The sequence below is a fragment of the Colossoma macropomum genome, unplaced genomic scaffold, assembly GCF_904425465.1.
Source record: "Colossoma macropomum unplaced genomic scaffold, Colossoma_macropomum, whole genome shotgun sequence".
Classification (NCBI taxonomy): Eukaryota; Metazoa; Chordata; class Actinopteri; order Characiformes; family Serrasalmidae; genus Colossoma; species Colossoma macropomum.
In genome coordinates this window covers 30,087,242-30,154,895 of record NW_023494794.1, presented here as the reverse complement: position 1 = coordinate 30,154,895, position 67,654 = coordinate 30,087,242, and the positions used below count along the sequence as shown (strand labels likewise).

General features: G+C 40.6%; 3 protein-coding genes across 4 annotated transcripts; all 3 read left to right on the top strand.

The window, feature by feature from the left end:
- The first annotated feature begins 31,332 nt into the window (after nucleotides 1–31,332).
- Nucleotides 31,333–36,176, top strand: LOC118814945 (transmembrane 4 L6 family member 18-like). Its single transcript, XM_036580854.1, has 4 exons — nucleotides 31,333–31,698; nucleotides 33,546–33,611; nucleotides 35,295–35,428; nucleotides 35,634–36,176. Exons 1-4 carry the CDS (start codon nucleotides 31,525–31,527, stop codon nucleotides 35,842–35,844), a joined length of 585 nt encoding a protein of 194 aa, XP_036436747.1. The 5' UTR covers nucleotides 31,333–31,524; the 3' UTR covers nucleotides 35,845–36,176.
- An 8,661-nt stretch (nucleotides 36,177–44,837) lies between these two features.
- LOC118814961 (transmembrane 4 L6 family member 1-like) lies at nucleotides 44,838–49,828 on the top strand. The gene is made up of 2 exons (XM_036580874.1): nucleotides 44,838–45,155; nucleotides 49,414–49,828. Exons 1-2 carry the CDS (start codon nucleotides 44,979–44,981, stop codon nucleotides 49,498–49,500), a joined length of 264 nt encoding a protein of 87 aa, XP_036436767.1. The 5' UTR covers nucleotides 44,838–44,978; the 3' UTR covers nucleotides 49,501–49,828.
- Nucleotides 49,829–54,436: 4,608 nt separating this feature from the next.
- On the top strand, nucleotides 54,437–67,064 carry LOC118814934 (T-cell immunoreceptor with Ig and ITIM domains-like). 2 transcript variants are annotated; one of them, XM_036580832.1, is made up of 5 exons: nucleotides 54,437–54,538; nucleotides 59,524–59,874; nucleotides 62,591–62,656; nucleotides 64,450–64,541; nucleotides 64,920–67,064. In XM_036580832.1, exons 1-5 carry the CDS (start codon nucleotides 54,472–54,474, stop codon nucleotides 65,073–65,075), a joined length of 732 nt encoding a protein of 243 aa, XP_036436725.1. In that variant the 5' UTR covers nucleotides 54,437–54,471; the 3' UTR covers nucleotides 65,076–67,064. The 2 variants fall into 2 exon arrangements, with proteins under 2 accessions (XP_036436725.1, XP_036436726.1); XM_036580833.1 differs by lacking the exon at nucleotides 62,591–62,656.
- The last annotated feature ends 590 nt before the right edge of the window (nucleotides 67,065–67,654 follow it).

Genomic DNA, 67,654 nt, shown 5'->3' with positions numbered 1-67,654 from the left:
TGTAGCTGCTGCAGTTTTATTAAATGAATATAATTTTCCCTGTAATTTCACTACAGTCTTCAGTCAATCCGCGCAAAATCTGAACCACAGAACGTGGTCGGTAACTGGGCTGGTGGCGACTGTGTAACCCTGACTGAGCCGTGGACAGTTTGAGCAAACGGTCATGCGCTGACCACCCCTTACTAATAGGCTCAGCTCAGGGGTCGCAACCCAAATGTTATGAAGAGCCATTTTGTCCTTTCAACAAAAATCAAACCACCTTGGGAGCCACAACACTTTATGTCCGTTTTACCGTCTCGGCTGTAAATAAGTCTCAGTGTGCTGATACAGGCTAAAAATAGAATATAAACACAAACTCAGACTCGCTCTGCTCTGCTTTAAGCTTTAGCTCAACTGTAGCCGCTTTTCTCACATCTCCGGCAGGAAACTTCTCCACGAGTTTCTTGTAAAATGTTTCTCAATGTTCGTCTTTTTACGAGGCTGAAGTCGCTTCTCATTTTCCAGCTTCTTGTTCGAATTGTCCTGTTCCACCTTAAATGGTGCCTGAGGCGCCAGATTGTACTGCTGTGCCATTTAAGGTGGAACGGGAGAATTCAAAGCCGGAGAATGAGAAGCGACTTAAGCTTCACGACTTGTTGTAGATTAAACCAGATGAGTGATTATAAATGCAAATAAGTCCATTCATCTCCAAATGATCAATGTTTGTCTTAAATCTCTCTCTTTGCTGTTTCATTATCTGCATCCCTGTGTGACCTGCAGTCTTCAGTTAGAAGCGGTCAAGAAAAAAGTAGCTATTGTAGGTGGAACAATAATTTATGCTATTTGTGCTGTTTAATCTGCTCTTCTCGTTTAATAAAGTGATTTCTGAATCTGGTTGCTGCACTTACATCAGCAGATCAAACAAAACTAAAAATGTATACTTTTTTTTAGTTTGTCTCACAAATTATATTTTTGGACAAGAAAAACACTTAAATAGGAACATAATTAATATATTAGATGTTTTATTGTTACTCTGAAACAATGTAATTATTTTGTTATAAGCGCTTACTGATCCAAACAGCTCTGAGCAATAATAAAACAATGAAACTGATACTGCTGTGGTTTTTAGTTATAGACACTGCTACTCCTGCTTTTCCCCTTTTTCCGTATCTTACACTGATGATCAAATCTCATTCTCTGCTGTCATTGTTTTGCTATCCGGTGTGGACCAGAGGAGGACGGGTTCCTCTTTTGAGTCTCAAGGTTTCTTCCTCTTGCTCTTTGCTCTTGTCACCATTGGTGACGCTCATTCTGTAAAGCTGCTTTGTGACAACACCTGTAGCTTTGTATTTTGAATCTTTTGTGAGTAATATGTTGGCCCCCAGATGTCTTGACATGGTGCGATCTGGCCCTCTCTGAAAATGTTTGGACACCCCTGACTTAAAAGGACATACATCCTGTCTAATGATCTGCAAAAAGAGTCGCTAAGTATGAACGCTGCTGTGGATCTCACTATGACTCAGATCAGCGAATTACACACAGATCAGGCCTTTGGCACAATGGAGAGCACCACAAAAAGGATGGCTGGAGAAAGTAACGCAGCCACTGAGGTTGTCCATAAGAGGAACAGACATTTCGATCAGAAGGCAGAAGATGACCCAGTCTAGCACAGCAGAAGTCGATTTTCCGACTTCAAGAAAATGGCCAAACTGTCCACGGTACTCGACCCAAAGCGCATTGACTGCCCTGATGCTGAAGAGAAAATGCTGGATCCACATGTTTCTATTCAGGACATCTCCAAGCCAGAGGAAGTTCTGATTGAGTTCCACTCTTTTCATATATTGTATTCTGGATCTTAACACCGATCCACTCCTCCTGTTCCTCATTGCCATGACATGGGTCGAACATACACTTGATCATTCCCATCAGCAGCGCCAGTGCTGAACGAAGGTCCAGCTGTCTGAGTCTCACTAGGAGCTGTTTGCATTCGTGCTTGAATGGTGCCAGACTATCCAACCTTACTATCAGTGTGTTCAGCAGGACATAGACATTAATGGAAAAAGGGTTGGCAGGTTTGCCGCCATGAAGGAGAGGAGGATGACGTTTTAAAGTGGACAGTGATGCACAAAGTTTGTTAACCTGTTCTGACTATTTGGTTCAGGATGGTGGAATACATGGACTACGCAGGAAGCCAGCCCACTACAAACTAATGAAGAGCCTAAATAAAGTAGAATAAAAAGGGCGGCAGGACCACGGTGGCGAGCGGGAATTTGATCCACCACTTTTCAAAGTCCAGGGCGACGCCCCACTACTTTTGAGTTCAAGGTGCGCACATAAAAACCTCTGCTTTCCTAAAACTGCTTGAAGCGCTGACCAGCACGAACAGACAGAGTAAAACTGAGCAGAAGAGCTAATCAGAATCTGCATTTCAGCTGGGAGGCACTTTCAGACCTGCCTTGGCTGGTGTGAACCTGTCCAGTGTTTGTGGTTTTGTCAAGCTACTACACCCGAATTCAGGCAGTGCCGAACAACTGAACCGTGCTAATTCATGAGGGAATTCAACACCAGAGCACGTTTTCTATCCACTGCACATTTTCTCTGTACTGTCTACACAACCTGCTGCTTAACACTTTTTACAGATGCTCATATCGCTCCTGCGCTGTGAGCTGCTGCAAATAACGAGAGACAAGCAACACAATAATGATGTGTGTTTAATTATGGACCATGAAGCGTGTTTTTGGCCAAGCATCAGTGACCTGATTGGTTTATTTAAATTGGTATACACATAGATGATAACAGCTCTCTGGTTTTCTGCTTTCATGGTGTTGAACGCGAGAGGAACAGAGCTCTTCATCCCTGCAAAACTTCTGATCAATAAAACAAAAACCCACAAGTGTAATTTAGTCCACTTTAGCCCTTGTAGTTCACCACCTGAACCAAAGAGTTACAATATCACAAAAAACAAACTGTGGTGGTCTTTAGAGAATAAACTGGGTTGAAAGCAGCCTGATGTTCTTTAGAGACGTTAACAAATACTGCTGTCTGAGGCTGCAGCTACTGAAGCAGCATCAAAACTAACACTGACACTGTTCGTGATCAGGTTCAGAGGAGGGTAGAGGAGCCTAAATCAGTACGCCAGTAAAAATACTGATACTCGTATAAAATTATTAGGTAAAAGTATCTTCCCAAAACAGCTTGAGTAGAAATACAAAAGAAGCAGTTGAAATTCTACTTAAGTACTGAGTACTGCAGTGGAGCTTCTTAGTATATCCAGAATTTATCAGCACAGGAACTGAAGACTGTGCAGCTCTGTTCTTCTCTTTTTGGGATTTTTTTGGTCTAAAATACAGAAACTCCACAGTCAGAGATGTAACCAATCACAAAGCAGTACAAATATTGCCACTATCAAAACAAACTGAAATTAAACACAAAAAATGATTAGTAACTAAATATGAATGGCTAAAATGTAACAGAGTAAAAAGATTCCTTTACTCACGAAGATTCTTTAGTAGAACTAAAAGTAATATGATTTAGTAGGAGAGTAAGGAGAGTAAACATTCCCCAGTATTTTAATGAAGTAGATGTACTTGGGTAAATGTAACTAGTTACTACCCACCTCTGAATAGGTTTATAAAGATGTCATTAGCATGACATGAAATGCAATTTTAGTCAGTGGCCAAATTGCATTTCATCACTCAGCCAGCTGTTTTTTTTTTAAACAATATGTTTTTCCCACCACTTTTGGAGAACCCAGATTCTCGTAGCTCACAGAGACATGGAGCCTTCAGTCCGACGGCCACAGCTGCCGAGCAAAACACCAAAATAACCGCTCTGTGGTTTGATTCCTGCTCTGTGTTTAAATGGTGAATAAATGGCGTTTGGTGAAGTTACTCACAGTGAGCCTGATGACCATGACTGACCTGTTATTTCAGCAGAGAGTAATGAACCGTGTTAGAGAATAGAGTTTGTGAAAAGACTGTGTCAGATATTGGATGTCAGTTCACCTTATCAGAACTGTGAAGGCAGGAAGGGGACAAAACATTTTGGTTGTGGATGGTTTTCTGAATTTCTGTGGGATCGGGCTGAAAAACAGTCCCTCTGGAGCAGGCACAACAATTGGTGAGTGAAACATCCATAATTAAGTCTTTATGAACTTACATTTTGGTTATGAAGAGATCAGTCAGAATGTTAGGCTCCGTTCACACAGCAGGTAAAAGTCCCAAATCTGATTTTCCAACCAAATCTGATTATTTTGTTTGTCTGTTCAGATTGTCTTTTAAATGTGATCTGTATGCGACATCAGTCTGAACAGATCAGCTCCTAAACTGACCCACAGAGCAGAAGAACAGAGCGTCACGCTGCTTCACGGCTCATCCAGAGGTAAACAATCACGACCGCCACCGAACGCCAGTCGCTCCCAGAGGATCAGCTTCATCTTCACCAGCATCACAGGAGCCATCATGAAGCTTCACTGACTGACCGCTGGGCTCATCACCCAGAATGTGTTCGAGCCGTAAAAGTGCAGGGTTGAGTCCTCAGATTCTTTAAACTTTGCTTTCAGACTTCAACTGTTTTTTGAAGCTGCAGCCTCGTTCCATTTCTTTTAAAATCTCTTTGAACACAGAGGAGTTGTGATCAGTCTTTTCTAACTGTTTGTACAAAAACATCAGCCTCAATGTTTATGAGTCTCAGCAGCGCGAAATGATGATGAATTTTGAGTTGACATAAAAGTCACATGAATCTCGATCTGGCTGTTCAGACTGAGTCGCACTGCCACAGATTGGATACATATCAGATTTCAGTACCACATATGAAAGCGTCTCAAATTGGAACTGAAAATGTCTGATTCAGTGTGTTTATCTGTTTACACTGACACACAGACACACATCTGTGTCACATATGAAGAAAAAGACCGGATTTGGACCACTTTTACCTGCTGAGTGAAGAAAACCTTAGATTGTCTGTTGTTTACCTCCATGTTTATGTCATTCGGTGTGGTTTCGTGTGAAATGGTTCCTTGTAAGCTTTCTTTAAAGTAGTGGTGATATTCTTATTTTCACCTGGAGACCACTCCCTCCCCAACCCCATCCGGAAAAATCTTGGCACCTCAACACATAAATATCTCTCTCTCACAGGTGCACACATACATTCCAAACAACTGTGGCTCGGAAACAGTTAGTCTGAAAAAACAAACAGGAGGAGAAAAGCAGGACAGAGTCAGGGGAGCCTTCACGGATCAGCCCGAGAGACGAGCTCTGTGTCTGTGTGGTTTACTTCACAGATTATTGTTTTTCTGCACTTCTCCTGATTCCTCTTTAACTCACGCTCGTCGTGGAACGTCTGCGGTCAGGATGTGTAACCTCAAATACATGTTCATTAGTCAGTACGCACTGACGGTTCTGAGCATCCTGTCCATCATCTGCAGTATTCTTCTCTTTGTTAAGGGCAACATCACCACAACAGTGACGCTGTCGGGAGGTTTGGTCGGAGGACCTTTGGTAAGTTCTGTTTAAATTACTCATATTACAGTGCAGACAAGCTGAGACAATCTCCATATCAATATCTTTATCCAGATAGCTGTAGCAACTCGGTCTCTACAGGATCCAGTGGCCTAGTCTGCATATTTAATCACTCGTTTATTAATCACGCCCTGTTATAAAATCTTAAATTAAGAACTCAGAGCTCCCCAAAGTGTGGTGTTTAACTTGAACTGAATTGAATTCAGAACCATCAGCCAACTGTGTTTGCAGAGGAATTAGACCTCCGCATTTAACCCATCCATGCAGTGAAACACCCACATACATGCACACTAGTGAACACACACACTAGGGGGCAGTGAGCACACTTGAGCAGAGTGGTGGGCAGCCCTATCCACAGTGCCCGGGGAGCAGTTGGGGGTTAGGTGTTTTGCTCAAGGTCACTTCAGTCACGTACTGTCGGCCGAGAGGATCGAACCGGCGACCTTCCGGTCACAAGGCTGGTTCCCTAACCAGATACAATTTAAAGTTTAAAGATATAATCCAGTGTTTTTAGTCCTAATCTCTTATCTGCCACATCTTTAAGGCACAGTTGATAACTTCAAACCACCTTAATAATAAACATTAGATATTCCATTATTTTTAATGTAACAGCAAATTCCAAGACTTCTTGCCGCTGACGGTGCTGGTGAATTTATTTTTTTGGGAAACGCAGGATCTAAATAGTTATAGTTGAAGTTCAGGCCAACCTATTTGTGTATATCAACTGCTAAACACACTATTAGAAAGACTAGTGTGTTCGAAACACTCTTAGGCTAAAGCAGTGGCTAACACCATTGTCCTACACAGGCAGAAAAACACCAGTAATGCCGTCACCATAGCAGCACTTATATGGCTTTAAGCCAGAGAATTTGTAGTGAGGAGAACTGCTGCTCAATCTGGCTACTCTTCTGGCTGTGTCAGACTCTAGGGGGCGCTCTTAAGTGAGTCCATAATGAATGGGTTCCTATGTAGCATTTGTGCAAAATCATAGTTTGTAAATTATTACTCATTTTTACACAGAAAAATACTCTCATTTACTAAACACACAACAGCACAGAGCATTTCGACACTGCTGTTATTCTTTTGGGGCCGTATTACAGAAACGTCCTCTCTTTTTGTCTTTAGATCTGAGAGGTCAAGATAAGATTCTTCACAAATTCATATTACAGAAGCAAATCTGATCTTAATTTAGGAATTTTATCTTATCTTACAGCATCTTTTCTACAAATACGAAATCTTAACCTACTCGATCAAAGTCAATGATCAACTGTCATATCTGTTGCCTTATTCCTTCTAATAAACAGACACACGTTCAGCTCCGTCTCCTCATTATTCACCACCATCACTGTAATATTTCATCATCAACATTAACACACGAAGGTGATCAGAGGGGCGGTGGAGATCGAGTCTGCAGCGTCTGAGATCTTTAAAACGCAGGGTTAGAAAAGAAAATCATCTCACAGTGAAAGCAGCGTTTTACAGTAGGAATAAATGGAGCTCATTATGCTGGTAGTGAACTATGCTGCTGACACTGTATAAAAGAAGCAGTAATGCTATCCAATCAGCACTCAGTAGCAGTAATACTAACCAATCAGCGCTCAGGAGCAGTCATGCTAACCAATCAGCTCTCAGTAGCTGTAATGCTAACCAATCAGCGCTCAGGAGCAGTCATGCTAACCAATCAGCTCTCAGTAGCAGTAATGCTGACCAATCAGCTCTCAGTAGCAGTAATGCTAACCAATCAGCTCTCCGTAGCAGTAATGCTGACCAATCAGGGCTCAGTAGCAGTAATGCTAACCAATCAGTGCTCTTATCAAATATTAATTAATAAGTATTAATCAATATTAAGCCTTATCAAGTGAACTGTGTTTGTTATTGTTATTTTTTTACTAATCTCTTTCGCTCTGTTTCTTTCAGGTTTTGATCCCATTAATTTTCCGTAAAGGCTCTATTTTTAATGCATGCTCTGGTAACCTTTTTGGGGTGAGTGCCAAATATTCCAACACTACAGATGATGGTCATCCTAAATCACTGACACACTTCCACACCAAAAGTATGTGGACACCTCACCATCACACCTGCCCCTCTTTGCGTTTATAACAGGCTGTTTTTTTTACAAGATTTCGGAGAGAGTCTGTGGGAATTTGTGTCCATTCAGTCTAAATAGCATTAGTGAGGTCAGACACTGATGTTGGACGAGAGGGCCTGGCTCACAATTTACGTTCAAGTTCATCCCAAAGGTGTTCAGTGGGGTTGAGGCAAAGGCTCTGTGCACGTTTCCACTGCTCCAGAGTCCAGTGGCGGCGCTTTACTCCACTCCAGCCGACACTTGGTATTGCACATAGTGATATTAGGCTTGTGTCCAGCTGCTCAGCCATGGAGACCCATTTCATGAAGAACCTGATACACAGTTCTTGTGTTGATGTTGCTTCCAGGGGCAGTTTGGAACTCTGTAGTGAGTGAAGCAACAGAGGAGAGGCCAATTTTACATGTTACGAGCTTCAGTACTCAACGGCTCCGCTCTGTGAGTTTCTGTGGTCTACTAGCTGAGCTGTTGTTGCTCCTACATGTTTGTATTTCACAATAATAGCACTTACAGTTGACAGGGGCAGATCTAGCAGAACAGATACTGACTAGTGGCAGAGGTGGCATCTTATGACAGTGCCGCATTTAAAGTCGCTGAGCTCTTCAGTTCAACCCATTCTACTGCCAGTGTTTCGTTGTGGAGACTGCAAGGCTATGTGCTTGATTTTATACACCTGTTAGCAATGGTTGTAGCTGAAACACCGGAACCAATCAGCTGAGTAATACTTTTAAATCTCACACGAGTCGGTTACTCGAGATAGACCTACTTCAAAATGAAGTGCACAGCTAAAAATAGTTATGTTTGGGGGCACTTTTTCAAGACAATGATGGCACAGCTACAATGATGTACTGTGTTGAAAGCAAAAATCCACAAGTGATATGACAGAATGTCCATGTTCTCAGAGTGTGAGATGCACTGCAAGGTGAGGAAATCACACATGAATGTGCAGAGTTATAGTGAAGGAAGTGTTGGACCGCCACAGCTTTTGAGAGCTACTGAGGGTATTTCACCCTCTACAGTGCATGGTCATGAAAAGATTCAGGGAATCCAGAAAAATCTCTGTGCATAAAGGGCAAAGCAGAAAACCACAACTGAATGACCATGACCTTCGACCCCTCAGATGCTATCACCACATGGTTTTGGGAATACTTTGAAAAACCATTGTCCATCATTACATCTACAAAGGCAGATTAAGACATACAGTGGAAATCATATATCAACAATGTCTAGAAACACCGCCGACTTCTTTGGGCTCAAGCTCATCTGAAATGCTGGAAACGTGTATTGTGGTCTGACAGGTCAACCTTTCAGATTGTTTATGTAAATAATGGACATCCAGATTGTTACCAATGTAAAGTTCAAAAGCCAGAGTATGTGATGGTATGGGGGGGAGATTAGTGGGTAACCTGAACATCTGTGAAAGCACTATTAACAATGCAACATTTAAACACAATTTGGAGCAAAATATGCAGCCTTTTAAACATCTTTTCAGGGAGGTTCATGCTTATTTCAACATGACAACATCAAGGCACATTCTGCACAGTGAGGTTTGTGTTATCATCAGTGCACATTTAAGAGTGCCAGAAAAGTCTCAATATATACACAATTCAATGAAACAGAAAAAGATCAATCAATTCTATTAGAAATAAATAAACAGTTCTCTTGATGTGCCATAGAGTTACCAGCCTGTTCTTTTGGAAGCAATTGGTGATGTTGGCGCCCTCTACAATTTCGGAGTTACATTGTATGGGTGGGTACAAACTGGCAACACCTTTTAGGGCCAGAAAGAAACTCATATTGTGCTCCATTACAGAAAGATTCTTACTCAAAATTGCCTTTTCTACTGTTTAATGTCTCTCCTTTACTCTCATTACCCCCTTCAATCTCTCTCTCTCTCTCTCTCTCTCTCTCTCTCTCTCTCTCTCTCTCTCAGAGTGTACTCAGAGCATTTTGATGGGAATAAACTATTCTATGCGTTCTACATGCAGATGGCAGTCAGCGTCCCGAAGATCATCTTGTGCACCTTGCGGATTATCACTAGCGCCTGCAGAGAAGACAAAGGAGTTCCCTCCAGCTCCTCGGCCTGCCTGTAACTCCATCAACCTGACTTTCTTATCGAACAGATAGAACATATAGAATTCTACAAATATACAATCAACATCAGAGCAATAGGTCATCAGACAGCACTTAAACAGCAAGAGCATCACCATCACTGTTTGGGTCTGACTCAAACCAGTTCATGCCAATCTGTCTCACCCATCCTACTGCAGTTTCGAGGTTCCCACTAACACTATTTGAAGCTCGTTGCATTTCCTCACCATTCGCTCTGATACAATTTACTTTCTTCTCTTTCTGCCATAAATGATCAAACACAGTTTGAGTGGCTGATCTCTACTTTCTCACACATTTTTATGTCTTTATATTTTTCTAACGAATTCAAACATTTAATCTTTTTGCATGATCATAATTTCTCTTCAGCATCATAAAACTTGTTTTTGTCTGATGAATTCTTCAAATAAATCTGGCAGAGACATTGCAGACTGTGCCACCGCTTCATTTTTCACTGACAAAAAATCAAGCTGCACAGCCTGATGGAAATTTTAAATATTAATGCTTTAGAAGGATAGAAATACTAAATTTAGCTGATTCTCAATATTAAAAATTGACTGTAGGATAAATTTGCCTCATCACCAGATTTCAGAAAGAGATTTTGATTGTAAAGTGTGCAGTATGTCACATTACATTTTTTAAATTAGGTATATAAATGTAGTTCGTCTCTAGATACTTCAGTTCAAATGTGATTTTCAGTGTTATAAATGTAATTATATTATTAAACACTATACATGTTTATCACTTTAACTGTGATCTGAGTGACACACTGACATGTAAATGTAGATCAGTGAGGAGATACAGAGGAACAATACACACAGGTCTCTAATACACAAAACATCACTGTCAGCAAAGTCATCAAACTAAATTACTTTTCAAAGTCTGCAGCACTGATTTTGAGACAAAAAGGCCACGCCCACTTTCAGCCAGTCTGATAAAGGCTGGTGTCTGATTTTGCACTGTACTGTATCATTAATCTGCAGTCCACAGTGTAGTGAAACAGCGCCCTCTGGCGGATACTTCTAGCTACTGGAATCAGTCCATCAGCCTGTTTTTTCTAAGTGAAAATGACTCTATTTTCACTCCCCATGACCTGCTTTAGTTTATTGTATTATTTTCTGAGATAGTTTGCTTTTTAACAGTTTTGTCATTTTAATACAATAATTTCTAAATAATGTAAAAACTGGCATGTTGCCTTTTTCTCATCACATCACAGTGATTTGAGTGTTGATTTTGCGCTGTCAGAATAAAAGTCCTGTATGACTTTTAGTTTGGTGAGCTCCTGAATTGGAGAGTCAATACAGCAGCTACTTAAAAAGTGGGGGATATTTACAAAAATTCACACTAAATGAACAGTGAACAGTGACCTCCCAGGTGACCCAAACCTCTATCATCTTCCCAAAAGGTTGAGTTTAGAGGGATGTATTAGATGCTCTGATCATGAGAGACTGTCTTATCACGTTTTATTGGACGAGCCTTTTTCACAGCAGCCATAAAATGTAATTTCTGCCCGTTTTGAAGCTCCCAGTTTTTGCGTTATGCAGTTTGCACTGTTAATATATTTCCCATATGTCAAACACAAGGCCCGTGGGCCAAGTCAGGCCCGTGGCACAATCCTGTTTGGCCCACAAACTTATTTAAATTGTCTATTAATATTGGCCCATTTCTCCATGAGCTGCACTACAGTTCCCAGCATGCACTGCAATATAATGTGTGCTCCAATCCCCTCCCCAAAAACGATCAAGCATTCAGTGTCTTTTTTGCCGTTGTAGTTGTGGTGTATTTTGAATAAAAATGGTCAGATGGGGTCGTGGCAAAATGTTGGCTGGATTTTTTGAGATTTCTTTGTTCTTTCTCGAGGGTTTTCTGCCTGTTTTGGTTTTCCAAGCAAGCCTCTGTGTTTGTTTTGGTAGTTTCACTTAGGTCCCACTTCTAGTTGTATTGGTTCTTCGTTTCTATTTGTTTGTTATACTCCATGGACATCTCTAACTTTTTTTAAAAAAAATCCAATTTTCTCCCCAATTTAGTCATCTCCAATTCCACCCACTAGTTCTGACTCCCCCAATCACACAATACCACCAGTGCTAGGAGGGAGAAAGCAAACACAGGCTTCCTCTGAGTTCTGTAAAGCCCCACCACATCTTTTCAAACTCACTGTACAGCTGAACGCGCTCGGAGGAGATGCTAACTGCCAGTTCTGTTATGCAAGATAACAGATGCCTGCGCTGGCTAGCGCCGCAGTGAGTGCTGGGGGGGAGACAGGGGGCCATCCTGCTCACCCAGAGAGAGAGAGGACAACTGTGCTGTCTTGGACTCCTGGCCACAGACGGCTGTAGCATCAACAGGGATCGGACTCCTGATCTCCTGATGACAGGACCAATGCTTATATGGTTGAAAGACTCAGGAGCCCCAGAGATCTCTAACTTACTGCAGCTTCACAATTTGTTAGATCTGTCAACTTGACCAAAGGAAACTCGCACCTGCATCCTGCATTGTATCCATCACTGTTACAGAATACAACCCATGAAGGATGTAGTGAGTTTGGTAGTGGAGCAATGACAGATCATTAACGAGAGAAAGCCAGATTGCAGGAAGGCACTTCACTGGTTCTCAACCATCACTGGTTCTCAAACAGACCCGGGTTCAGTGTCTGATCCCCTTCCATTCCAGTGTAAGTCTCAACTGCCCAGAGGGCATCCAAGCAGGTCCACCTGCCCCTGAGGACTCCAGAGTGAGTATGCTTTGGAGGAGGGGCTTCTGTAACGCCCCCACCACCCCCCGATTCTTCATCTCCTTGTTTTTCTCCCTTGTCTGTTTTCCTTGCTGTGTGATTCTTCCATGTCTTTATCTTCCTGTCCTTGCCATGTGCCTTTGTTTTGCTCCTCCTTTGCTCATAGCTCTGCTTAGTTGTCACACTCCTGACCTGGTTTCAGTTTATAGACCCTCCTGTTTGTCATGATGCTCAGCTGTTCCTTTATGCAGCTCTGCCCTTTGTTGTGCGCTGTGTTTGTACATCCTTGTATGAGTTCCTGTTTCTGCCTTTTTCCCTGTTTGGTTTTCCAAGTAAGTCTCTGTGTTTATTTTGTTAGTTTAACGTTGGTCCCAGTTCTGTCTGTTTCTTGTTTGGTTTTTCTCTTGTAATCCATGGAGATCTCTAACTTACTCGCTGCAGCTTCACAACTTGTTAGATCAACTTGCACATGAATAAAGAAAACTCACACTTGCATCCTGCATGTTCGTCTCCATCAGGGCTACAGCATTGAAAACTGTGCCCATTAAACATTATGCAACTTCCCTGCAGGTTCAACTACAAACATACAATATCCGAGCATCCTAACAATAAATATTATTATAATATAATATTTTTATTTATTCCAACATTACCATCATGTTAGGATGTTGTTAGCCTTTAACATACTGTCTGTTTATGCTTCCCTGGAGGTTCTGTCCACAAGTCACTCAAATTGGGAAAGTATCTTGGTGCTAACATAACACTGCAAATCCCACTGAGTCTGAATCCCACAGCTAGCACAAAGTGAGAGATTCTGCATTAAATTCTGCTATAAAAGGTCCAGGACCTCTGGAGATTCTCTCACTGATTTATGCTTTATTTTATGTTGGTGCAGGTTGTGCTAAGTGAGCTAGCATACTATTAGATAGCTGGCTAGCATTAGCTGTGTAGGCTAATGTTGCTAATGTTAACTAACATTACCACTAGTTAATTATAAATGTGTTCATTCTGGTTCCCACATTTTAATACAGCTCTTTTAGCACTTAAATAATAGAAATGGATACAGTTTAATCTGACTGTACTGTAAATCTATAACCAGAATTCAACATGTTGAATAATTGTTGTATAAAACTGTAAAATACATTTAAAGTATACTTAGCTGGTCACGCTGCATGGTCATGCTGGTTGACCAGCATCCAAAAGACAGTAAATTGTCACTGTTGCCAAAAGAATTGTGTCTCCACTTTGAATGTTTTGCATAATTCTAAACGTTTATTTAGGCTTGGCCTTGTGTTAAATGTCATGATGAACAGACTGACAGAAATGGACCAAAAATATGGCTACGTGAACTTCTACACAACATATCACTGCTGTCGGAACAAAACCTCGTATCTCCAAAATGGTCAGTTTACAGGAGAAGGAAAAACATACTGTACTTTTAATGTCAGTCAAATGGACTTTTTTCTCAGTAATTTTGAGCCGTTTCTTTTGGTTCATTCTTCAACACATTTAGAAACAACATAAAGGGCAACAGGTATTTTCAAATTATGTCAAAAACTGAAAACCTTGTCCCAACAGCAGTGATATGCTGGTTTTGCAGGTGAGCAGACATGCTGTTGTTTCTAGCAGGACATAAACACAGTACATTATAGAGGGAATTAGAGTGATTTTCTCTGATTTTCCCACAGTTTGAAGAGGGATTCCACAGATTTCTCAAAATAATGTGCATAACTCAGTGTGTGAGATGTAAACAGAGTGATTCAGAGTGGTTTGGTGTGAAATGGTTCAGATGTCTTTACAGTGGTGGTGATAGGAACCAGGGGTCGCCATGACCACAACACAGATATAGACATTTTATTTACTATCCAGAACCACCAGTGAACCTACATTTCTTTACAGTGGCGATAGGAACTCTACTACCAAGACTCCACTCCGCCCCAACCCCACCTGGAGAATTCTTGGCTCCACATCAGCTCCACAACACATCTCTCTCTCTCTCTGTCTCTCTCTGTCTCTCTCTCTCTGTCTCTCTCTCTCTGTCTCTCTCTGTCTCCCTGTCACGCAAATACATTCCAACTTACTCTGGCTCGGCCACAGCAGCTCAGACAGAACAAACAGGAGGAGAAAAGCAGGACAGAGTCGGAGGAGCCTTTACGGATCAGCCTGAGAGACGAGCTCTGTGTTTGTGTGTTTGGTTCACTTTACACATCGCTGTTTCTCTGAGCTCTTTAACTGCCGCTCGCTGTGGAATGTCTCCCGTCAGGATGTGTAACCGAAAGTGTTCATGTGTAACTGCGGGACTCCTGTATCCTCTGGCCATCACCTCCATCATCTGCAGTGTTCTTCTCTTCTTCCCTGCATGGTCATATGAGTACTTGCTGGAAGGCAACATCACCATAGAAGTGATGTGTTTGGGGGGTTTGATTGGAGGAATCATGGTGAGCTCTGTCTAAATCACTCTAAATTACAGCTGAGAAACTCAACTAATCTAACTGAATAGTCTGAGATGAATTCATCTTAACTGGTAATATATATGAAAAAGGATCCATATCCATATGTTTATTCATATACATTTTGCATTTATATTGTTTACATACCAAAAATGTGATCTCATACTCTCCCTACGTCTTTTTAGGTATATTTTAGAAAGAACACTGTGGGTGACCCTCATTTACAATGTTGACGGGTCGAGACAGAAAAAAGGGATTAATAATGTGTAAGAATATCAAATAATAAAGGTAAATTTAATAATAAAAATTGCTCAAATCAGGTAACTATAAAAAATGAAACATTAATAACAAAAATACATTAAAAACAGTAGAAAATATAAAACAATAATTAAAGTGTAACAAAAAAGGTAAAAAAAACTAAAGTCAAATGAAAGACAATAGCTTAATTATTGTCTTTGATGTACAAGGCATTAAAACCAAAACAAGGGTACACAAAAGGAAAAGGGGATAAAAGGAAAAGGCCAGCATAGAATAAAGAAGTTGATAAAAAATTAAAAACCGTCTGTTGGTATGTAAATATGCAGTGTTATGAAATGCGAAGGGACAAAGGACAGAAATGGTTTCCAGTGAGAATTAAGCTCAGCTGACGCTTGTGTTGTGTACCTGGTTTTCTCCAGGGTGAGAAACTCATCATGTTTCTTATTCAGCGTCAAACAGAGCAGAAAGGCGGCTCTTCCAGTTTAGTGAAGTTCAGCTCTTTGCTATTAGAGAAGCACATCGCTGCTGTCAGAACAAACCTCACATCTCCAAAAAGGGAACTTTACAGGAAAAGGAAAAACATTCTTGATTTTCAATGGAAGTTCATGGAGAAATTATTTTTCCAAGTAATTTTGGATCATTTCTGTTGGTCCAGTGATCACAAAATTTTGACCCAACGTAACCTGAAAAAGCCAGTTGCTCTTTATGTCAAAAATATGAAAAATGGTCAAAAATATGACAAAAATGGAGATGCAAGATTTTGGCCCGACAGCAACAGCAAAGCCAGAACAGCAAAGCCCTAAAGTTGGCTGCCCAACAGTATGGCTGAAAGTTGGGAGTAAACGTAGCATAGAAAAGCTGGGAGTAAGATAAGGTAACTGATTCCACGGTATCTAAATTTATCTCTAGAGATATTAAATGGCAGAGTGTTCAAAAGGAGCTGTGAGACGTCTAATCGAGTGGGAGAAGTTCACTCTTATAAATGTTCAGTTTACATCTAGAAATATTACCAAACTGATAAAGTGTGCTGGGGATGTGTAGTTGGGAATTAAGGGGGTCAGAAACATACAAGAGAATATCATCTGCACACAGGGATAAATTTCTCTAAATATAATATAACCTCTCATGTCTTCATTGTTATGAATGGATATGATGAGTGGTTCTATTGCTGGCACAAATATCAGCATTGAAAACGGACACCCTTTACATGTTCCTCGTTGTTACGACCTCATAGGTCCAGGGAATTTTAAAAGAGGTCATACATAAAAGAAGGCCAACCTCCAGACTGAAACACCATGAATCCAGATAAGATGGCAAAATATCAACATTTATGTCTTTCATCAATCAAACCCGAATTGCCATTCAGAGGCAGCATAGTAAGACAGCAGAGAAGAAATGAAGTTTTTATATTAGCCATCTACTAGACACAATATAGTAAGATATAATAAAAGGAGATAAATGACTTTAGGGCAGAGCTCATGCCCAAACCTGGCTAGAAGCAAAACCAAACTACCTTACTTAGGATAAAAAGAAAAATACAGACAGCTACCCTGAAACAAACCAGGAGAAAACAGTGGCAGACAAAACAGGGAACTCACCCCGACTTAGGAGAACACGAGTTACATGATTCACTACAACAGACATCAAGAGCTGAATAGAACAAGCTGAACCAAAGTGCTGGGTTTGATCTGGTCAGTGGGAGAGCGGATCACACAGACACAACAACCAAAGCAGCCAACCACCATCTTGCTTTCCCAGACCTTTTTATAGCTGGAGCGCCCCCTGCTGCAGCCAATCAGAAGTCTCAAAGCTCTGGGCCTAGTGAATGGATAAGTGGAACAAAAAAAAGACAAACAAAAGGGCAAGGCAAAAAAACATGCATATACATCCTAAGGGTTGTAACACTCGTCCAAGTAGGAAATGAGGTGAATTTATATTGTTAGTACGGATAGATGCCTGGAAAATACAGCAGTTTGATTCAGGATATGAAAACTGAAACAAAGCCAAACTTCTGTGAAACATAAAATCAGCAGTCCCAGTCCATTCAGTGAAAGTGGGAGTGAAATATCACTACTGGAACTGACCTGGGAGGAGCTGAGCAAATGATATTTAATAAGCGTCTAAGATTAAAATAAGAATTTCTACTAAATCAAAGCTGTCAGAATGTTCTCCAGGCATAAAGCTAACCATGTAGTGAAAATGTTTACATCCACACTAAGGAGACTTATTGGCCGGTGAGATGTACAGTTTAGGGGGTCCTTGCCTTTTTCAGGGTGAGTTTAGAAGATTCTAGACTGTCAGTGAACATTAATTGAATTAAGAACAGAGAGCTCCCCAACACTGAATCTTATCAGTTTAAAGACACATTCCAATATTTTTTACCTAACCACTCTAATATTTTATAAGATGAGAATATTTTAGGATCCTACAGGCTCTGTGCAATTTTTTTGACCAAAATAGTCTTTGCTTATTGAGAGATCTGGGAAAATTGTTGTTCGGTTGTTGTTTTTTACCTCTCTCTTTCTGTCTGTCAGGTTTTGATTCCAGCAGTTAACGCTCATGTGCCTGATAAGTGTGCATGCTGTGGTAAAATGTTTGCGGTGAGTGCTGAATGTACCTCACACTCACTGTGCAGGTGAGAGTCACCCTAAGTCACTGATACCTGGACCACCTGACAAAACTGTTTGCCTGGATAGAATCACTTTGAACTGGGGATGCAAATGATTAACCAAACAATAGTAAGACCAATGGTATTGATTAAAACGTACATTATTAAAGTGTTAATAGAACTTTATAAATTATTAATTAATTATACATTTTTAATATACAAACGTATCAATCAAGTTGAGTAACATGTTTAAATTGTACGCATATGAGCAGATAAAAATAGTGGCGTTTGGGAACACTTTTTTTTTTCAAGAGCATGTTAGCACACATCCCCCAAACCCTAAGACAGATGATTGTTGACAACGGTGTTCAGAATTATATAGAGAAGGACATGATGGTCGGAGACGCTTTCAAAAGCGACTGAGTTGGGATGGAAGGCGAATAAAAACAGAAAGTGGTGATTTGTAAATCCTGTTAAGACCTGTGTTCAAACAGAACCAGTACAAATACAAGAAGTGTAATGTTTATCTTATCAATTTGTCAACTTTTTGTCAAATGTCTGGAAATAAGGTAAAACATCTTACATTAAGCTCACAACAATCTCAACATGAGAATTATTAGATATATTGATGATATTTAATTTTACTTGACAAGATATAATTTTTTGCAGTGTAAACAGGTGATGCAATCACGATTGGGTATAAAAGAATCATTCATGAAGGCCGAGTCCTTTATGAGCGAGAATGGATCGAGGCTCAGAACTTTGCCAAAAAAATGCATCAGTGAATAACATAACAGTTTAAAAACAACGTTCCTCAATGGGCAGCTGACAGGATTTTTAGGTATTTCACCCCCTACAGTGCATATCACCATCAAAAGAAACCATAAATTAGGAAATTTCAGAAACACCGCCAACTTTTCTGGGCTCGAGCTCATCTGAAATGGACTGATGCTCAGGGGAAACGTGTATTGTTGTCTGACGAGTCCACATTGTTTATGGAAATAATGGATGTCTGGGCCAAAGCAGATTTGTTGTAACCAACACAAAGTTCAAACTGCTGTGTCTGTCATAGTGTGTGTGTGTTGGGGGGGGGGAGGGTTCGTGGGAAATCTGCACATCTGTGAAAGAATTATTAACACAACACATTTTGGAGCAAAATATGCTGCCTTTTAGACGCCGTCTTTTTCAGGGAAGTCCATGATTATTTAAACATGACACACCAAGAAACATTCTGCACATGATACAACAGCATGGATGCAAAATCAGAGGGTGCAGGTGCAAGACTGTCCTGCTGGTGACCTATTGGAAATGTGTTGGGCATTATGAGGTGCAAAATTTGACAATGAAGGCTCTGTACAGTTGTGCAACTAAGTAACGGAAGAATGGCAAAAAATTCTGCTTTCCAAACTGGAGCACTTGTTGTCTTCAGTCCCCAAACAAACAAACAAAGAAACAAACAAACAATATCATGTTTTTGTGCTGCCTTTAATTTAATACAGGTGGAATTGAATTTATAAATCTTGTGTTTTTATGCTGTTTTCAGTTTAACACAGGTCAGATAGAACTTACCAATCGCTGCTTTCTGTTTTCATTATCATTTCACACTCTGTCCCAACTTTTTGGAATAGAGCTTTGTGTTATTGTTAGTGCACTAAGCCCTTGGCACAGTAACAGTGTCAGACTTGCAGACTGTATGTTTATAATTCAATGAAACAGAAAAAAAAAATCTTTTCTTTTTTCTCCCAATTAAAAAAACATTCTCTTGATGTGCTGTAGATTTTCCAGTCTGTTCTTTTTGAAGTACTCGGTGTTGTTGGCGCCCTCTACAGTTTTGCAGTTGCACTGGCCGGGCTGCTAAATGGACCCTACTGTGAAGTAAAAGGGACCTGGACAACACCTTTTAAGGACGAGTAAGAAACTCACATTTGCAGAATGATTTTGAGCCCAAAGTACCTTTTTTACTGTCAATCAATTCATATAAAGATTTACAGCCTCTCTTTTATTCTCATCACTCCCACCTTCTCTCTCTCTCTTTCTCTCCCTCTCTCTCTCTCGCTCTCTCTCTCTCTTTCTCTCTCTCTCTCTCTCAGGCCTGGGAGTTATCTGATACACCAGGACTGGTGGAATAAGTGCATGAAGCCAGAGAATGTGGTGCAATTTCATGTGATTTTATTCTCCACACTGCTGGTGATTAGTTGCCTGAAGATCATATTATGCACCTCCATGTGTATCAGTGGCATCTGTAAAGGCCTCTGTGGCTTCCCGTTTCATTTACTAAGAAAATTACTGTTAAATGAGAGTAGCCTAAAGCAGGGGAGCTCAATCCTGGTCCTGGAGATTACCATTCAGATCCAGCACACCTGGCTCTGATAATTAGATGCTCCTGAATGACTTCAGTATCAGAATCAGGTGGGGCTAAACTCTGTAGGGTGGTAGATCTGCAGGGCCAGGATTGGGCACCCCTGCCTTAAAGAAATGTTCTATCCAGCTCTTCTCCATCAAGCTGGTTTTCAGTGACAGAATTTCTTTGCATGATGAAGTAACAATGTTTTTTGTCAAGAATGTCAGGATGTCACAAATTGTGTAAACAACTTTACCATAACCTTACAATTATCAACAGTGTCAATATCTGAAAAACTGCAGGATGAGTTCGGAAACTAGAAAAGTGGATTTCCTAAACATTATTTTTTAATGTCATATTTTACAAAATGCTATTTAGTTAAATATAGCCTCGTGAGCTAGGGAGTACTTTGAAAACTGCTGTCATTTAACACAGTCTGCCACTACATCAAGAAATGTGACTTGAAACTATTATGCAAGGAGAAAGCCATATGTCAATTCTACCCAGAAACGCCGCCGAGTTCTCTGGGCCCGATCTCATCTCAGAAGGACTGAAAGACTGTGCTGTGGTCAAATGAGTCCATGCTTCAGCTTGTTTTGAGAAAAAACAGACATCAAATTCTCCATGCTAAAGATGAACAGGACCATCCAGAATTTTATCAGAAAAAGATGCAAAGCCAACATCTGTTGTGATATGAGGTTCATCAGTGCTCATGGCATGGGTGACTTGCATATGTGTGAAGGTACTGTTGGTGCAAAGTATTGGTGTATATTGGGATTTTAGAGATATACATGCTGCCATCAAGACGATGTCTTTTCCCAGTAAAAGTCTTTCAGCAAGACAATGCCAGGCCTCATTCGGCACATGCTACAAGAGTGTGAGTACTTGACTGGCCTGCCTGCAGTCCAGATCTGTCTCCCATTGAAAAGTTATGGCGCATCACGAAAAGGAGAATCAGACAACGATGACCACAGACTGTTGAGCAGCTGAAGAATGGGCAAAAATTCCACTTGCAAAACTGTAAGAATGAGTATCCTCAGTTCCCAAATGATTAGAAAGTGTAGTTAAAAGGAAAGGTGATGTAACTCAGTGGTAAACATGCCGCTGTCCCAGCTTTTTTGAGTGTGTTTGCAGGCATCAAATGATAAATCTCTTTATATTTACAAAATTCTATTAAGTTGGTCAGTGAAAACACTGGAAATCTCTTCTTTGTACTTTTGTTGGTTAAATAAACATTTAAGAGAATTAACAAATCACTGACTCTTGTTTTCATTGCCTTTTAAAAAATGTACCAACTTTTCCAGAAATAGTGTTTGTACATACAGTGTCCAAAAGTCTGAATCTGAATAAACAACAGAATTATTTACAATCTTGAAAAATTAAAAAAAAAGAAAAGTTATGAGAAATAAAATGAAGAAGAAATATTGAGGATTCTGCACCGTTTCTATGTCACTATTTAAATTTAACCAAATTGGTGAAATTGAGCATGTTGAGGTCAGATTTTCAGTCTGACGACTCTTACGTAGATTCGATCTGCTGACCAGAGGATTTTACACAAACGAGTGAAGAAGAAATTCTGAAATTCTTGTTGAAATTTCAAAGATTCTGCTTTTCATTTGAATTGTTATGCTGATAATAGAATTCCAATGAGTAACCTTGTACTGAATTAGAAAGGAATACAAATAGAAGCATTTTCCCCAGCAGTCTCAGACTTTTGGACTCCACTGTATATATCAACACATTATACATGCAAAATTTCCATGTTGTTGTTGATTTTGTAAGTGTAAATAAGTTACACCTCCTCTACAGGGACACACTCTACACATTTTAATAGACAGTTACTGTTTATTTTGTAGAGGCTCATTTCTTTACAGTGGTGATGATAGGAACCAGGGGTCGCCATGACTACAACACAAATATAGACATTTTATTTACTATCCAGAACCACCAGTGAACCTACACGAGTCTTCTGAGGTTATATGGAATGTTGATGATGGAAAATAGTGGAAAATCTGAAATAATAAGTTTTCTTTGGGGACTATTTTGCCTCACAGCGCCCTGCATGTATCCCTCCACCATGAATGGAGTTTAAGTTCTCTAAACTATCATAAAACAGTGTCTCAGTCATCAGGCAGTGAATTCATAACCATTTCATGTAGGAACTTTCTGTGAGGGAGCTTTTAGAGGTGGACGTCTGGTTCCTATCACCACCACTGTGAACAGTTCTGACTCGGGAAGGTTATCTAGAACAGAGCGTTTCACACCAAACCAGAACACATAAACACAGAAACTGCGTTTATGGAGGCTGGCTAACTGGGATAGTGATGGATAGCTCTTTGTAAACAGTGCCAGCTCAGTGCATACTGGATATAAGCGGGAGAACTACTGTTTTTAGTCATAGTCTTCTTGTACCTGTTTGCAGGGGACAGTAATGTCTTGCATGTACTTTGTTTCTGGACTTTTTCCAAGCATTTATACTAATACTTTCTTTTTTTGTGTGAAAAAAAATGTATTAAGCATTTTCAGTACAAAAACAGACAAACCACGAAACGAACAGACAAACACAAAGACGCACAGTTCATTAAAATTAATTTAATTAGACGGGGTTCTGTCCCAGACTTCTTTAACAGAGTCAGCTGCAGATCAGGTGACCATAGTATCAGCGTTTGCTTGGTTCAGTCCAGCAGCGGCCGCTCCAGAACCAGGACATCTGTAAAACAGAGCAACACCATGAAATATTATGGCAACACTTTACATTAAGGGTACATGATCTGCCAGTAATGAAGGCATCTACCAATGAATAACTAATCAGAAAGTAATGAGTCATTAATCAGGAACAAATAAATAAATGAATGTCTGATGAGTGATCTGGAGTGTAAATCATGTCGCTGTTTGAACCCTTTGTTGGAATATGAAGGCCAAACAGCAGAGCAAAAATATCAGTTTTAGGTGATTTTCTGAGCCGAATTACTCACTGATGCTGATGTCACAGCTCGATGATGTCATGCTTGCTAGTAAATGTTCTGATATGTGTATCATATTTGTATCTTAACCCATTCTGAAGTTATGAATTCTAGAAGTGACCTACCGTTTTCTCCGGATCCTAAGGGTTAATAGTGAGAGTGCGGCACCTTTCTCCTAGAATCCTTAACTGTATGCACATTTTTGTGTTTCCCCTCATCTAGAACAGCTGATTGAGCTCAGTGCTGATTTATAAGCTCCTGTTGTGCTGGTTGAAGTGTGTCAGAGTGAGGAAAATACAACACTACGCAAAGTCAAATCATTATAAAGAAAGCAATGATTAATGATTCTTCATGATGAATTCATAATGTTTGTGCCCCCTAAAGTAAAGCGATGAACTTTATTCACACTTTATTACTGAAAGCTAACAAAAATAGCAGGGGTTAATCATTATTTACCAATATCACTCATCTCTGTTCAAAAGAAGTTAGTACAATATGGCTCATATAAAAACGGGACAGAAGTCCTGGGAGTAAAAAAATATTTTTTTATCATCTTTTGACTTCTACACAACACACAGAACCAGAGCATGTGAATATGTCAGTGTGGTACACGAAAAATAAACAGGAACCAATACATACTGGTTCTGTTGTTCCACAAACGTGTAAAATGGACAGAACTGCTGCTTAACGCAACGAAGATACTTATATTGCAGCGTGTGGTGTTTCCAAAGAACTCACTCAAGTTCGAGTCTGTGACTCAGCTTTACTGAAAAACTCAGAATCGCGTACAAAAGAAAGGGGAGAATATCGCGCTAGGCTAGCGCTCAGCTGTGTGCAGTTACTGTGCCTTCTCGCTGCCCTGTTTACCACTAGGCCCTGTGATGCTCTGCCACAGTGCACACACAGCCCTTCACAATAAAGCTGCGTTCACATTACAAGCCTCGTTGCTCAAATCCGACTTTTTGTTCAGGTCCGATCTCTCTGATGATGGTTCACACTCGTTTAGGTAGGTGACTCAAATCTGTCACTAATGTGAACCAGCGTCCTGAAATGACCCACATCCTACTCAGTAATGTCATGTGAATAATCAGCACAAACTAACGAGCAGAATGAGCACAGTGAAATGAGCACCCTCAGTAGGACAGTGCCTGTCATTGAAGTCAGTCCATCAGCCTATTTTTTTGTGAATGAAAATGACTCTATATTTACTCAGCATTATTATTGTATTATTTTCTGAGATTGTTTGCTTTTAACTGTTTCATTTCTGTCATTTTTAAACAACAGCAATACATAATTTCTAAATAATGTTTAACTGTCATGTTGTCTTTCTTCTGCATGACTGTTTGTGAGTGTTGATTTTGTGCTGTCAGAGAAATGAAAGTCCAGAGCGGCTGTTTTGGTTCTCAGAGCTACTGAATAGGAAAGTTAACACAGTCACTCACTTAAAAAGTGGAGAATTATTCACATAAACTCACACAAATTGAGTTCACTGGAACAGCCAGCAGCAGGGCAGCACACAGCCTAGTTAGCATCATGCTAAGATGGATTCTCTTCCTAGATGATCCAAATCTCTATAATCTTCTTAAAGGTTGAATGTACAGGATGTCAGACACTCTGATCAGAGAGACAGTCTAATCATGTCTCAGAGGAAAGCAAATGTGAAGTAAAGACTTTGTCAGACACTCTCATCCAGAGCAACTTACAGTTTGATCATTTTACACAGGTAGGTGAAGGTAGTGTTAGGAGTCTTGCCCAAGGACTCTTATGGGTATAGTGTAGGGTGTTTACCCAGGTGGAGATTGAACCCCTGTCTACAGCATAGACAGCAGAGGTGTTACCCACTACACTAGACCAGCTACGTAAGATGCCAGGTTCTGCCTGTTTTGGAGCTCCTCAGTTTTTGCACCAGACATTTTTGCTCTTCAGAAACATTGATGGAATAAATTTAGATGGAAATGTGTTGGATTTACAAAATGGGAAGCAAGATAGAATTCATAGGTGAGCAAGTCAGCATTTATTGTGTTTAAAGCCACACTGTAGGATTTGGGGAATTGAATATGGAAACATATCAGTATAAAAAATAAATGTAATATGTAAAATCGCAATGTATTTGTATGTTTCTGTTCAAATTTCCAAAATTTCAAAATGCAAATGTTGAGCTTTGTAAAACATTAAACAATGAATAATGCAGCTCTGATCTCTCTGCTTACTGGATACACGAAGGAGAACTATTGTTTTCAGCAATGCTTTTCTTTCTGTTTGCAGTGGTTGACATGAATGACATACCTGCACTTCATTTCTGTATTTAAGTACTTTTTCCAGGTATGTTTATAGTCCTAAGAAAAAAAGTTGGTATACCATAAATCTGGACCAGCCCAGCGCACACAACCAACCGTTCTGCCAAATTAGTTCAAACTCTGTAAAAAACTATTTAAAACAACAGTGAAGTATTCAGATCTTAGATATTCACAAGGATTATGTTGTGATCTATTTAAACCCAATGCCTTAATTAATATAGTAACAAGCTAAATATATACATGATCATAATTTATAGGGTGCTTTCTAATGAAAGCCCTAATGCCTAAATTTACAGTACTTACATTTTTTTCAATGTTTTTTCTAAAACCTTTGAAAACTTTTTGAAGAGAAGTGGACAGGTTCAGATTAATCATGAGTTCAATTTGTAAATCCAAATGCCGGCCGAAGAGCTAGAGGAGGAGCACACATGCCGTGCTGCCTCTGAGCGGGGCGACTGGCGTGCTGGCAGTGCAGAAAGAGGGAACATCATACCAGACAATGCCACAAGCCTGAGCTGGCAGGGAAAGGGAAGCCAGTCGGGGGGATCAGTGGTCATCAAGGATTTGCGTAAATGGCTCACGGGCTCATCAATATCCCTTCTGCGACCAGGTGTGCTCCCAGCAGACGGCTGGGTGGCGACCAATGTCCAGCTCAGGTCAGTCACCAGCAGCCAGGCCCACATGGTGTGGGAAGGGCGGCATCCGTCAGTTATCCCAGGGGGTCTGAACTGGGTACGTGAGTTCTGGTTTACACCTATGTGGGATAAGTGTGATAAATAGGCCATAATCGGCCTAGACTTCCCAGTGGCGTCTGGGCTGTTCTCGACCTCAGGAAGGAAATACTGGACTTGCAGATAGCATAAGTGAAACTGGATGTGTCAACTAGACTCAGGAAGAATAACAAGGGAAGCTAGCACAGTTACATGTTTTGGACCAATGCAGAAAATTCCAGACAAAGAAAATAAGAGGCAGCGGAAACAGTTTAGAGAAACTGGACAAAGTGTGCATTCAGATTTGAGTCGACTGCAGACGAAACGTAAAGCAACAATCCACAGTAGGTCACTATATGAAATGACTGTCTGCATTAATTACTATATTTCATTTACAGCGCTTACAGTCTAATGTCTGTACACTACGACATAATGTACTCTATGATTAAAACGCTGCATATTGACAGCAGTAATAAATAAACAATAGTCAAGTCAAAGTTTATTTATATTACGCTTTTTACAACAGGTGGTGTCACAAAGCAGCTTTACAAAAAAATCCAGGTCTGAGTCTCCATGAGCGTCACCAATGATGACAGTGGCAAGGAAAAACTCCCTAAGAGCAAGAGGAAGAAACCTTGAGAGGAACCAAGACTCAAAAGGGAACCCATCCTCCTCTGGACCACACCGGACAGTAAACAGCATTAGAATAAAATTTTAGAATACAAAAACAGGGAAAAACAGGTGGAGCAACGGTTAATTAGATAGATTGAGTTTATGCAGCAGCAGCAGGAGGGTCAGTTCATGAGGGTGAGGTCTGCACAGCTTTGTACAGCGTGAAGCTCTATTGTGGTCAAAATGGAAATATGTCCTCTTCTGAATATTATATTTATCACTGCAGTTGGAACAAAACATAGTGTCTCCACAACAGTCAACTTACAGGAGGAAAAGAAATGTTCTGAACAGTCTTATGTCTGTTCATCATGAACGTTGGCATGTTTTAAAGGCAGTCAACTTTTTCAAATTTTTATCAAATTCTATAGTGCCCTCATATTAGGAAATGAAGGACTTAGAACTGCAGATTTTGTTGTTAAACTCCATCTTAAAATACTTTGAAGATGTTTCATCACAATTAAAAAAATAAAACAAACAGCCATTTTTTTTCAAAAGCTAACAGGCTCCTCTAATAACACTCACAGTGAGGTTTTAAGTGAAGTGTTTACTAAACGATTGAGTAGTGTAAGATTTCTAAACTCGTAAATTGCAATTACATTCCTAAAGTAAGATCAGATTTGCTTCTGTAATACGAATGTGTGAAAAATCTTATACCGACCTGTCAGATCTTAAGACAAAAAGGTAGGATGTTTCTGTAATTTGGCCCCAAATGTTTGGCTTGCCTGGGTTCTTTGGATTAAACTCCCTCGCTACGGTATTAAACTCAGTGTGGGAAAGTAAATGTACACCACCGTTAGCTTGGCACTAACATGACACTGCAATCCCACAGCTAGCTGAAATTAGCATTAGCATAGCTGTGTACAAAGATACTCACAAAGTGAAAGTTTCCTCATTAAATTCTGCTATGAGGAAATTCTATATGACAAAGTCCAAGAACTCAGTCGATCATGCTTTGCTTTATGTTGGTGCTGACTATGCTAATTAAGTTACTAAGTTGGTGCAGGCTGTGCTGAGTAAGTTAATGTGTTGGTGCGGGCTGTGCTGAGTAAGTTACTGTGTTGGTGCGGGCTGTGCTGAGTAAGTTACTGTGTTGGTGCGGGCTGTGCTGAGTAAGTTACTATGTTGGTGCGGGTTGTGCTGAGTAAGTTACTGTGTTGGTGCGGGCTGTGCTGAGTAAGTTACTGTGTTGGTGCAGGCTGTGCTGAGTAAGTTACTGTGTTGGTGCAGGCTGTGCTGAGTAAGTTACTGTGTTGGTGCGGGCTGTGCTGAGTAAGTTACTGTGTTGGTGCAGGCTGTGCTGAGTAAGTTACTGTGTTGGTGCAGGCTGTGCTGACTAAGCTACTATGTTGGTGCAGGCTGTGCTGACTAAGCTACTATGTTAGTGCAGGCTGTGCTGAGTGAGCTACTATGTTGGTGCAGGCTGTGCTGAGTGAGCTACTATGTTGGTGCAGGCTGTGCTGAGTGAGCTACTATGTTGGTGCAGGCTGTGCTGAGTAAGTTACTGTGTTGGTGCAGGCTATGCTGACTAAGCTACTATGTTGGTGCAGGCTGTGCTGAGTAAGTTACTGTGTTGGTGCAGGCTGTGCTGACTAAGCTACTATGTTGGTGCAGGCTGTGCTGAGTAAGTTACTGTGTTGGTACAGGCTGTGCTGAGTATCTACTATGTTGGTGCAGGCTGTGCTGAGTAAGTTACTGTGTTGGTGCAGATTGTGCTTATTAAGTTACTATGTTGGTGCAGGCTGTGCTAAGTAAATTACTATGTTGGTACAGGCTGTACTGAGTAAGTTACTGTGTTGGTGCAGGTTGTGCTGAGTAAGTTACTGTGTTGGTGCAGGCTGTGCTGACTAAGCTACTATGTTGGTGCAGGCTGTGCTGAGTAAGTTACTATGTTGGTGCAGGCTGTGCTGAGTGAGCTACTATGTTGGTGCAGGCTGTGCTGAGTAAGTTACTGTGTTGGTGCAGGCTGTGCTGACTAAGCTACTATGTTGGTGCAGGCTGTGTTGAGTAAGTTATTGTGTTGGTACAGGCTGTGCTGAGTATCTACTATGTTGGTGCAGGCTGTGCTGAGTAAGTTACTATGTTGGTGCAGGCTGTGCTGACTGAGCTACTATGTTGGTGCAGGCTGTGCTGAGTAAGTTACTGTGTTGGTGCAGGCTGTGCTGAGTAAGCTACTGTGTTGGTGCAGGCTGTGCTGAGTAAGTTACTGTGTTGGTGCAGGCTGTGCTGAGTAAGCTACTGTGTTGGTGCAGGCTGTGCTGAGTAAGTTACTATGTTGGTGCAGGCTGTGCTGAGTAAGTTACTGTGTTGGTGCAGGCTGTGCTGAGTAAGTTACTGTGTTGGTGCAGGCTGTGCTGAGTAAGCTACTGTGTTGGTGCAGGCTGTGCTGAGTAAGTTACTATGTTGGTGCAGGCTGTGCTGAGTAAGCTACTGTGTTGGTGCAGGCTGTGCTGAGTAAGTTACTGTGTTGGTGCAGGCTGTGCTGAGTAAGCTACTATGTTGATGCAGGCTGTGCTGAGTAAGTTACTGTGTTGGTGCAGGTTGTGCTGGCTAAGCTACTATGTTGGTGCAGGCTGTGCTGAGTAAGTTACTGTGTTGGTGCAGGCTGTGCTGACTAAGCTACTATGTTGGTGCAGGCTGTGCTGAGTAAGTTAATGTGTTGGTGCAGACTGTGCTGACTAAGCTACTATGTTGGTGCAGGCTGTGCTGAGTAAGTTACTATGTTGGTGCAGGTTGTGCTGAGTAAGCTACTATGTTGGTGCAGGCTGTGCTGAGTAAGTTACTATGTTGGTGCAGGCTGTGCTGAGTAAGCTACTGTGTTGGTGCAGGCTGTGCTGAGTAAGTTACTGTGTTGGTGCAGGCTGTGCAGAGTAAGCTACTATGTTGATGCAGGCTGTGCTGAGTAAGTTACTGTGTTGGTGCAGGTTGTGCTGGCTAAGCTACTATGTTGGTGCAGGCTGTGCTGAGTAAGTTACTGTGTTGGTGCAGGCTGTGCTGACTAAGCTACTATGTTGGTGCAGGCTGTGCTGAGTAAGTTAATGTGTTGGTGCAGACTGTGCTGACTAAGCTACTATGTTGGTGCAGGCTGTGCTGAGTAAGTTACTGTGTTGGTGCAGGTTGTGCTGACTAAGCTACTATGTTGGTGCAGGCTGTGCTGAGTAAGTTACTGTGTTGGTGCAGGCTGTGCTGAGTAAGCTACTATGTTGGTGCAGGCTGTGCTGAGTAAGCTACTATGTTGGTGCAGGCTGTGCTGAGTAAGTTACTGTGTTGGTGCAGGCTGTGCTGAGTAAGTTACTGTGTTGGTGCAGGCTGTGCTCAGTAAGCTACTATGTTGGTGCAGGCTGTGCTGAGTAAGCTACTGTGTTGGTGCAGGCTGTGCTGAGTAAGCTACTGTGTTGGTGCAGGCTGTGCTGAGTAAGTTACTGTGTTGGTGCAGGTTGTGCTGAGTAAGTTACTGTGTTGGCGCAGGTTGTGCTGACTAAGCTACTATGTTGGTGCAGGCTGTGCTGAGTAAGTTACTGTGTTGGTGCAGGCTGTGCTGACTAAGCTACTATGTTGGTGCAGGCTATGCTGACTAAGCTACTATGTTGGTGCAGGCTATGCTGAGTAAGTTACTGTGTTGGTGCAGGCTGTGCTGAGTAAGTTACTATGTTGGTGCAGGCTGTGCTGAGTAAGTTACTGTGTTGGTGCAGGCTATGCTGAGTAAGCTACTGTGTTGGTGCAGGCTGTGCTGAGTAAGTTACTGTGTTGGTGCAGGCTGTGCTGAGTAAGTTACTGTGTTGGTGCAGGCTATGCTGAGTAAGCTACTATGTTGGTGCAGGCTGTGCTGAGTAAGTTATTGTGTTGGTGCAGGCTGTGCTGAGTAAGCTACTGTGTTGGTGTACGCTGTGCTCAGTAAGCTACTATGTTGGTGCAGGCTGTGCTGAGTGAGTTACTGTGTTGGTGCAGGCTGTGCTGAGTAAGTTACTTTGTTGGTGCAGGCTGTGCTGAGTAAGTTACTTTGTTGGTGCAGGCTGTGCTGAGTAAGTTATTGTGTTGGTGCAGGCTGTGCTGAGTAAGCTACTGTGTTGGTGTATGCTGTGCTCAGTAAGCTACTATGTTGGTGCAGGCTGTGCTCAGTAAGCTACTGTGTTGGTGCAGGCTGTGCTGAGTAAGTTACTTTGTTGGTGCAGGCTGTGCTGAGTAAGTTACTGTGTTGGTGCAGGCTGTGCTGAGTAAGTTACTGTGTTGGTGCAGGCTGTGCTGAGTAAGCTACTGTGTTGGTGTATGCTGTGCTCAGTAAGCTACTATGTTGGTGCAGGCTGTGCTGAGTAAGTTACTGTGTTGGTGTATGCTGTGCTCAGTAAGCTACTATGTTGGTGCAGGCTGTGCTGAGTAAGCTACTGTGTTGGTGTATGCTGTGCTCAGTAAGCTACTATGTTGGTGCAGGCTGTGCTGAGTAAGATACTATGGAATTCCATTTCTTTTCTAACTTCCTCCATAGTTCAGAAGTCATTCAGGGTGGTTTGATGTGAAATGGTTCATGGCAGATGCTCAGATTTCCTTCCAATGTTTTTACTTAGAGTCCACGTCCAGAAATAATCTTGGCTCTACAACACAGATTTCTCTTTCACAGACGCACCCACTCACATTCCAACTCACTCTGGCTCAGCCACAACAAGTCTGATAAAACAAAGCCTGTACGGTTCAGCCTGAGAGACGAGCTCTGTGTTTCTGTGTTTGGGCGTGTGGATTACTTTGCTTCTCTGGATTTCTTCTGAGTTCCTCTTTCACTGGCTCTCGCTGTGGAACGTCTCCCATCAGGATGTGTAACCAAAAGGGTCTGTGTGTAACTACAGTATTCCTGTATCCTCTGGCCATCACCTCCATTATCTGCAGCATTCTTCTCTTCTTCCCTGGGTGGTCATATGAGTACTTTTCTCAAGGCAAACTCACCACAGAGGTGAGGTTGTCAGGGGGTTTGGTCGGAGGACTCGTGGTAAGCGGTGTTTAAATCGCTCTGTTTAAACCTAATTACATTGAAAACAGGCTGAGGAACTCAGTAATGCACTTTTGCTCCTCCAAACTCCAGCCTATATTTTTAACTGGTAGCACTGGGCAAATTACAAGATAAGAAAATCATATGAAATGAGGTCCTTTATCCATATGCATGTAGTATTTATGCTGTTTTATATAACAAAAATGTTTAAAAATGTATTTTTTTCTCTGTTTTTTGATCTCCCGTACACACAAAACAGCGTTTTCCATCACTAACAAAAATAGAGCCTGTTTAAAACTCGTTCCTGGTGAAGACTTTTGAAAATCTTTCCACTGTGGATGAACAGAACGCAGCTTTTTGAAAATCACAGCCTCTCGCTGTTCATCTATTGATCATGCAGCACACTGTCTGATATATGGCTGGCAACAGGGCTTATGTGTGTAATTGGTAATTTGTGGCTTAATAGCACATTCATAACTGAATTAGTCTTTACTTTTTGCAGACTCTCTACCAGTGAGGCTCCCACAGGGCTCTTTTTGGGTCCTCTCCTTTTTTCCCTTTATACTTGCTCCCTTGGTGATGTTATACACCGATCAGGCATAACATTATGACCACCTCCTTGTTTCTACGCTCATTGTCCATTTTATCAGCTCCACTTACTATATAGGTGCACTTTGTAGTTCTACAGTTACAGACTGTAGTCCATCTGTTTCTCTGATACTTTGTTAGCCCCCTTTTACCCTGTTCTTCAGTGGTCAGGACCCCCATGGACCCTCACAGAGCAGGTACTATTTGGGTGGTGGATCATTCTCAGCACTGCAGTAACACTGACGTGGTGGTGGTGTGTTAGTGTGTGTTGTGCTGGTATGAGTGAAACAGTGATGTAAGGCTTGGATGCAGCTGCTCGGCCATGGAAACCCATTCCATGAAGCTCTCTACGCTGTTCTTGAGCTAATCTGAAGGCCACATGAAGTTTGGAGGTCTGTAGCGATTGACTCTGCAGAAAGTTGGCGACCTCTGCGCACTATGCGCCTCAGCATCTGCTGACCCCGCTCTGTCATTTTACGTGTCCGACCGCTTCGTGGCTGAGTTGCTGTCGTTCCCAATCTCTTCCACTTTGTTATAATACCACTGACAGTTGACTGTGGAATGTTTAGTAGAGAGGAAATTTCACGACTGGACTTGTTGCACAGGTGGCGTCCTATCACGGTACCACGCTGGAGTTCACTGAGCTCCTGAGAGCGACCCATTCTTTCACTAATGTGTGTAGAAGCAGTCTGCAGGCCTAGGGGCTCGGTTTTACACACCTGTGGCCATGGAAGTGACTGGAACACCTGAATTGGAACAAGTGAGTGGAACACCACATTCAGTGATGTGGATGGGTGAGTGAATACTTTTGACAATATAGTGTATCAGGTTGGAGCCCCAAAAGAGAAAACCAAGAGAGGTACCAAGACTCAAAGGGTGACCCATCTTTCTCTGGTCAAGACCAGCAAAACAATAACTCGACAAGAGCAGTACAAACTAGAAGGAGGAAGTTTGTGAACAAACAGTAAGATGTGGATCTGTGAACTCCAGTCACTGCTGTTAGAAGAGTATCAGAGTGTAAAAGACAGAGCTTGATGGATGAAGTAATAGTTACACTAATGCAAGCTTGGTTGTATTTATTAGCTTGTAGCTTAGTGGCCAGGCCAGCAGTCAGGACTGGGTGACACCACAGGGTTTCACAATGGTTGTATGATGTATTTGTGTAATGCATGCTGGGAAATCCTGATTGTGAGAGGCTTTTTGCTGTTTCCCCACCAAAATAAGCGTTTCTTATCAAGTGAACTTTCTCTTTCTTTCAGGTTTTGATTCCAGCATTTTTTGTTCAAAAGGCTGAGAAGTGTTTATGCTGTTGCAAGTGTTGTGGGGTGAGTGCCACATATACCTCATACTCACTACTTAGTTTACACTACAGATGATAGCAGACTAAATCACTGACACACTTCCACACCAAAAAAGTGTGGACACCTCATCATTGCATCTATATACGCTTGTTGGACATCCCAAATTCCAGAGTTTAACAGTCTCAGATCTTTCAGAGTGTCTGTGGGAATTTATGCCCATTCAGTCTAAAGAGCATTTGTGAGGTCAGACACTGATGTTGGACGAGAGGGCCTGACTCACAATGACAATCTGACAGTCAATCTCACAAAATCTCTGTGTGTAAACGGCAAGGCTGAAAACCACCACTGAATGCCTGTGACCTTCAACCCCTCAGATGGCACTGCACTTCTCAGGAATACTTTGATGACCTGTTATCAATAAACACCATCCATTGCTGCATCCACAAATGCAGGTTAAGACTTTGCTCTGCACAGTGGAAGTTATATATCAACAACATTCAGAAACGCTGCTGACCTCTCTGGGCTCAAGCTCATCTGAAATGGACTGATGCTCAATGGAAATGTGTTGTGGTCTGAAAAGTCAACTTTCCAGATTGTTTATGAAAATAATGGATGTCATGTTCTCAAAAAAAAACATGAATATCCAGATTGTTACCAGCGTAAAGTTCAAAATCCAGCATCTTTCATGGTGGGGGGGTATTAGAGAGTAACATCTCTGAAGGCACCATTAACAATGAATCAGGGATGCGGGAAGTGGGGGGGCTGAGGGGGCTGCAGCATTCCCTGATTTCAGGACAACATCTGCTAAAAACATTAACAGTGATACAGAGATCTGAACCTTGGCAAAGACGTGTGCGTGCTTGTTTTAGAATGGAGTCTTTAGAGGTGCAAAGAGAGATAGAGGCCAGTTCATGCTGAATGAGAAAGCAGAGAGAGGATGTGCATCACCGCACTGAAGGGTCAGTTGTGTGTATATATTGCCATTTCTTGCCTCACTGTAGTTCAGTATGACACATTCTGTTTGATGTAAAGTATCAAAACCATTCAAAGAGAAAAAAGCAGATCACTTTGCATCGTCATCACATTTATGTATATGCAACTTAAAATTCAGCACCTCCAACTTAATACACCTGCCAGCCTACCTGCAATGAAACATATTCATACATTTCGGAGCAACATATGCTGCCTTTTAGACACCTGTGCTTATTTCAACACAGCAACACCAAGAAACATTCTGCATGTGTTACAACAACATGGCTGCGTAATCAGACAGTGCCGGACTGGCCAGCCTGTCTTCTATTCAAAACATAGCGCATTATGAAGTTCCAAATACGGCAATAAAGGCCCTGTACGGTTGTGCAGCTGAGGAACGGAAGAACAGCTAAAAATTCTGCTTCCAGATGTGGATCATTTGGTGTCTTCAGTCCCCAAACAATTACTAATTGTCAAGCAACAAAGGTCTTGATTTTGTACTTTCAGTTCAATACGGGTCAGACAGAATTTACTGAACACTGCTTTCTGTTTTCAGTAGTACTTCACATACTGAATTTGTGGAATTGAGGTTTGTTTTATTTTCAGTGCACTTAGCCTTTAGCACAGGTAGCCGTGTCAGAATTTCAGACAATGTGTACATAAAAGAAAAACTGAAAAGAATGCGCATTTCCCTTTTCACTTTTATCATAAATACATTCTCTTCATGTGCCCTAGCCTTGCCTGTCTGTTCTCTTGGAAGCACTCGGTGTTGTTGGCGCCATGTACAGTTTTGGAGTTGCACTGTCCGGGCTGCTAAATGGACCCTACTGTAAAGGATATTGGACCTGGGGAACACCTTTTAAGGGCCAGTAAGAAACTCACACTTGCTTCATTACAGAAGGATTATGAGCCCAAAGTGACTTTTCTACTGTCAATCAATTTATATAAACCTTTAGAGCCTCTCTTTCACTCTTATCACCCCTCTCTCTCTCGCTCTCTCTGTGTGTCTCTCTTTCTCTCTCACTCTCTCTGTGTGTCTCTCTTTCTCTCTGTGTCTCTCTCTCTCTCTCTCAGAGGCGGGAGTTATCTGCATGACCAGTCCCAGTGGAGTACGTGCTCAGAGCCAGAGGACGTGGTGAAGTTTAACGTGATTTTATTCTCCATACTGCTGGCGATCAGTAGCCTGAAGATCATCTTCTGCTCCTCTCATATTATCTGTATCCTCGTGAGCTGCCTCTGCCTCCCGCCAACGGCTTTAGTAGCGGCCAAAGCCGCATCGCCATGAAATATTATCATGAAATAGAACACCTAAAAAAAACACTTTATTCAGCTACATGATGATGTAATTTCCTGCAAAAACAAAGAGAAAAAAGTAAAACACAAACAAAACTTTTCCACATCCTGGCAAAATTCAACAGCTAGAACACTGTTGCTCTCCAAATAAGTTTTAATAAAAATCAGATTTTTACTTTTGTATGTCATTTGAACATGGCAGCTGACCTTTACACTGTGTGAAAAATTCAAAGTGAAAATGTAAAAATTTCTTAGAATAAAATCTACTTACTTTATAATTTTGCCCTCTCAAGTAAAGTTACTATATTTAAGTTTTATTCTATTTTATCCTAATTAATATTAGGCAGGAATAGAGCTGCACCACATTATGTAAAGTTTAAATAATACTGTTTAAATGATAAATATATTAAATTTAGCTGATTCTCAAATATTAAAGAATGACTGTAGGATTAATGTGCCTCATCTCCAGATTTCAGGAAGTTTTTGATTATTATATATTATGTGCGGCGTGTCTGAATTTTACATTTCCGTTTTTTAAATGAGGGATAAATCTAGTTTGCTATGAGATACTTCAGCTGAAATGTGTTTTTCAGTGCTATAAATATAATTATATTTTATAATAGACTTTGAACAGTATAAATTGATTGTTTTCATTGTTATTGACGTAAACGCAGAAATGTTTATCACTTTAACTGTGATCTGAGTGACACACTGACATGTAAATGTAGATCAGTGAGGAGATACAGAGGAACAAAGTGTCTCTGATACACAAAACATCACTGTCAGCAAAGTCATCAAACTAAATTAAATTACTTTTAAAAGTCTGCAGCACTAATTTTGAGACAAAAGGCCACGCCCACTTTCTAAAGCCTCTAAATTTCAGAATCTAACGAATTTACAAGACAAAAATTTAATCTATAAAATGTAAAACTTTTAATGTAAAAATCTGTTATGCAAGATGAAGTTATTACCTGAATGTATGACGCAACTCTGGTCAGTTAGTCGGCAGCACAATAAAGCATTTATATAATCAGTTATATTCTGTAGTTATGATGCTTCCAATGATTATTTTAATATGTTTACATTACTATACACAACTCAGATCCTTCATTCATTTAGTTTCCAGTCAAAATGGGCATTTAGTACAGGTTATTCATTTTTCAGCTTCAGGAAAAAGTAGTATATTAACTGTATGCTGTGTTTTTAACAGAAAATTACCCAGAATTCTCAACAGCTAAAACTACTCTCAGCTGTGTGAATCAGTGAGTCTCTGTTTCCCTTCATTCCAGCTTCCATTCTTTTCAGGAGACTCACTTTCAGTTCCTCAAAGAATCTGCAGACACACCTCCAAAGTTCAGTCTTAGAAGCTGGTTGATGATTTTCTGAAGTAATCAAACTCATTCAGTGATGCTGAGGTCTGGACTCTGGAGTGGTCAGTCCATTGAGGGGTGGTCTCTGGCCTTTTGCACTGTACTGTATCATGTGTCTGCATATTAATCTGTTCTCTTCTGGCCTCTGTAAGGCCCAATCCCATTTCACCCCTAACCCCTACCATTTAGGGTGTCCTGGTTCTTGTTGAGATAGAGGGGTAGGGTGAGGTGTTGGGGCTACATGACCCTCCAAACTGAGGTTTTTCAGAGACTCCAAACAGAGAGTTACGAGAAAAAAAGAAAAAAGAAAAACCAGCAAGATGTAGAACAAGAGACCAAAGAAACACACAAATGTGAGATTTTTTCTGTACAAATTATGATAATCATTGCATTATCTTATGTTTAATGTTAGTTTAATGTCGTTTCAGTGTATTATGGTCCTTTTCTTCATAACAGACATAAAAAAATCACTAGTAGTGCTGATGTCTCAGTAGCTGGTTAGCTAAATTTCCCATTCCACCTTAAATAGTATCAGAACTGCTGGACTATTTAAGGTAGAACAGGAAAATTCGAACAAGAATCTGCTGAATATCTGACTTCAGCTTCATATCACTGAAGAATTTGGGGTGGACAATAATAAATAATTGACCCCTCTTTGAAGATCATATGATGCCCTAAATGTAACTAAAGCCCAGCAGTGAGGAGCTGAACTTTACCCTCCTCTGCTGTCACTGCAGACTGGCAGGGTCGCCTACAGAGCAGCGCTGGTAGCTGTTAATGAAGTGATGCTCTTTTTATTTGAGGGTCCCATTTCAGAGGGAAGATTTCAACCACTACCCTGTAACTCAGTTCCAAGGGGTTAGGGTGACACTCGAAAACAAGGGGTAGGGGTAAAAATAAGAAATGAGATTGAGCCTAAATCTGCACTGTACTTTCAGTCCACAACACAATGAAACAGCGCCCACTGGAGGACAGTTCGTGCCATTGAAATCAGTCCATTAGCCTGTTTTTTCTAAATGAAAATGACTCTGTATTTACTCTGCTTTTTTTATTGTATTATATTTTTAAATTGTTTGCTTTTACCTGTTTACCTGTATTTTTGTCATTTTAAAACAACAGCAGTTAATAATTTGTAACTAATGTATGCACTGTTATGAGTTTAACATGTTGTCTTTTTTGATTTTGTGCTGTCAGAGACATGAAAGCGCACGGTGGCTGTTTTAGTTCTCTGAGCTCCTGAATTGGAAAGTTAACACAGTAGTATAGTGTTGCACTGATACTGATCCTGTATCAGTGTTGGCACCAATACTGGCACTTAAACAGAGTATTATAGTGGTGCTCAGAAAGTGCTTCGTGGTATCGGTCAGTATCCCCATGACCGATACCACGAAGCAATTTCTGAGCACCACTAGACAGAACTTAAGACCTCGTTGGCGGTGTGGGACGACAAGCAGCAGTAAAAATGCTCATGGCAGAATTTGTAACGGCAGCATTTGGTGTTAAGAACACGCTAACGGAGCCGCTTACCTGAACGGCTGAGCTGCTTCTTTCAGTAATCACTCATCTGCCATTCACACAGTCAGAGTTAATGTTACTCAGACAGTGGAAGGAACTGCTGGACTCTTGGCTAGCCGGGCCTGCACCCTCTAGCCCCGCCTGTGGTGCGCCTCCGCCGGTCAGCTGTATCACTGAGCAGCAGTGGCCTGTCGCTTCAACCAAGCCAGAAAAACTCTGAAAGTCGCTGATACTGACAGCGAGAACGACGGTGATATTTACTGCACTGATGTTCAGACATGCAGCCAAGTGAACGAGACGCACATATCAGACAAACGACCCGAGAAATCTGGATCTGAAACAACATTCAGCTCCGTTTTTGAGCCAGAGAAGCTGCTGTGTGCTGATGTGTAAACACCACAGGTTTATCTGTTTTCTGATCAGCTTTGTTTTAACTGTTTGAAACAATAAAGATACTTTACATTTACTTAAGTTGTTAAATGTGATTCTTATTATATATTTATGTACAGGAAATAAACAAAATCAAGTTTTCTTAAGCATCTAATAAATACAATCCAACAAATGCCATCTAGCCAAGATGAGTGTGTTTTATTTGTGATGCAGAACACAGATTTTACTGAAATAAAATATTTTAAAAATGTAATTGTATAAATATCAGGACTTATAGGTGAGTTAGGTTACACAGAGTTAGTATCAGTACTCGGTATCGGCTGATACTAAAGGATCAGGTATCGGTATCGATACTGAAAGGGAAAAAGTGGTATTGGTGCATCTTCACAGTACTTAATAAGTGAAGAATATTCACAAAAAATCACACAGATTGAGTTCACTGGAACAGCAGACAGCAGGGCAGCAAACAGCCAAGTTAGCATCATGCTAAGTTTCAGCTTCTTCCCAGGTGACCCAAATCTCTCATCCTCCCAAAATGTTGAAAGTACAGGATGCGTCCGGCGCTCTGATCATGAGAGACAGTCCAATCGTGTCTCAGGGGAAAGTAAATGTGAAGTAAAGTCTTTCATAAAGAAAGCAATACCTCGCAAAGATTCTAACTAAAGCCCGGGCTTAAATATTATCTAAAACAGCTGCAAAACATTAGTATTCCGGCGAACTTGAGCACTGATTGGATGATGAGGATCTCTCCGAAAGCATTGTGACTTTGCTGAGGAGTCTGGGAAATGGAGTTCGTGTCAGAAGATGCGAGCAAGGGAACTAGCTTCGTCTGGTGAGTGGCAGGAAGCGTGACGTTCTTCATCAACATTTATGGAATATATTTAGATGGAACTGTGTTGGATGGAATTCCATCTTCGTAGTTGAGCAAGCAGGTCAACACATTGTGTTTAAGCACTGTGTGTGTTTATTGTGTCAGTTGTGCTGGACAGATTGATATGAAGGAAGCTGCAGTCTGTTTTATCTCTCGTCTTTGTGGAGAGGTGTGAATAGTTTTTCACGGCAGCGTGTTCACACCCCTCCCCTTTCACCTCCCATCGCTCACCAGCAGCTCAACAACACAGAAAGACAGTCCCTGAGTTACAGGGAACAAATGTATAATTCGTTTATATTAGTTAAAAATGTTCAAGTCTGCAGAATGGCCACTAGGGGGAGCAGGGAATTGAACCAGTGTAGAGGACCGTGGTGTTATTTATTATGCTGTGTAACTAGCCAGTTAGTGGGAACTGGCTTCAAGCAGGTGTTCTGTTTAGAACAGGGGTGGGGAACTCTGGTTCTGGAGGGCTCGATTCCAAAAAAGTTCAAAAAAGGTGATTGTGCTGCTTAAACACGCCTGATTATTATCAGCAGTTAATCAAAGTTTAGTAGCTGATTTAGAGCAGGGAATTTCCCGAAAGCTGCACTCAACTCAGGCCCTCAGTTTAACCACAGTATGGATTGTGGTGCTGCCTGAAACTGGGCCTCCTTTACACAACTTTTAAAATATCAATAGAGTTAGAGAATAGAATTCCCTGTTTTTTTGTCGTGGGGATGCAGACACCAGGCAAAAAGAGGGTTCAACACACAAGTTCTGGCTATGAAAAGCACTCAAAGCCCCAGATCCCCTCCATCGTTACACAATATGAACAATACAAACAAAGCTACAAAGGTTTCTCTTTGCCTTTTTCCCCCTCCTGGGTCTCTCATTGGCTGTTGCCTGATCACTTGTTCATCTGCATCACTGACCATCTCACCATCTCATCACTGACCATCTCACTCTACAGAACGTTTTGAGTTGTAAATATCAGACATGTTTGAAAATATCGGAGGGTCAACAATGACTTCAGAGCTCAATCTGAGGGTTAAAGATTCATTCGTTTCTTCTCTCACACTACCAGATCAGCACTCAGTAGCAGTAATGCTAACCAATTAGCTCTCAGTAGCAGTAATATTGGTGTCCTGTGGCCACCAAAACTGTTTGCTGTAGAAAAACAGAAATATACATATAACTTTCCTCTGATTTTAAAGGAAGGTCTGATATTAATGGTTAGAAAACAAGTTTAATTTTAACTCCGTTCTTGTTCATTGAAATTGACCGACTTGCTCTGGGGCGCCCTTATATGATATTACACGAGAATAAAATGACACTATTATTAACAGTTATTAGTCCTATGCTATAACACTAACTGTAGCATATGGTGTCTGTTGTTGAGAGTGTATATTGACTTCCTTACTGGCTCTCAGTGAGAGAGCATTTTGAACTGTGAGTATTTCCAGACAGCAGGACTGAAACGGCCTGCTGGACCACATCTGGCATTTACTGGCACAGAAAAGTCAAATGCTACTGCTGAAACCCAGCCTAGCCTGTTTACAGCCCTGAGAGCATCGCATCTCAGCCACCTGACCCCTCTGACCCAACTCTCAGCCACAAGTACAACAACTGGGCCATTACGGCACCACATGTGGCCCAGATCTGAATTTTAATCAGGTCTGATGGGACAGCAGAGCTTCAGTGGGTCACTTGCACACTCATGACCAACTATACTGACTAGCCTTGAGAATATATGTGATAATAGGGTTATTGCATATATTCATCACTCTGTGTATGGTTTCCATGGAATCATACAGCACGTTTTCAAGCGTCCATCTGTGGGCTTCCCATAGCAGCAGTATTCTGTGTTCTAATACGTCAAAACATATTGTTTACTATGTCAAAAGAACGACTTTTGTTCTCAGAATAATCATTTATGTTGCAATAAGATCATCACAACATTTTACAGAAGTCCACAGAGAAGCAGAAAACAAGCAGACAAAAAACTCAACTTGGCTTATGGAATCGTCTTCCACACCAATCAGAATGCAACAGACACATGATCATGTTTTGATATTGAAAAAACAGGATACAGCTACAGTGCGCTCCACAAATATGGGCACATCTGGAAACTATAAGCAAATTTATTCAGATACATGGGATCACAGACACCATCAAGTACCAGCACCAAAGCCTCGGCCAGGAAGCTCAAACTGGACCATGGTTTGGTTCAAGCAGGACAATGATCCTAAACACACATCAAAATCAACACAAAATGGTTCAGTGACCACAGAATTAAGGTTTTGCCATGGCTACTTCAGTCCCCTGACCTAAATCCCTCAGAAAACCTGTGGGAGGAGCTGAGGAGGAGAGTCCACAGTGTGGAGCTCTGAATCTGAAGGATCTGGAGAGGTTCTGTTTGGAGGAACGGACTGTCATGTTTTCTCCAGTCTCATTAAGCATTATAGGAGCTGATTATAGACTCAGAGCTGTTATCTTTACAAAGGCACAAAGCATTAAATGAAGAGTGCAATAATGGTGGCACAGACAGGTTTGGAAAAAATATTAATTTTCTGGTAAGATTTAGTTTTTTTTTAATCATTGTTCTTCTGTACTGTTATAAAGGTTTGATTTTCATTAATGTGTATATATATATATATATATATTTTCGAACTGCCGCTCACACAATGTCACCTGATGACAGGGCCAATGCTTAGACGGTGGCGCGGTACTCGGGAGACATTAATATAATATTTTGAATGAAAGATCAAAAGAATAATCGATAAAGAATGTTTTTTACAGCCTGTTTTGCTCATGTTTACCAGGGGTGCCAATATTTGTTGAGGGCGCTGTAGCATTTAAATATAAATATACACTCCGCTAAAAAGGACCATTACGATTTGTATATGTGTTTTTATGTATATGTGTAGAAAAGATGATATGATTATATATTACAGGGCTAGCATATGTAGATCTATTGGATTAAACATTCTTATTCCACAGCAGCTATCACTATTGCTCAGATATGGATTCCACCCCTGTGTCGATGTGAAACTAGTGGTTATGGGTCAGTTGTGGTCATGGTGGTTTAAAGGTGCCTGGGGCCAAGTAAATGTCAGATGTGAACCATATGCAGCATTAACCTAATTTTCCGAGGGCTTGCAAAAAGATCTGTATTTTAACAAGTGCAACCTGAAGTTTTAACAACCTGATGGAACAGAGTTTCATTATATTATTATTATATTATTATTATAAACAGGTGAAATCTTCAAATTTCACCACTCATTAAATGCTAAACCACAAGTTGAACAGCTATTACTACCTATCAAACAGTACTAATCCTGCTATGATAACTAGCATTATGGTCATCACCAAAACCAGCACATCGTCGCTGCCGGAACAAAATCATTCTCAACTTTTAATGGAAGGAAAAAATTATTTCCAAGTCATTTTGCACCATTTCTGTTGGAACATTCATCATAAAATTTGACACAAAGCAAAGGGCAGCTGACAACGTCAAATTATGTCAAAAAATGAAAAACAGCAATGGAGAGATGAAGCTTTGTCCCGACAGCGATGATATATTGTGTTTTAGATGCTGCTATGCTGGTCAACTGACATGACCAGACCAGCATAAACCAGTTTAGACCAGAATTACATGCTGGTCACAGCCGATATGCTAGCACTAGCTTAGCAGGCTAATAACGTCAACCCACCCCAGAACAGGTAAAATTCTGTTTTTGTCACTCGACTTCACTCGCGCAGGTTTTATCCTCTAAAACTGCACATATCAAACCTGTGTTTTGGGGTGAGAAGCTGTTTCAGTCTGCTTGCTAGGCTAACGCCAGCCTCTGATGCCAACAAGGACAATTTGTTGGAACAAAACCTCGAATCTCCATTTTTATTTATTTTTATTTTTCAGTTTTTGACAGAATTTGAAAATGCCTGTTGTCCTTTACATCGTGTGTAAATTTCATGATGAATGGACCAAAAGAAATGACCCAAATGTTTTTTCCTTCCCCTGTAAAGTTACCATTTTGGAGATACAAGGTTTTGTTCCAACAGCAGCGATATATTATGTTTTGGATGCTGGTATGCTGGTCAACTAGCATGATCATGCTGGAGTGACCAACTAAACTAGACCAGCACTAGACCGGCTCAGACCAGCGCAGACCAACATGAGATGCTTGTCTTTTTCAGAGGGTAATGCACTCATTAGCATTATCTCGCATAGATACATCACTTTATTAGTCCCAGACGGAAATTCTTCTATTGCAGCAGTAGAAAGTACAGTAAAGAGCAAAACAAGGGCAAAATAAACAGGAGCAAAGTGTTGCTGTACACTATTTACAGATATATAAATATAAACTAGAGATAAATAATAAAATATATCAAAACAACCATAAAAATAAATGTACTGTACAAAATAAGAAGTAAATTGCATAAATACTATGCAGTTGACAATGCAGTGGTGCTTGTCCCCTCCAGTGAATGAACTAGTGACTATGTACTGTAATGATAACCAGTGTTAACTGTTTTAATATAAACATGTAAAGTCTGTTTTAGGGCAACACGTATGACACAAATACCAACCTAAATAATCATAACAAGCCATGTGAGAGGAGTCAATCATTTGAAACCACGTTTTCTTGTGCAGAAGGTCTTTAAATGATGATTAGCACAAGTCCTCAAAATACAGGAGACGCTACCTGATCCTGAAGTTGACCCGGTGTCTTAGCATGCAGGTGGATTTTGTATATACTCTTTCTTTCACATACCCCCCCCCCACCACCACCCCACTTACACAAGCCCATCCCATCTTATTTAAGACTTCACATCAGCTCTAAGAGGACAGATGGGGAGACACACAGGACAGCTTTAGTCCAGCCCTCACAGATCAGCCTGAGAGCCGTTTGGATCTCGATTATCACCTGATTGTATTTTCTCAGCTGTTTTCTGGTTTTGTGTTTCACTCATGTCCACAGTGGAGTGTCCACTCTCAGGATGTGTCTAGGAAAATGTTCACGCATCATTGCCAGATATCTGTATCCTCTGGCCTTCATCTCCATGGCCTGCAATGTTCTTCTGTTCTTCCCCGACTGGAAAATCACATACGCGCTGGATAACCATCTCACCCCAGAAGTGAAGCACATGGGGGGCTTGATTGGAGGGGGAGTCATGGTGAGCTGATTTTTTTAATTATTACAGGAAAATAGGTAGAAAATGCAGTAACTAAGGTGACATCTCACATGCCTTTAATAGAGCGATTCCTTGTGGCCTAATGGTTGGTTCCAGGATTTGCATGTTCTATTTTTAAAAGGTCTAGATCAGGGGTCGGCAACATGTGACTCCAGAGCTGCATGCGGCTCTTTTACTGCCCTCTTGTGGCTTCACAGCAGAATTAGATTTACAGTTTACAGTAAAATAAAGCTCTGCTGATCGTTCAACACAGTTTAACAATAAATGGTCTTAAACTCTGGAGTTAATGTAGAACTGCTAATTCACCCTTTAACCCTGAAGATCAGCGCAGACTGCTGGTCACCATAGCAACACACATAATAGTCTCGCTTAGCTAGTAGCTAACGAAATGGCAAAGAGAGAGATTTAAGATGAACATCGATAATTTAGAGATGAATGGGTTTATTTGTGTTTATAATCTCTCCAGCTGGTTTCCTGATACGTTTAATCTGCAACGAGAAACTGACAAACACTAAAAAGTCGCAAAGCTGTAGTCAGTTTCTTATTTGAAGTTTCCGTTCCACCTTAAATGGTGCAGCAGTCACATTCTGGCTCCTCAGGCAGCCTTTAACCTGAATCAGAAAAATTTGAACAAGAAGCTGGCGAATGAGAAGCAACTTCAGCCTCGTAAAAAGTCGAACGATGAGAGACATTTTATGAGAAATTATTCTACTTGTGTGGAAAGGTTTCCTGCTGGAGATGCGAGAAAAGCAGCTATAGCTGAGCTGAAGCTTAAAGCAGAGCAAAGTAAGTCTGAGTTTTCGTTTATATTTTTCAGCCTGTATCAGAACATACTGAGACAGATTTACAGGCAAGATGGAGAAATGGACATAAAATGTTGTTGATCCTAAAGTGGTTAGATTTTTGTTGAAAGGACAAAATGGCTCTTCTTAATGTTTGGGTTGTGACCCCTTGTGAAGAAATTTCCTTGTATTGAGAGATGATAAGTCTCAGGATTAAATCGGCCACAACTTCCACATTACTCAGATTAATCACACAGATTAATCTAGGCGGACGGCTCTCGCTATCTTTTATTACTTTAATAACTGATCGTGATAATTAGCCGTCCGGACCAGCAGGAAAGTATTCAGTCTGCAGCTGACGTTAAAAACCAAGTTTAGCACGAGTAGAAAAACAAACTCACACATATCAGCACATCCACCAATGTGTGAATCACTTCTAATCTTAATACACATAAAAATAGAATAAACACCACAAAACACAGTAAGAAGGACGAAGCTGAAGTTGGTTTCCTTTCCAGCTTCTTGTTCCTGTTTTTCTATTCCATCTTAAATGGTGCAGCAGTCACTTTCTGGTGCCTGAAGCTGCACCATTTAAGGTGGAACGGGAAAATTGTAATAAGAAGCTGGCGAATAAGAAGTTAAATTCAGCTTCGTGTAAGAAGCTGCTAACATTACTCTATGATGAATATCTACACGGATTAAGGAATGCTGTAATTTACCGCTATAAAGCTTTAACCATCACTGTAAATAAATAACTACTACATAAAGTTAAGATCCTGAATAGACTATTAAATGAAATAAGCTTCATATAAAACCAGAGGAAAAACAATCACATCAACAGGTTCTCTGAGCCTCATTAACCACACGGCCACATCTACACAAACACCACACAGACAATACACATCACACAGACATGAGTGTGGATCACTGCATTCCCTCCGTTATATAATCCTGTCCCTCTTTCTGAGAGTGATATTCCTGAAATAGTGTAATTTTGGACAGTATCTTTATTAAACTGCCGCTCTGTAATGGTACTGAATGCGGTCCAGCAGCAATGTTGACCGGCCCAAAATAGCGGCGCCGTTGACGTGCCTGGCTGGACCTAATGTGACATCTAGGCATGGTTGGGATAGCTACTGAAAAATGAGCAGTTAGCTACTTTCCCTAAATGTGTATCTAACTACGATTTAGCTACCTTTCCAGAAAAAGTAGTGGCCACTTTTTAGCTACTTTCAAAGTGCGACTGTCACTGTTTGTGATTCTCCACCTGACACACCAAACAAGCCCAACTGACAGTGTGAACAGGTCACTGCATTTAATCATGAGCCAGAAAGAAACAGTTAAAAAGCTGCAAATCTACAAAAAGATCACCAAACAGTGAGTTTAAGTGACCAACAATCAAACTTACACAACCAAAGGCCTGATATCCAACAACAACCTAGACTAAAGGCAAAGTCAGTCATTCCAGGCTTTTCCTAACAAAACTCAACAGAAATAACTGAATACAAGCCAAACAACTTTGTGTGAAGCATCGTCAACTGCTGAACTGAAACTGCTCCAATTTACACATTTCAGCCAGATCTGTACAGACAGACACGACATTCAGAGTCCTTCAGCAACTCTTCAGCCTCAGAATCCTCATCAGTGACTCTGGCTCTGTTTGGGGTGAATCAGGCCTGAATAGTCTCCACTGCTGCAGAGCTGCTGCGGCTCCACAGCAGAACTAGATTTTTAATAATCATAATATGATCAACATAATAATCCTCCTTTACTGTAAAACCATTATAACACACAGTTCTAACACAGTTTAACAGTAAATGGTCTTAAACTCTGGAGTTAATGTAGAACTGCTAATTCACCCTTTAACGCTGCAGACTGACATGCAGACTGCTGGTCACCATAGCAACACAGACAGTCTCGCTTGTAGCTAACGAAACAGCAAAGAGAGAGACTTAAGACGAACATTGATAATTTGGAGACTTATTTGCAGTTATAATCACGCCTCATACGCGCTCTGGTGGTGGTCAGCAGCCTGGAGTTCGTCCTGTGCACCTTTCAGACGGTCATTGCCTTGTTTACGTTACATGGGCAGGACCTGCAGTGAGTAAAGAGTGAAAGGAGCACAAGCTGGGTTTAAATCAGCTTTATTAACATTAACATTAATGTTACCGTTAACACTAAAGGCTGCACAGACTAGTCGACTTTCCTGCTCGGCGATGACATCTTAAGCTTGATGTCGACTAGTCACTAGCGACAACAACATGGCCGCCTCAGAGAAGACAGCAGGTGAGGAGGCTGGTGATTTTAGGGGTCCGTATTTCTGGTTTCCTGAAAGTTAGCAATGCGATCCAGGGCTCTTTGGAAAGGGCATCACGCTCTACTGACTTGTGAAGTTTAGCTTCATTCTAACATCTCTCCACTGATTTACAGAGCTTCAAAAATTCGATACTGAACGTCATTATCTCCAGCTTCCTGAAGACGACAATAAAAAGTCCTGTGCGGCTGCAGAGGGGGCATAACGCCCTGTTACCCTGTACAGTTTGGAGTCAGTTACTCTTACTTTGTCAGAGTTACGGTGCTCTAAATTCCTCTGGCTCTCTGGATCTCTACTGCAGGAAAGTGTCTTGGCAAGGCCGCCTAGGGTGCGCCTAAGTAGGATACGAATTTGTGAGATTCCAGGTCTGTATCTCTGGTTCCCTGAAGGCCAGCGATGATCCAGGGCTTGTTGGAAAGGACGCGTCACGCTCTACTGACCTGTGGAGTTTGGCTTCGTCACCGATTTTTCAAGTCTGGTTTTCTTCTCTTGTGGATTTAGTTATGACATCATCAACAATTAGTCAACATCGAATTTTAGCACATAATTGTCGACTTTAAAAAATCTGAAGTTGTGCAACCTCTACTTCACAAAATTCATATATATATATATATATATATATATGTATATATATATATATATATATCCCAGTGATTATTTTTTTACAGGGTTTCTTTGCTGACAGTACATCAGTTACAGAGTTGAGTTTAGCGTACACACTTAAAAAAGATGGTTCTTCAAGGGTTTTTTTAGTAAAGAAAATGGATATATATAATTTTTTTCAAACAGGGTTCTATATAGCACCAAAAAGAGCTTCTTCTGTTGCTACAGGCGTGACATCACAACAAGAGAAAAACCCTTTTGGTGCTACATAGAACCATATACAACACATTCTCCCTCAAACCCTTAAAGAACCATCATTTCTATAAGTGTAGAATTAGCAAACATTAGCAAAAAAGTGTAGAATTAACAGGCTTCCATGTTAATAGAATGGAAATTCTAATTGACTTAAAATGTATTTTTTAATGAATAATTTGATTTCAGTCTGTAATTTGGGTGACGAGGCAGAACCTCATCAGTCAGTTTTACTGAAAATAAAGTGTGGATACAAAAATGTTCTCTTTTTTCGTCCTGTGATCTGCAGGGGAATCAGGGGAGGCAGCTTCCTGATGCACATGTGGCTTGTGGAACGTTCCAGATGTTTCAGAGGGGTGATGGCGTTCAGGCTTGAGTGAACACTGAGAAGCTGAAATGCACATTTTTATAACCTAGAAAGGACGTCTGACGAGAAAGAATGAGATCTTAAATGGATTCAAGCATTAATGCAAACTTGATGAGATTCCTGAAATATTTTAATGATTATATTTGAATCTACAGTGCAGTTATGCTGGGCTTGGACTGTTTTAAGTGCTCATAGGTTTTATTCATGAATCTGAAACCTGCAGTCAGGCTGTTGTGAAGGACTCGTCAGTAGTTTTTCTAAAAATCTTTGTGTTTGTTTGTATTTGTCCGGTCAGCGTACACTGGCCTTACGTATTATAGGGACAGAAGAACTTTCAGTAGCTTATTATTCAGTGTTGCCATGTGCAATGTAGATGTGTCTGTTAAATGTGTTTTCTGCTTTTATTTGTGCTTCTGAAAAATGTATAACTTGTAACTGAATTTTTGACTGGAAACTAAATGATCCAATGGTAAACTTTTAAAACTCATGGCTACGATTCTGCAGCATTTCCCAAAACAGGGGTTTCTGAGGGTGAATTTTACCTAAAGAACTCTCTAATTGTCCATATTGTCTGATGTGCTTGAAATTCCTATTAACAAAAATCGTCAGGGTTCAATGTTGCAGCAGCCATTTTAGTTTTTTTTCCACACCAAACAACACAAAGCAAACTAACAACCAAATCAAAGTTGGCCACTTTTCAGTGGCTTCAAACTAGACTTTTCAGTCCTTTTCTCCAAACTAAGCTGCTGCTGCTGCTCGTCTCTCTCTCTCTTCCCTTTCTGCTCTTTTTAAAAGGCGCTCACGTTAGATCAGCTTGCTCCGCAGCTCGGCTGCCCGGGTCGAACGCGAGGTGTAGTGAAGCGGCCTCGTTGTAGAACAGGGGGCGGGGCCTGGGCAGCGGAGTTCTGGACCTCTTGTGGCCGTCGTCGTCCTCTCTCTGGCGGCTGACATCCTCCGCTGTCACTTGTGTCTCTCTGTGGTGTTTGGGATTCAGGCCCTGCCTTCCCGCCGGCTCTTGCGGCCGTCATCGAGCGCATGCCGTAATGCGGTTCAATCCAAATGCATGACTATCACAACAATGGCTATTATTTTACTATAATATCGTTTCCCTTGAGTGATACTGCAGTGATAAATAGAGCTAAATCTGCTGCAGTGCTGGTGAGGGATGTGGATGTATCAGCTCTTAAAGATTTAATATCAGCCCATTAGACAAATGCCCTTAAACCCTATATGGGTCATTCTACAGAAACGTCCATTTTTGTGTCCCTAGCGTTTACAGATAATTGCACTTCAAAAACATGTTAAGGTTACAATTTATTTGTATTTTAAAATAAAGCAATAAGTTATTTTAACAACAACACCTTCCTGAGCCTCAATTTAGCGATATTGGTTTATAAATCAATCATATAGAATTCCAGGCACCACAGAAGAGCTCGTCCCCACAATCATGTGTGAAGGCTGAGGCCATATTTTGAGGTAAAAAACATGTTTTTCTGCATTTCTAACTGCAATAATATAACATGACTATGGAATATTTAAATTAAATGAAATGATAAAGAAAACAAATGCCAAATAAATATTATAAATATATAATGAAAGTTCCCCAGGAGTCGTGTCACTGGTGTTACTGCGTAACAAAAAAACTCTTATTTGAAATAAAAGTCACACTGATGACATCACTCGACTTCCTTTTACCTGTTTTCTGAGGATCTATGAAGAAAAGCTCATGGTGAGTCCACTGAGTCTTTCAGTTATCAGAGATTTTCTCATTTAGCTCATGATTTCATATGAAGCTTTTAGCTGAAGTCACTGGTGTGACCGACTTTATTCTGAGGTAACTGTGAAAAAATAGAACACAAATGGATTAAATTCCATATTTTGGTGGATATTCCATGATTGACAACATGTGGTTTGATGCTCTGTAGCAGTTATTTTGTAAAATGCATTGTTCATTAAAAATGTCTCTGGTGTTCCTTTATTATGTGGAACACCAATGAGGATCAGTAACACCAGTGACTCCTATGGAGAGATAACAAAGTGGACGTTTCTGACTCCTCTCAGTTGGTGTGACTATTTGTGCTTTTGTTTGCTGTATGTTTGACTGTACTTCATTCATCCTCGTTTGCATTAGAGAGGAATGTAAGCTACATCATGATCTGTTGAAAGCTAAAAAAAATAATCACAAAAACTGATTTATAACACTTATAATTTAAAATAATGTAAACATTCAAAGTTTAGAGGGATTTTTGTGTGTGATGGTCATGCACTGACCCACATGATGAGAACGATGGGCAAACAGGATGTGGTTGTAGCTGCTGTAAGTTTACATGGGAAACCTCAAAGCAGAAGGGGAAAAAGCTGACAGACACCATATGTGTATGTGTGTGTGCATGCATGCTTATGTGTGTGTGTTGGTGTATCTGTGTGTGTGTGTGTGTGTGTGTTTATCTGTGTGCATGCATGTGTGTGTGTGTGTGTGTGTGTGTGTGTGTGTGTGTGTATCTGTGTGCGTGTGGGTGCTGGCATGTGTGTGTGTGTGTGTGTGTGTGTGGGTGCGTGCGTGTGTATGCGTGTGCGTGTGTGTGTGTGTCTGGGTGTGTGTGTGTGTGTGTGTGTGTGTGTGTGTGTATGCGTGTGTGTGTGTGCGTGTGTGTGTGTGTGTGTGTGTGGGTGTGTGCGTGTGTGTGCGTGTGTATGCGTGTGTGTGTGCGCGTGTGTGTGTGTGTGTGTGTGTGTGTGTGTGTGTGTGGGTGTGTGCGTGTGTGTGCGTGTGTATGCATGTGTGTGTGCGCGTGTGTGTGTATGCGTGTGTGTGTGCGCGTGTGTGTGTGTGTGTGTGTGTGTGTGTGTGTGCACAGAAAGCAAACTTCCTCCTCTGCACAGCAGGACATAGAAAAGCCCCCAGTATGCAAACCTGTCTTATAAACCCACTCACACTTTTACTGTAGCACACTTCAGAAACTGGAGTGAATTTCAGAAACACATTCGAGTCAGAAGTCAGTAACAGTCTGGAATATTACATAAAAAGAAATACTCAAAAAATCACAGTGGTTAAATATGGATGGGGTGACATTAGCACCTCTCACCCACTTACCAGCTCCCACAGGTGGAAGGGACCTCAGAAAATACCCAGTCACACAAAGACAAGGGAGTCTACCTATATATATATATATGTGTGTACGTATATATAGTTGTATGCAAATGTTTGAACACAAAGACATTTTTTGTTGATTTTCTACGTAAATAACATTCTCAGTAATTGTGTATTAGAGTGTGTGTAGATGATGTGTTCACATATTTTCAGTTAGAAAATCAACAAAATGCACCTGTTTTACAGGCTTTAGCCCTGCTTTAGTATCGTGGCCCCTCAGTTGTGAGCAAACCCCCCCTGAATGCACTGCATAGTCTCTTAGCTCTTTCCGCTGTGGCCAGTGTGGTCACCTGTTCAGGAGGCCCACATGCTGTCAATTCACACCTCATTTCACACCTCATTTCACACCTCACTTCACACCTCATTTCACACCTCATTTCTGAGTTACTACTAAGTTATCGTCTTGTTTCTTAGGTTATAGATTTTTGCAGTATCTCCAGGTTTTTTGGCTTCCACCATCTGCACATTTTGTCAGTCACTCTCAATAAGAGCATCTGCTGAGTGACTAAGTGTAACTGTGTGTGAATACAGTACTATACAGTACTAAGTCAGAGACCCCCTTCATCTATTTAATTAATAAAACTGGACTCCTAACAACCACCTGGAAGACCTACACTCTCAGAAATAAAGGTACTAAACTGTCTCTGGGTCAGTGCCCCTCTTGTCACTGGGGTGGAACCCTCAAGGCTCCATCTCAGTACCTTCAGTCAGGGAACATAACTGAACCATAATCCACTGAAATGATATGTTCTAAGCTGTACTGACTCCACACACCCCGTCTCGTCTCCAGGCTTTTATTTTACTGTTCTGTTTAAAACATTCGGTTATGAAAAGGTGCAAATACGAACTTTTCACTTGGAAACACTTATTTAAGGTTCACAATCAGACCTTAAAACCACTGTTGGAGCTTTGAGGAACATTTACACTGTTTCTACCTTGATGAGGGAATAATGTACCTGAACAGAAACTTTATTACTAACAGTGTGGTGAACACCAAACTGCCCCATCAGATAAACAGCACTTAAAGCTTTCATCTTTCATCTTTCACCGGACCTCAACAACACCGAATGAGTTTGATTACTTCAGAAAATCATCAACCAGCTTCTAAGACTGAACTTTGGAGGTGTGTCTGCAGATTCTTTGAGGAACTGAAAGTGAGTCTCCTGAAAAGAATGGAAGCTGGAATAAAGGGAAAGAGAGACTCACTGACTCACACAGCTGAGATTACACAATGGTGTGCAAAAGTTTGTGCACCCCTGGTTCAATTCCATTTTGTTTTTTCATTTTCTGAGTGTGAATAAGTTACGCATCCTCTACAGAGCCACATCTCTGAATATTTTAATGCACAATTTTAGTTTATTTGCTTAACATGTTGGGGAAACAAATATAAAAATTAAAATGTGGGCTGTGAAAAAGTGATGGCACTTTTATGTTTTATGTTTTATATTTTCCAACATGTTACACTCTGTAAATAAATAGAAGCTGTGCACTAAAGAGTGCTGAAAAATGCCACATTTAAGTGTGTTAACAGTTTTTAAACTTGTGTATAACTGTGATTTTCTGTTTTCTGTTTTTTTCTTGAAGCTGAAAAATGAAAAACTTGAACTTTAAGGCTGTTTTTGCTGAAGATTCATAAATGAAAGGGAGTCTTTGGCTTTTAGACAGTTCTGAATGCGTGAAATCGAAGCAGCCTTTTTCTAGAGCAATACATATATGTGTGTGTGAGTGTGTGTGTATGCGTGCGTGTGTGTGTGTGCACTTCCTGTCTCTGTGAGAGTGTTTAAGGTCCCGCCAGTGTTTCTTTTTTCGCATCATTCCTGAGTGACACCATGAAAATCACACCGACAGTCTCATATCTCTGGACCTGCACTCTGCTCCTCTACACACTCATCAGAGGTAACACTGCGTCTGAGTGTGTGTGTGTGTGTGTGTGTGTGTGTGTGTGTGTGTGTGTGTGTGTGTGTGATAATTACAGGTGTTGTTAACTGAATTCAGAGTCACGGATTCAGAAACACACACTGCCGAGCTGTTCAGGCCTTTGTGTGGAGGAGTTTGGAAAATAGTTCAACTGATTCTGGAAAACAAATTATGTATTAACAACAGAACAATATACTTAAATTTGATCTGTTTTAAAATAAAAAAAAAATAAACTTATTAGCTACTATAAATTATTCGGTAACTACTTTGACTTGTCTAGTAATTACTTTAAATGATTCAGTTTCCACTGAATTGTTTAGTTTGTATCATAAATTGTTCACTATCTACTACAAATTAAGTATCTCCTATGAATTATTCAGTATCTGATACAAATTATTCAGTATTAAATATGAAGTTTTCATTTTCCACTATGAATTATTCAGTGTCTACTATGAATTATTCAGTATTAAAAATGAATTTTTCAGCATCTACTATGAAACTAATGAAGGTCTATAGGTGTGAAAGTAGGGAATTGAAGTCTGGAGCCACACACAGAGGTATATTAGTATTATCATAACTGTTTAAAATGTCTATATAATATATCTATAGATAGATATTTCGTATGTTAAATCGTGCTATAAACATAAATCTTTTGTAATGTAATAAAATAACAATAAAAACAACTTCGCAGTGTCTGATCACTTCTGTTCTGTGTTTAAGCCCAGATAAGGGTAGCAGAGTTAAAGTGTCAGTAACCCAGATTAACAGATGTGCGGGGGCTGAAACTTCCAACCACACGACCTCCTGCTTCACGTCTTTATTTACGTCTTTGTAACGCTGAGCTTAAACTCCTCAACAGTCATTTCACAACCCGCTTCTCTAACAAAGAGCTGAACAGATCCAGAGGGCTGTGTGTCCGACAGACACTCCGCCGCTGAAACCTGATTAATACTGTCTACTGATCATACTGATCACTTTTGGCAGAACAAATAGCTCTACAGGCTCAGGTTAATCCAGCCTGAATTCAGCTCATAATGTTCAGACACTGATCTACATCTAACGCAGGGAAATTAATTAAATTCAGCATTTTATAATTAATGAATTAATTAAATAATAAAGAACTAATAAAAAATTAATTTATTTAATGAATCTGTTTAATTAATCTTGTCTGTAGCTTTAAATAAAAAAAAAACCTTTTTAAAAGAAGAAAAATGCTGGAAATTCTTAAATTAAAACCCCTTCACTAAGCTGTAAAAATGAGAAATTTAGTAGAAGTTTTAACAAAATTAACATCCAGAATGAAATTTTGAAAATATTTTGAGAATGAAATTTTAGCCTCAGTATCAAGAAAACCTCATATTTTCAGTGTGATCAAATCTTGAAGTAGTTTTTAGGAATTGCTATAAATATGTAATTACAGTATGTTAATTATTCTTTTAGTAATTTCTCCCAAAAAAATAATGTGGAATTAAACATAAACATTCTCTGCTGTTCAGCTTTTTAATCTACACTGTATATGTTATTGTTGAATAAAATACTTCTTATTATTGTGATTGCAAACTCTCCATTTGAGCTCAGCAGCCACCCTGTGTGGAAATATCAAGAAGAGTGGACCAATAGAAACGCTCCAAAATCACTTATCAAAGCTCTTTACATTATCTTACATTGAAAGTTAAGAGCTTTCATTCCAAGTAAATCTCACACTGAAAAAAATCCAACTTTCAACTGAAGTAAATTTATTCTGAGTTAAAAATTCCTCATCAACAATTATTTTTAACAAACCCACACGCGCCGACATCAGTGTAAGGAAATACATAAGTTAGTCAATTTTATTCATACAGCACATTTAAAACCAAAGTGCTTTACAGTAAAACCACTTTACGTTTCCACTTCACGATCACCAGCGTACATCAACACAGCAGCGTACGGTCCTCAATCAACAGCTCAACAGCTCTGCAGCTCAACAGCTCAGCAGCTCAACAGCTCAGCAGCTCAACAGCTCAGCAGCTCAACAGCCGCTGAAAGCTAATCAGTAAGCTGCAGGACGGTGAGGAGGGAACACAGAATAACAACGAAAACACACCAAAACAAAACAAAAGCACGTGGACCACGATAAACACAGGCTAGAATAAATTAACTTAAATTAGAATAAATGTCAGAATAAATTAACTTCAGTTCTCATTTTTTCAGTGTGAGATTAAACTAACGAGGAACGAGGCCGCAGGAGAACGCGGCCGCAGGAGAACGAGGCTGCAGGAGAACGCGGCCGCAGGAGAACGAGGCTGCAGGAGAACGCGGCCACAGGAGAACGCGGCCACAGGAGAACGAGGCTGCAGCGTCAAAGAACAGTTAAGAGTCTGAAAGCAGAGTTTAAAGAATCCGAGGACGTGAACCAAAGAAGTGACCGCGCCCTTTTTACGGCTCCAACACATTCTGGGTGATGAGCCCAGCTGTCAGTCAGTGAAGCTTCATGATGGCTCCTGTGATGCTGGTCAAGATGAAGCTGATCCTCCGGGAGCGACTGGCGTTCGTTAGCAGTCGTGATTGTTTACCTCTGGACGAGCCGTGAAGCAGCGTGACGCTCTGTTCTTTTGCTCTGTGGGTCAGTTTAGGAGCTGATCTGTTCAGACTGATGTCGCATACAGATCACATTTAAAAGATGAATGTGAACAGACAAACAAAATAATCAGATTTGGTGGGAAAATCAGATTTGGTGAGAAAATCAGATTTGAGCCACTTTTACCTGCTGTGTGAACGAAGCCTTTCTTGTAACCCTTTTTACTCATCTTTACCAGGGGTGCCAATAATTGTGGAGGAGAATGTAAGATATATATACACTGCCATCCAAAAATCAGCCCAAAATACCAAAACATTAAGCTTTTAATGCAGAGACTTAGCCAAGGGGTGGCCAGGGGTGGCCAGTCCCACCCTAGCACAAAGTACTGCCACTCTTCTGGCCACCCCAGCTATGGAAAGGCAGACGGTCAGCCATCGTCAGTAAAGCAGTCACCAGAAAAAAGCTGTCCTGTCCAGTCTGTGTGATTTGCTGTGATTGGCTAATTTTGCTGAGCAAGCAGCCGAGTGGATGTGTGTTACTCTATGAAGTAGACTGTGATGGGAAGATGAGCTAACCAGCATAAATTAATCAGCTATGATCGTTTATTATGCTAATTACTTTTACAGCTGAATATGTGCATGTGTTGTAGGCTAGATTCCATCTGTGCAATGAGTGTGTGCTAAAGCTACACTCTTAGAAAAGATGGTTCTTCAATGGTTCTTTAGTGATTATATATAGAGCCATGAACACTCAAAGAGCTCTTTGCATGATTAAATGATTCTTTGCATGGTGAAAAGCTTCTTCAGACTGATGGAGAATGTGTTGTACATGGTTCTATATAGCACCACAAGGGTTCTGTGATTGTTATTATGTCAAGCTTGTCACAGTAGAACCACCACAGGGCCCGTTAATCTGTCATGGGTCAGTTAAAATTTCAGTTAAAAGCACCAAAAAGGGTTCTGCTATTGTTGTCAAGTTCGTGTACAAGAGAAGAACACTTTTTGGTACTATATAGAACCATATACAACACATTCTCCATCAACCTGAAGAACTACACTCTTAGAAAAAAAACATTTTTATATAGCAGCAAAAAAGGGTTCCTTGGCTCATAACAATAGTGGAATCCTTTTTGGTGCTATATAGAATTTTTAAAAAGGGTCTATATGAAGCCATGTACAGCACATTCTACATCAACCTGAAGAATGCTTTCACTATGCAGAGAGCTCTTTAATCATGCAAAGGGTTCTTTGAGTGTTCATGGTTCTATCACCAATCGTGCGCAGCAGCGCAGTGTATAAAATCATGAAGATACAAGCAGCAGCTTCAGCGTAGCGTGATTGTTGTCCAGACTGGCTGGTTTGAGTGTTTCTATAACTGCTGGTCTTCTGGGATTTTCACACACAGCGTCTCTAGAGTTACTCAGAATGGAGCGATAAAGATGAAACATCCAGTGAGCAGCAGCTCTGCAGACAGAAGTGTCTTACTGATCAGAGAGGTCAGTGGGGAATGGACAGACTGGTTCAAGCTGACAGAAAGGCTACAGCCACTCAGATAACCACTCTGTACAACTGTAATGAGCAGAACAGCATCACTGACGGCTTCAAACAGCTGAAAAACACTGACAAGCTAGTTTGTATTTAATGTGAGACTAAATATTAAATCTGGACTCTGACCAGGTGGAAAAATTGGTAAATACTTATTTGGTCTATTTTTTTGCATGGGAGTGTATATATATATATATATATATATATATATATATATATATATATATATATATATATATATATATATATCGCTGTTGTTGGGAACAAAACCTTGTATCTCCGAAATGCCTACTTTACAGGAGAAGGAAAAAACATACTTTACTCTTAATGTCAGTTAATGGAACCAGAGTTTTTTTCCGAATCATCACATCCAATGTTGAAACTGAGAAATTTTACTGTTTTTTAAAAAATAAACGCCCATTTTGAATTTGATGCCAACAACACGTTCCAAAAAAGTTGGGACGGGTGATGTTTACCACTGTGTTTCATCACCTCTTCTTTTAACAACACTCTGTAGTTTAGAAACTGAGATGTTTTCTGTTCTTGTTTGATACAGGATTTCAGCTGCTCATCAGTTCAGGGGCTCCTTTGTCATATTTTTCATTTCACAATGCACCAAATGTTTTCAGTGGTGACGGGTCTGGACATTCAACATTTGATATGTCGTCTTTGTAGTATTTCCCTTTAAAAATATGGCTTACATGATTTGCATATCATGACATTCTATTTTTATTTACATTCTGCACAGCGTCCCAACTTTTTTGGAAATGGGGTTGTACATATATATGTATATATACACACAAGTAGGTATCTCCACAATAGTCTCTAATAATCCAATAATACTATCTTTTTTCCTCACTCAGAGTGTCCAGCAGACAGTGAGATGATCACGTCACAGACAGTTCGCGCTCGGCTCGGTCACTCAGCATCTCTGACCTGTCAGGCTAAAGAAAAGGTTAACGTCGTCCAGTCTCAGTGGAGCCGCTGTCCTGACCACATCATCCTTGTCTATAAAGAACAACCTGGAGCTCATGTGGTTAACCAGAGCTACAACGGCCACGTCTCCACTGAGGGGTACCACACTCTCATCCTTAACAGAGTGCAGGAGGGGGATTTCGGGGAGTACTGCTGCAAACTGACCACATACCCCAGCGGCAGTCTGGAGGGGCGAGTCCTGCTGCTGGAGGAAGATGAGAAAGAAGATGAGAAATATGGTAAACAAATCAAAATCAAAACAAAACAAATCTACTTTCATTCTTCAGCTTGAAGCTACTGTTTTGGTTCCCCTGGCCTAATTACACATTTTTTTGAAGTAAAAGTGAACGCAGCACACTAATTAAAATTTTACATAAATATCATTTTCTGCGAATTTTTAACGCACATGTACTTTATAGTTGATAAACTTGAAATGAAAAATAAAATAGTAATTGTAGGAAGTCAGTACTAAACCTGCTTTGGCAGATTTCACAGCCTGCAAATGCTTTTTGTTTGCACATTTTGCTGAGTCTTTCTCTTCTTGTTTTAGGAATTGTCACCCACTCTTTTTGCTAGAACACTTCTAGTTCTGTGATTGTGTTGCATGCACAGCATGTTTAAAATCTACCCCCAGATTCTAAGTGATGTTCAGGTCAGGAGACAGTGAGGGCTGTTCCAAAAGCATCCGCTTGCACCAGCTCAAAGTGGATTTTGAGGTGTGTTTTGGATCATTGCCCTGATGTCGAAGCCTATTTTCAGCTTCAGCTTCTTCTCTGACTGTGTCACATTTCCAGAATTTGCTGAAATTTAGTGGAATCCATTCTTCCATCTACACACCAGCTGCCGCAGAACCCCAAAGCATAACAGATCCAGGCAGTCTTAACAGTCGGCATGGTGTTTCTTTCATCAGGTGCTGCTCCTTTTTTCTCTAAGCATTCCTTTGTTGATTGTGGCCAAAGCATTCAATTTTTTCTTCCATCAGTCCACAGTACTTGTTTCCAAAGTGACTCTGGATGATCCAGATGTTGTTTTGCAGACTTTTGTGATGAGGTTGCAGGTCAGGAATTCATTCTGATGATTCTTCCATGCAGATCATGTTTCTGTGAGCAGTGCTGCACAGTAGAATGGTGTATCATCACTTCTGTGTCAGCTAAACCTTCCTGCAGGTCCTTTGCTGTCATGTGGGGGTTTTGCTTTGCCTTTCTGTCCTGCATACAAGCTTTTCTTTCTCAAATTTCCAGATATTGCCTTGATTTCCACAGCTCCCCTTAACTGGCATTACTTAATGAAATTTCAGACAGTGGAAACTGTGAGCTGGAGCCTGATCTGTTTTTGAGTTGAGTGTTAGGAAAAAAACAAGAGTCAGAGAATTTATTATGCTCTGGAATTCTCATCAGCTGACAACGACCGGCCTAATGGGTCAATTAAGGCATAAGTTCATAAGGTTCTCAGACTTAACAACTAGAAGGGTATCCAAACAGGTGCACATGCCACAAGCAGCTGTGCATTAACATTTGCAGAAAAAAATTAGTTTTTAGTAGTTTGTTGCAGAGATTGTATTTTTTTCTTATCACTTTAAAAACAGCGAAATATGTAATGTGGCCAGGAGTACCAAAACATTTCCATGTAGCCGGAGGGGAGGTATAAGGATAGGTGTAAGTGCTCTTTCTAGTGTGTGTAAAAGCACATACTACATACAGTTTTGTACTACATACATTTTTCCACTAAATTTGGACGGATCCTCTGAATTACGAGGTCATTAAGGAGCTGAAAGATGAACATTTCTGCAATCCCATTTCCAAAAAAGTTGTGATGGGGTAATGAAAGGCTGGTACAGTTGTGTAAAGCTAAAAAACACCTGGTGGTAATTGGGTATAAAAGAGCATCTCAGAGAGGCGGAGTCTTTCAGAAGTAAAAATTCTGCCACCTTCTCTGGGCCCGAGCTCATTTAAAATGGATGGAGGGGAAGTGGAAAAGTGTCCTGTGGTCCAACAAATCAAAATCTGAAATTCTTTTTGGAAGTCATGGACACTGTGTCCTCTGGGCTAAAGACCACTCAGCTTGTTATCAGTGCACAGTTCAAAAGCCAGTATTCATGATGGTTTAGGGGGGCATTAGTGCACATGGTATACGTGACGTGCACATCTGTCACCATTAATGCTGAACAATAATATACATGTTTTGGCAACATATGCTGCCATCCAAACAACGTCTTTTTCAGGGAGGCCCTCATTATTTCAGCAAGACAATGTCAAACCACATTCTGCATGTATTACAGCAGCATTCCTCTGTATTAAAAGAGTCCAGGTGCTAAACTGACCTGCCTGCAGTCCAGATCTGTCACCACTGAAAACATTTGGTGCATTTTGAAACAAAAAATACGACAAATGAGCCCCTGAACTGATGAGCAGCTGAAATCCTGTATCAAACAAGAACAAGAAAACATTTCACTTTCTAAACTACAGCAGTGTCTCCTCAGTTCCCAAACACTTACAGAGTGTTGTTAAAGAAGAGGTGATGAAACACAGTGGTAAACAGGCCCCCGTCCCAACTTTTTGGAAGGTGTTGTTGGCATCAAATTCAAAATGGGCAAATATTTTTCAAAAAACAATAAAATTTCTCAATTTCAACATTTGATATGTTGTTTTTGTACTATTTTCAATAAAATATAGGGTTTAACTGATTTGCACATCATTGAATTTTGTTTTTATTCACATTTTGCACAGCATCCCTTTTTTGGAAATGGGGTTGTATTTTGGCTCTTTAGTGATCTCATTATTTAGAGGACCCGTCCACATTCGGAGGAAAAATGTTAGTAGAACCAAGCATATCAGGTTTGGAAACTTTCTGAGTACCACAGACATCGATAGCGGAATTCATTTTCCTTCAAATTAACGTCTGTCTTTAATATATATGCTTTTCAACATGCGTTTTATACATACATATATTTTACAGATACTCTCAGTAAAAGTTTTGGAACAACAAAGCGTCCACCTTCCTCCACCTCACAGCCCACAGCAGGTCAGCTCACGTCAGCTTTTATTATTACTGCAGTTGAAATATTTGTGGCAGGAATTTTCATATTTAAAGCCTGACTGTTCATTTCTGGTGTATTCCTTCCCCTTCTTCCCTTAATTTAAAGCTAAAGAAATGAGTAATTTAGCAAGTTAGTTTAACTCTGAGTCTGCTGTATGGATTTTGGATGAATCTGAAGGATTCTGGACTCTGAAAGTGTAGAACACTGACCCCAGGTGGCAGAGAGATGTTACTGCGGCCAGAGTCCAGCCTTAGACACACACACAGAAGAGCTGTTCTAGAGCCGAGACATTTGAAAAGACTTCAGAAGCAGTAAATAAATCTATCATTGAGAAGTTTCGTTTGTTTTCTTTTTCTGAAAGTGCAACTGTTTAGTTGAAAAGATCCAAAATACAGAAGCTGAAGAATTTACTAATTTAGTAAGTTAGTGGGACCTGCTAGTAAACACTGAGTGCGTTTACATGCACTTAATATTCCAATAACTGCAGAAAATCAGATTTTGTCAGTAATCTGATCAACACATTTACCTGCAGATAATCATGGTAATCAGATAATGGGGAAATTCAGCATCTACATGAGTCAGACACTAATCAGATTTCTGCTTCACAACCAGCCAATAAACTCACAGAAGAAGATGTGATGTAAACGTAATGTAAAACTCAAACTTCATACCGTGGCTTTTTTTAAACATTGAGTCACTTTACCTGAAAATATAAACAAACATCATCTAGAAGATGAAGAATATTTAAATCCTTTATTTCCTTTTTGGTTTCAGCGCCGCTCCAACAGTGTTTTGCTGCATCTCGCAACATCCACCGTCTGTTTTCAGATAGCAATCAGAGTAAGAGTTTACAGCACTGAGAAATCTGATTACTGAGCTAAAATCCAGCTCTCTTAAACAGATTTCTAGATCGGAGTATGGTGTTTACATGACCGTTTGAATAATTGGATTACTGCAGAAATCTGATTATAATCAGATTATTGAGACTGCTATATGGATCATGGATGAAATCCTGGAGTCTGAAAGTGTAGAACACTGGCCCCAAGTGGCAGAAGCATGTTATTACAGTCAGAGTGTGGCCTTTTTATATGTGGTATCAAACGATTTAACTTTCAATTTCAATTTATGCTGTTCTAGAACGTTCTCCTCTATTCAAGGTTCCAGAATGTTTCACCCCGTCATACTGTTCTACAGTGTTCTCTACTGTTCACTCTGTTTTAGAATGTTCTCCCTAGTTACACAGTTCTAGAAAGTTCTCTACCATTCATAGTGTTCTAGACTGTTCTCCCCTTTCAGTGTTCTAGAACGCTCTCTTCCATTCATACAGTTCTAGTATGTTCTTCCCATTTATTAAAGTTCTTTTCATTCAAACTGTTTTAGAAAGTTATCTACTATTCATACTGTTCTAGACTGTTCTACCCATCCACACTGCTCTAGAATGTTCTCCCTCATTCACCCTCCTATAGAATGTTCTTGAATGTTCTCCCTCATTCACACTGTTTTAGACAATTCTACCCATTGACACTGTTCTAGAATGTTCTCCCTTATTCACACTGCTATAGAATGTTCTCCGTCATTCACACTGTTTTAGACTGTTCTACCCATTGACACTGTTCTAGAATGTTCTCCCTTATTCACACTGCTATAGAATGTTCTAGAATGTTCTCCTGCTCAGACAGTTCTGCTCTGTGGAACCCTGTACTCTGTGAGTAAGCGTAGCTAACGCAGTAGGTTCTGAAGGCTGGTGCTCCTGCCTAACTGTGCTTTGGTTCCTCAGGTCTGCCGGTGATGATGATCGTGTACATCTCCTGTGGTGCTGCAGGGTTTGTGGTTCTGATGGGGATCATCATTGGCCTGGTCTGTAGGAAGGTAAAGAGACTCAGAGAGAACAGTTCTCCCTCACACTCCTCCTCTGTCCTCATGCACTGATAGAACGTCATCTACAGAACCTTCCACATCACCATTACTCTCGTATTAAAGAACCCATATTATACAGGTTCTCATTAAGTTCCACTTTATATCATCTATAACAGACATAATTCACTTCATTTAAACTGCTCCTCTCTCTCTCTCTGTCTCTCTCTCTCCCTCTCTCTCTTCCTCTCTGTTTCTCTCTATCTCTCTCCCTCTCTCTCTCTCTCTCTCTCTCTTCCTCTCTTTATCTCTCTCTCTCTCTCTGTATCTTTCTCTCTCTCTCTTTCTGTATCTCTCTCTCTCTCTCTCTCTCTGTATCTCTCTCTCTCTCAGCGGAGGAGAAAGGTGCGTAATCCGATCCGTGTTCCAGTGCAGCCTTCAGGTGTCCCCCAGAACAAACAAGAGAAGGGAGACCCAGTGGAGGTGTGTGATGAAGGTGATGACGATGAGGGTGGGATGTACCTGAATGTTCCTCAGCTCGACTCCTAATGGACACTCAGCGCGTGGACATCAGTGAACTTCCTTAATCACTCAAACCAGCAGTTTATATTTGTGACCTCACAACCATCCACAGTGACTCAGCTCTTTAGGAACCGATTCAGTGCATCATAAAAGCTCAAATTCCATCCTGATTCAGTTTTATTCCATTCGATTCTTTAGGAAATGATTCAGTGAGTCATAAAAGCTCACATTTCATCCTGACTCAGTCTGATTCAGTTCAAATCAACTCAATTCAACAAAAAACAACGGACTGCATCATAATATCTCAAATTCCATTCTGATTCAGTCTGATCCAGGTAATGATTCAGTGCATCACGGAATCTCAAATGATTATCTTCCAATTCATTTATAGTTTTAATACAGTTCAGTTTTGTTTTTGGAAATACAGAAATGTGACTGTACAGGCAGTAGAAGCAAAACTCCAAGCTTTTCTTGTTTTAAAAGTCCTGAGAGATTTAATTTGGGACAAAAATGCTTGGATTTTTATGGAATATTATTATAATCTCAAAAGTGCAGTTGAATCGGCTCCTTCAGATTAAAGCTTCATATTTAATAGATACATTTTTACACACGCACACACACACACACGCACACACACACACACACACACACACACATATGTATAGATATACATATATGTTGTTTGATAGCTGCTGCAGTCTGTTGGGTTCTGTAAATGTATTTGTTTTATGTCTTTGTGTATTTAATGTAAATGATATGAATTATGTGAATTATTGCAGTGATATGTTCGGGGGTGAGTTGGGGCGTCATCCAAAACATCATGGGAAAACAAGAATATAGTCTTTTAAATGATGATGCGATCAGTCGAGCTCAGTATGATCAGGAACATCAACATAACATTAAAAACAACATTGATTCAGTTCTGATCCGACTTTAAAGGAGCGATATGTGATCCTGAGAGCACGTGTTTAAAATGGGCACTACAGTCCAAACTCAGTGCCCAAATATTGGGGAGTTTTCTAGCCCCACCCGCTCCTCCCCAGACTCCAAGCTCACATGGGTTGCCAGATTAAGCACACTGAACCTACACAAACAATGACATTAAACTTGACAATATCAAGTGATGACGAGTCTTACACTGTAAGCTGATCCGCTAATGTACGTTTGCAATGTTTTATATATATTACTATAAACCAGCTTGTGTGGAGTTTTGCAACTCAGTGTTAGTTAGATGCATGGCTGGCTGTGTACAGTGGCCAAAGCTAAGCCCGTAATCCTGAAGACAAGCACCCGTCCCTTCTAGCATCAGTGATAAATTAGTTAAGGTTAGCTACCCTAACAAAAAAGAAGTTTATAAACGTGTGTTATTAGTGTACTTTTTTAAACTAAAAGTGGGCCAATTTAGTCCCACGAAGTACTCAAATAGTACACTTGCTAGTAAACTACTAGTACATTGATATTAGTAAACTTACTACATAAACTCTACTTGGGAAATACACTTTACTTAAGTTTACTTAATAAAATTTGCTTTAATACAGCTCAATGCTGACCCCTTCAGGAGACTCGCCATCCATCTCAAAGTCCTTTGGGCTCTAAGCGTCTTGCTTTAACTGCGTCTCTGGTCTTGGAGCTGTTTAGAAGCTTTTTAGCTCGGGTAGAATCTGACGTCATCTCTGCTGATCCAGTTTGTTTCCTTCCGTGGCTGCAGCTCGCTGTGTTTACCAATTTGTTTCACATCTGGCAACCCGGGGTGAGGAAATGGTACTGTGAAATGGGCAGTGGGCAGGACCACAGCACAAACAGAACGGAAATCTCAACGGAGAGCATGCTGGCTGTAGTTGTCGTTGGAGAAGCCGGTATTTCAGCTGAGCATGTTTCTTTAATCTCTGATCACACATCATGGCCACTTTATGATTTATTACAGTAAATATGTCACATATTGTTCCTTTAAAGTCAAACGTTTAGTTCACACTCAGCCGTCAGGGCCCTGTGGTTCTGTTATCTTTCCTTATTAAAGATCTCACTCAAGCCATTTTCAGTGTTTTGTTTATCAGTGTGAGTTTTCCTAAACATTTTTCTCTTTTCATACACACCTTCAAAACTATAAACTATTATTCGGACTGTTTTTTTGTTTTTTTTTGCGTATTTCTGGTTTGTAGTCAAACGAAATTCATCAATATTCCAGTTCATATTCATATCCAGTGGTGAGGTGGAGTCTAGCTGAGTATGATGTGCTTTAAAGGGAAATGAGTGTAATGCACACTCTTAAAGAGATGGTTCTTCAAGAAAGTGGATCTATATAGAACCATTAACACTCAGAGAACCATCTACATGCTTAAAGGGTTCTCTGCATGGTAAAATGGTTCTTCAGATTGACGGAGAATGTGTTGTATATGGAGCCAAGTAGCACCAAAAAGGATTCTGCTATTGCTTTGGTGCTGTACAGAACCATTTTCAAAAAGGTTCTAAACAGAACCATATACAACACATTCTCCATCAATCTAAAGAACCATTTTCCATGCAAAGAACCATTTAAGCATGCAAGTGGTTCTTTGCGTGTTCATTGTTCCATATAGAGGCACTGTCTTTAATAAAGAACCCTTAAA

Bases quoted from the DNA above. Each gene is read 5' to 3' on its own strand.
- LOC118814945 (XM_036580854.1), top strand. From the start codon at position 31,525: ATGTGTAACCAAAAGGGTCTGTGTGTAACTACAGTATTCCTGTATCCT. The intron at 33,612-35,294 runs GTGAGTGCCACA...CATGTGCCCTAG, and splicing joins GCTGTTGCAAGTGTTGTGGG to CCTTGCCTGTCTGTTCTCTT. The intron at 35,429-35,633 runs GTAAGAAACTCA...TCTCTCTCTCAG, and splicing joins GGAACACCTTTTAAGGGCCA to AGGCGGGAGTTATCTGCATG.
- LOC118814961 (XM_036580874.1), top strand. From the start codon at position 44,979: ATGTGTCTAGGAAAATGTTCACGCATCATTGCCAGATATCTGTATCCT. The intron at 45,156-49,413 runs GTGAGCTGATTT...TGTGATCTGCAG, and splicing joins TGATTGGAGGGGGAGTCATG to GGGAATCAGGGGAGGCAGCT.
- LOC118814934 (XM_036580832.1), top strand. From the start codon at position 54,472: ATGAAAATCACACCGACAGTCTCATATCTCTGGACCTGCACTCTGCTC. The intron at 54,539-59,523 runs GTAACACTGCGT...TTCCTCACTCAG, and splicing joins CCTCTACACACTCATCAGAG to AGTGTCCAGCAGACAGTGAG. The intron at 62,657-64,449 runs GTCAGCTCACGT...TTGGTTCCTCAG, and splicing joins CACCTCACAGCCCACAGCAG to GTCTGCCGGTGATGATGATC.